This window comes from Myxocyprinus asiaticus, chromosome 10 (assembly GCF_019703515.2).
Source record: "Myxocyprinus asiaticus isolate MX2 ecotype Aquarium Trade chromosome 10, UBuf_Myxa_2, whole genome shotgun sequence".
Classification (NCBI taxonomy): Eukaryota; Metazoa; Chordata; class Actinopteri; order Cypriniformes; family Catostomidae; genus Myxocyprinus; species Myxocyprinus asiaticus.
The window spans coordinates 22,067,307-22,118,374 of record NC_059353.1 but is presented as its reverse complement, the minus strand read 5'-3'; the positions used below and the strand labels follow the sequence as shown (position 1 = coordinate 22,118,374).

The 51,068-nt window shown below is 40.0% G+C and overlaps 2 protein-coding genes across 5 annotated transcripts; one reads left to right on the top strand and one right to left on the bottom strand.

Moving 5' to 3' along the window:
- The first annotated feature begins 4,898 nt into the window (after positions 1-4,898).
- si:dkey-91i10.2 (uncharacterized protein LOC555224 homolog) lies at positions 4,899-42,831 on the top strand. Of its 2 annotated transcripts, none has more exons than XM_051709266.1 (8): positions 4,899-5,022; positions 24,088-24,235; positions 26,532-28,111; positions 33,091-33,274; positions 35,022-35,220; positions 37,485-38,062; positions 38,519-38,664; positions 40,279-42,831. In XM_051709266.1, exons 3-8 carry the CDS (start codon positions 26,583-26,585, stop codon positions 41,102-41,104), a joined length of 3,462 nt encoding a protein of 1,153 aa, XP_051565226.1. In that variant the 5' UTR covers positions 4,899-5,022; positions 24,088-24,235; positions 26,532-26,582; the 3' UTR covers positions 41,105-42,831. The 2 variants fall into 2 exon arrangements, with proteins under 2 accessions (XP_051565226.1, XP_051565225.1); XM_051709265.1 differs by having other exon boundaries at positions 35,019-35,220.
- Positions 41,745-50,497, bottom strand: LOC127447399 (translin-like). 3 transcript variants are annotated; one of them, XM_051709268.1, is made up of 6 exons: positions 50,426-50,486; positions 49,412-49,505; positions 49,232-49,328; positions 49,032-49,147; positions 48,861-48,940; positions 41,745-43,942 (listed from the first exon to the last, which is right to left on the bottom strand). In XM_051709268.1, exons 1-6 carry the CDS (start codon positions 50,465-50,467, stop codon positions 43,712-43,714), a joined length of 660 nt encoding a protein of 219 aa, XP_051565228.1. In that variant the 5' UTR covers positions 50,468-50,486; the 3' UTR covers positions 41,745-43,711. The 3 variants fall into 3 exon arrangements, with proteins under 3 accessions (XP_051565228.1, XP_051565227.1, XP_051565230.1); XM_051709267.1 differs by having other exon boundaries at positions 41,777-43,942; positions 50,258-50,497; XM_051709270.1 differs by lacking the exon at positions 41,745-43,942 and adding an exon at positions 43,949-45,998 and having other exon boundaries at positions 50,258-50,497.
- Between the last annotated feature and the right edge of the window lie 571 nt (positions 50,498-51,068).

Sequence of the window (51,068 nt, the reverse complement as noted above, 5' to 3'; positions counted from 1 at the left end):
TTGTGACATGGCATGGAGCAGTCTGGGGCTTGGCTGAGACATGGCATGGAGCGGACTGAGGTTTGGCTGTGACATGGCATGTAGCAGTCTGGGGTTCGGCTGTGACATGGCATGGAGCAGTCTGGGGTTCGGATATGACATGGCATGGAGCAGTCTGGGGCTTGGCAGAGACATGGTATGGAGCAGTCTGGGGCTTGGCGGTGACATGGCCTGGAGCTGACTCTGGCGTGGCGGTGACATGGCCTGGAGCTGACTCTGGCGTGGCGGTGACATGGCCTGGAGCTGACTCTGGCGTGGCGGTGACATGGCCTGGAGCAGGCTGAGGCATGATATGGCATGGAGCAGACTCAGGCGTGGCTGTGACAGGGCATGGAGCCAGCCGAGGCATGACATGGCATGGAGCAGACTCAGGCATGGCGGTGATATGGCATGGAGCAGACACAGGCGTGGTCATGACATGGCATGGAGCTGACTCAGGTGTGGCGGTGACATGGCATGGAGCTGACTCAGGCGTGGCGGTGACATGGCATGGAGCTGACTCAGGCGTGGCGGTGACATGGCATGGAGCAGACTCAGGCATGGCTGTGACAGGGCATGGAGCAGACTCTGGCGTGGCTGTGACACGGCCTGGAGCAGACTCTGGCGTGGCTGTGACACGGCCTGGAGCAGACTCTGGCGTGGCTGTGACACGGCCTGGAGCAGACTCTGGCGTGGCTGTGACACGGCCTGGAGCAGACTCTGGCGTGGCTGTGACACGGCCTGGAGCAGACTCTGGCGTGGCTGTGACACGGCCTGGAGCTGACTCTGGCGTGGCTGTGACACGGCCTGGAGCTGACTCTGGCGTGGCTGTGACATGGCCTGGAGCACACTGAGGATCCGGGGCAGAAGGTGGCGCAAGCTCAGTGACCATGACATGGAACTCTGGCTTGGCGGTCATGATGTGGAACTCGGGCTTGGCGGCCATGACGTGGAACTTAAGCTTGGCAGCCATGACGTGAAGCAAAGTCGTGGAAGGTGGAGCCGTGGTAGATTCGAGAACGACCTCTGGGGTCGTGGGCGCAGATAGAGACTCGGGAATGACCTCTGTGGTCGTAGGTATGGACTGAGACTCGGGAACAACCTCTGTGGTTGCGTACATGGGTAGAGACTTGGAGACGACCTCTGTGGTCGTGAACATGGGCTGAGACTTGGAAACGACCTCCGTGGTCGTGTACATGGGCAGAGACTTGGAAACAGAAGCCTTTCTCCTCCTCCTCCTCCGGGAGGCCGAAGTTGGCGGTGCAGGCTCTGGGACGAACGAGGCCTGCAACGCAGTCTCTGGGATGGATGAGGCTGGCAACGGAGGCTCTGGGACGGACGAGGCTTCCAGCTCGTTGGTCGTGGCAGGCGTGGGATTGGCTCTTTGGCCGTGGCAGGCGTGGGTGTTGGTGTGGGCATTGGCTCGTTGGCCGTGGCAGGCGTGGCCGTTGGCGTGGGCATTGGCCCGTTAATCGTGGCAGGCATGAGCACTGACTAGTCGACCATGATATGGGAAGCTGGCTCGTCAACCATGACGTGGGACGCTGGCTCGGTATCCGCCTCCCCCTCAGTGAACATAGAACCAGTAATCTGCAGGGCAGGTTGATATACTGGACCAGATTGAGGGAACTGCGACCGCCAGGCATCAAAGATGAGATTGGTTCACTTAATCCAAAACGGAAACAGTCTTTGAGGGCGATCTCATTAAAGTCAACCTCACTGGCCAGAGTGCAGAAGTCCTCAACATAATCCTCCAGGGGACGATTCCCCTGACATAGGCGGAGGAGCTGGATTGCTGGATTCATTGTAGGTCAGGTATTCTGTAACGATGGGCTGGCAATGACAATGATGAAGACGATGACGAAGAAATGAGGAACCCAAGTGCAATTTAATCCAAACGTGAAATCCCAAACAGTAAATCCAAACGTAAATAAAACATAAACATGAACTTGACTTGACTATGACATAAACTTGACTTGACTTGACAAAGTTACATTCACAATATCTGACACTAGACAATGGCAAACATGAGGGCTTAAATACAAGGACATGGGTAACAGGTAAACAAGACAACCAATCACAAGACTAAACTATAAACAAGATAACAAGACTAAATGAACTTAAACCAATGAAAAGACAAGACTAATAACAAAGTAATCAAACAATGAACCAATGGAAATAAGACACATGAACAGGGGAACACATGACAAGATCACATGAGGAAACAGGAAATCACATGACATGACAGGAACAGGAACTAAACTTGAAAATAAAAGACATAAACAAAACACATAAACATGACACAGGTACACCCTCCTTAAACCATGGGCATTCAAAATTACATTAAACGATTAAAAGAGAAAACATAAACCCACATGGTGGGGTTCAAAAATCTGAGTCTATTCAAAATATAAATTAAACCTGGAAATAAAGTTTTAGGATTTTGCATGAGCGATTAACTGAAAAGGGCTAAATAGTTGATCGGCTTGTGATGCACGAATGTGACGAGTCACACTTTAATACTGTTTAACCTCCCATCAGCTGATGAAAACACGCTGCGTGTTCATGAGGAAGGATTAAGCTACATCAAGATGTAGATTAGAATGCAGGTGCTGAAAACGTCATATAAATATAATAGCCTGCTCCTATCTCGCAGTTGCTTGTGTGCTAGTGATTAAATGATTACAGTGACATAATATAAGTAATATTTAAGATTCCACACAATTTCGTGATCAGTCATCAAATAAGCAAATCAGCATAGCCATTGACTAGGAAAATAAAAAATGGCACTCCATATCAAAAAGGTTGCCGACCCCTGACCTATTGCATTTGTTCCCAAGGGATCACAAAGGTATGACAGAAACAAATAGGAAATCCCTCTACCTGTTCCATCCCTGAGCCCTAGAGATACTGTGGCTGAGGTTACCACACAGTAACAGGCCTTGACAGGCTCAGCTCTGATCACTGGAAAACTGAGCAGCATGTGTGGTAGCAGAGAGGATTAGCTCTCTCCATATGGTCCAGCCACAACAACCACACAGAACATACTGTAATTACACTGCACAGTCAATATGCAGTGAAAGCCCTCTCATGGGAATTCTGAGGAATGCTGCAGAATTCCGCACTACGTTCCAGTAGAGACAGTGATTCCAGTGATTTGTAATTGGGATGACACTCATTTCATTAAGGTAATTCTGGACTGCTCTTTGTTTTTTTCTGAAATCAAGTTCTGTCAAGACTGTGTTGTGTAACTCGTTTTTAAAAGAGTAGTTGTTACATCACTGTCTGTCACTTTAGATTAAAGAGAATGAAGATGAAAAGCAATGGCTTAAACAGTGAAAAGGATGTCATAGCCTCTTTGCTTCTCAATATAAGTTCAGTTAAACTTTAGTTAAAGCAGTAGTTAAAGGCACCCGTTTCTCTCACCCACACAGCGCTGACAGATGGAGAAACGATCACGAGGGAACGCGTGGGCCAGATGTTTCCAGGGCTGATTTTTACTCCCAGTCCAGCCATGGGCAGAATGTTAGGGACTGACAGCCTCAGTCACCATTCACTGCATTGTATGGAAAAAAAATTGATGGTGACTGAGGCTAACATTCTGCTGAACGTCGAACATTTAAGCTGTGTCCAAAATCACGTACTGCCAGAGTATGTACTGTATTTGATGAAGGACGCACTTCTCAGCTGGTAAAACAGTACGATCTTTAGGTACACATGCCAAGTATAAATAGATTTGGGACACTTCATCCAGGAACATGGGCATTGTTCCGTGACACGAATAAATGGCCTGATAACAAATACCACAAAAATAGTCTGCTCCGGTTTTGTAAAACAAGCATCATTAAGCGCAAGGAACAACTTTCTTGGTATATCTAGTACTGACAATTGAGAAGTGCAGCTTGACTCACAGTTATCAGTTTAAAAAAAATAAAAATAATTAGGGGTCACCCTAAAATGAAAATTTTCTCATCATTTACTCACCCTCATGCCATCCCAGATGTGTACACATTTCTTTCTTCTGCAGAACACAAACTAAGATTTTTAGAAGAATATCTCAGCTCTGTTGGTCCTTACAATTTAAGTGAATGGTGACCGGACTCCAAAAACCACATTAAGGCCACATAAAAGTAATCCATAAGACTCCAGTGGTTTAATCCATATCTTCAGAAGTGTGTGTAAGAAACAGAACAATATTTAAGTCCTTTTTTACCATAAATCTTTCACTTTCAAAATGTGACGAATGTCAAAGTGAAAGTGGATATTTATAGTAAAAAGGACTTAAATATTGATCTGTTTTTAACCATTTTGGGAGGACTATCCCTTTAAATCCTGCGATGTGAATGGGACATCTCCTCAGCTCCTGAGGGATTATGGGATATTAAAGTGTCCAGTGGATCCGCACTTCAGAATGTCACCAGAAATAGTAGGTCATCCCGGTATTTCTCACTTAACGTTTTATGATTACTGAGAATTCGGAAATACTACTCCATTGGCATACTGTTTTTGGCTTACTATATATTAGGGATCTATGGATATTCGTACGCAGCGATAGTGTTCCATGGTAGAAAGAAAGTCTTTGGAACAACATGAGGGTGAGTAGCTGATGACAGAATTTTCATTTTTGGGTGAACTACTCCAATTATCAGTGGAGGTTCTCCATCAATGTATTGTCGTCTGTGTGGCTTTTCTTTAGTTTACAGGGTTACAGACGAAAAAACAAGGAAAATCCCTGTTAGAGGACAGGTGGGGGAAAGAAAGTGTGTATATCTGGGAGGTCCTCTTCAGTGTCTGTGCTTGAGTGGTTCCCATGCCAACGGTGAGTGGAGCGGTATTTGGAGCATGCTCAGTGAGGAGCTGGCGGCTGTAACAATAGCTGAGAGAGCTAAAGGATCTCACATGCTGCTATCACAGAGTGGAATAGACCTCTGCATGCGCACCGCTGTTTCTACTGCCATGGTTTGCCTTCTCGTGCCCTACCTGTCTTTTCTGCATCTGAGAGAGGTATGAAACCTGTAGATGGACATTTTGGATTATGCCTGGGGAATTATTTTGACTTTCAAAATAATAATTGTGGGGCTGATTTATGCTTTTGAAAATGCTCTTATTTTGTGCTTGTTGACTGATGCTTTTTGTTGGAATAAATGGATTAATAGTTTGTAATGTTGATTTTGTCTTGATGTATCCACAGTTACCTTAAGGTGCTATTTGTACTTGATCTAACCCTTAAAAAAGGACTTTTGTTGGTGTAACAGAATTTATTCAGGTTGATTTTGTCATTACAGTTAATTAAGATGTTATCACATAAATGCAAATAAGAATGGAAATAAGCAGTTTGACTAATAATGAATTGAACTCATGTTTGCCTGGCTTCATATGTTTTTGAGCGAAATGCCACTTGAGGACATTTTCAGCTTGCGTTTTGCTGAGTAGGCTTTCAATAAAACTGAACTGCTCAAGGGAACGGTGTGAATATGATTTGCATACTTCTGCTGATGACAGATCAGAAACAGAGGACAGACCTCTCATGTTTTCTAGACAGAAAGGGAGATAGAGAGGAAAATAGGAGAGTAGAATACAATTATAGTCACTGCACTGTTATACGATCCTTCTGTTGTGAGAGTTGTCATGCCTCATTGAACCCCTGACCTGTCGTCGTGACGAGGGAAGGTGAGGGGTCAGGCTGTTACAACGCCAGTATTCTAATTTTTAACCTGACCTGGTCCACCATTATGCACCTTAAAGGGATAATTCACAAAAAAAAAAAAAAAAAAAAAAAAAGAAAATACTGCCGTCATTAGCTCACCCTCATGTGTTACAAACCTGTATGACTTTCTTTCTACCGTGGAACACAAAACGAGATGTCACCATTCACTCAAATATTATGGAAAGAAAGATGCAATGAAAGTAAATGGTGACTGAGACTAACATACTGCCTAACATTTTTTGTGTTTCATGCAAGAGAGAAAGTCGTGTTCAAAATTTTCTTTTTTGGGTGAACTATCCCTTTTAACAATACACAGGGCACGGATATGCTGGACACTCAGCCGTCTGCCCTAATGAAATCCTTTATTGATTTATTGTGTGTTTCTGTGGGCACAGAACTGGGTTTTAGAAGTGACCAGGGTAGATGCTTTCACTCAGAGACAATTGCAGGAGTATCTGTTGCACATGGGGCGATAACGGGCAACTTCACTCCTGAGCAGAAAGCTGTCAATATTTCATCCTGTTAGACAGCAGAGAAAGAGAATGAGAGGGAAGGAGAGAGCATCTCAGCACACAGGAAATTGGAAAATAAATTGAAGTGACACTTGCAGGTTTGCATAGTAGCCGGCCAGTGCTAATGCCTTCGCTGTGGGTGTGGATGGAGCATCAAGGGTCGGGGGGCATTTGATGGTGTCAAAGATTTCGCTTTCTAACTAAAGTGCTTTTGACAAGTATCCCTATTATTTAAAATGAACCTCTGTAAATCAGTTGGCTTGCCTTGCTAGGTGGAATACTCTTCATTCATCGCCTGACTGTAAATAATTTGTGTACAGTATTAATATCTAATAATATTTTTTAGATTGCAGACATTTGTAAAATCTTGTATTTTGTGCCTAATGGATGTATAGTAGAAATATTTATGTAATGCCTAGAAAGTTTGAGGCAAGTGTCACATTTGTCAGGTCAATGCCATCAACAGAATGCTCAGCAAGTGTATGGAGAAACCAAAGGAGTTTGGTATGTGGACTACCAGAGTTTGGTTTTGTTATCAGTAGACAGTTATGTTACAAAGTATTTGGGGCACAGGCATTGAACTGCCATTGTTCATGCATGATAAATGCTTGGAATAATTACAATGAAATGCACCAGACAACTGCAGTAAAACCCACATTTTTCATCTCCTTTATAAAACTTTAATCAAATCAAAATTAAACTTAAGGTTTACATTATGGATTTATTTGATTTTGATTTTTCACTCACTGAGCACTTTGTTAGGAACACTATGGTCCTAATAAAGTGCCTGGCATAATCTTCTGCTGCTGTAGCCCATCCGCCTCAATGTTTGACGTTTTGTGCATTCTGAGATGCTATTCTGCTTATAGTGATGCTTTGCGCAAAATATGGACATTACTTCCCTTAAGCAGTAAACACATTTGTGGTAGTGGCGTACGTCTATTCATTCATACATCTAGATGTGTTGAGATTACAAGGGCAGGGTCTCTGATTTCATGACGACTCATCAATCACTATTTAATTGTGTTACTGCATGATAAACCACAAAAAAGTCATAAAAGACAAAGAAAGCATGAAAAAAAGGGCACACTTTCTCCCAGATGCAGTTGAAATGATATATAAGCACATTTTGAGCTGATTTCTTTGTTAGTGGAGTACCTGTGATGGCTGAGCATCGTGTGTATGCCCCCTGCATGTTGATATCAGATACACTGTATAGGATCTGTGAAGTCCTCGTGCATGTAGATGTTGCCGCTTTTTAAAATGTTCAGATCAGATGGTTGTCTCCTTTCAAAGCCGCACATAACCGGCAAAGTTTACAACTCTTGTTTAAGCGCAGCGTGAGATTGACAGGTGAGGGGTGGGTGGTGCTTCGCTGCTGTCTGGGATGCATCAGAATGCCGTTTACACCTCAAATCAAATGCGATGTGGTCACATGTGTTTTTGACTACCTCTGTATGTGGTTTTTGTGATTCTATCACAAAACATTTCAGACTCTCTTTACCACCATATTTAGCTCAGACAACTTGTAATCAGATAATCCGAAAATCATCTTAATACCAGCTGTAAACAGAGTCTAAAATGACTGCAGCCAGAGCTAGTCAATGCTATAGAACGACTTCCATTGGAGGTAGCACCCACATCTGTTTCCCCAGTTTCCCCAGTACCCGCAAGAAAAAGGTGGATAAAATGGTTTTACATAATATAAATATTAAGACATTTCAATAAGCAATTTTATTAAGTTCCACCCATCCAGTAGAGGATATAGCCCTGCTGAGAATATAATGAAAAAATTATCCGGTATGGGTGCTGTGAAGATGAACAGGTGTTTTGCGTCTTAGCTGTTACTATACTGTGGATTTTAGCATGGCTGAAATGCTGTATTGACTAATCAGCATCTAGGATCAGCACTATATGTTTTATCATTTTCTATTTATTAGTCATAAATCAAAAAATGTCTTCATCCATGTTAGTTTTTTCTAAAAAGGATGCTTTTGTGATCTTGGTGTTCTGTGAATTATATCCTGTTGCTGAATTTGTGGGCCATAGTTTTAGCATTCAAATGGAGCCACTTTGAAATGGAGATGATCATGCCCAGTCAGCATCTTATCCATTTGGACCGTACAGTTTCCTGTGAAAGGTGCGCCAGCCTACAGTAAGCAGAGATGACAGCTGATCAATTGCGGTCCCCCTCTCTCTCCTTATTCCTAATCCCCCTTTCTCCACCCGCCTGTCCTCTCTTGCTCTCACCTCATCATCCCCCGATGAAAGCCCATTACCGACCAACTGGTTTCCGACGGAGGCTGGGGCACCTTCACACAGAGATCCGCTGCTTTGATCCCGTCTTCATTCACGAAGAACAACAAAGGAGCTGATGTGTGTGTGTGGGAGGGCCCCTTAGGATAGGGTTGTGTGGGTCTTATGATGTTCTCCCAATGGACAATTATTAGGGCTCATGTGGAACTGTTGAAATCTGAAAGCCCTACTCTACCGATAGAAATGCATGAGACAACTATATAATCTATGTCATGCCATATAGCCCATTATGCACTATAGATTGGCATATCGGCTTTGCGTAATGTGAGGTGTTGTAGTTGAGATATTCTCACTTGCCTTTCTTTAAACAGAGGAACAGTTTTCTCCAAGTGTGAGTTCCTCACCAGACACCAGTAGATTTCTCTCATAAGATTGCCTGGCCTGATAAGAGCAGTACTCCAGGTTTGTGAAGTCCAATGCAGACTGTAATGGAGGAAAAATGATCAATAGCAGTGATTCCATGTTAGAATCTCATTGTCTGTTTAGGCCATCTCGCTCTTGTTTTATCTGAGTGAGTTACAAGGCCACCTGCTTCTTACAGTAAAACATCTTCTAACTGTATCAGACCATTTCAAGGACGTAAACAATAACAAAGGAATTAGAACGCTACTGCGCATGTCTGGTCCTGAAGCATTTGTGGTAGCGACATTTTTATAACCCAGAACTGTCAAAATAAAACTACTGTATACTAAGTCTAGCTAAAACAGATCAAACAAGATATGTGCAAAAACTGAAAATAAACAATGAGGTATCATTACTGGATCTTTTAAATAAGACTGAGTTAACAAAGTTTCTCAAAGAACATCAAACGTTTACCTGAAGTGACTTATCCAGATGTGTTGTTGATACTGAGTATCTACGCAAGAGAGGCGATGAAATTGTATCATAGTTTAGATGCTCACAATTATTTCCTCAGCAGAAAGGTCAGGAATATTGGATCATTCCTGTTATAATCAATGAAGCTGTTAACGCTGCAAGCGTGTGACTTGCAGACAAGTTAAGGGTTTATATTAATATAAATGATAAATTATATATAAAAAATTGTTTTTTTTTTAAAGAAAAGTTTCTTTCTTGTGCGGTAGCTTCTATACTACTCCAGATACTCTAAGAACTTGGCAGTGCAATCTGCTGATATTGTTGACTTTTGTATGACAATTGCTTGTTAGGTTCCTCATTGTAAGTCACTTTGGATAAAAGCATCTGCTAAATGACTGTAAATGTAAATGACTTGCACAGCTTCATTCATCATAATGGAACAGTCTATAGTCACTTTTAGAGCCTGTAAAGAAATATTCTGACGTTATTAGCCAGCTAAACTCTACCTATCAAACTTACTATTAGTTGGCAAAAATGTCGTTCACCTGCCAGATATAAGAAGTGTGCTACAGTTGTTAGTACTACACGTATACATTCAGCTGTCTCGCTTCACTGCAGCAGTTCAAGCATCCATTTGTTGTTTTCTTTTTCAGAAGTCTATACACAGTAATTTCCAATTGTTCCAGGCATCCAGGGAGCATCCAGCCACCGAACAACATGGTCCAAATTTTAATAATGACATGCTATTACAATTGTATTAACGTCAATTGTGTTAAAGTCATAATAAATAAAGTGGATCCCGCTGTTGTTTTGAATGAGTTTGACAAATATCCTACACTGACAAATAGCCCTTGAAATGGTCTATACATCTGAATTACAGTTGCTGATGTTTATCAGTGTAGCTCCTGAGACTTTCTCTTCTATCTCATGTTTGCTCTCCTGCCTCTTCACTCTACCTCTTATCGCTCGCATCGCCTCCTCTCCACACCTAACTCTCTTATCAGGCTTCTGGCTCTCACCTATCAATCACTGTCCTATCATATCACTCTCTGTCCTTGGCACAGTTTTCTCTGCATTATCCTTGTCACATTTCACACTGGATCCATACCACTTTCTCCTTTTCTCTGGAGATTGATAAGTGTGAAGTCTCTCAAATCTGCTGCAGGGCTGTAGGTTGTTGTTATTGTTACTGTTGCCAGAGGCAGAGGCAGAGCTGCTGGTGTCATAATCCACCTAATGAAAGCAAAAACAGAGACACACTGAGGAGTAATCAAAAGCAAGCCCTGGACTGCCTACAGATGATGTATAAAACCATGGAGTCTGCAGTATTTATTTACTCTCCTTTAAGTATAACAGCAATTATTACAGTTCTCCAATGAGTAATACAGTATTAGAGGGATTGAGTTTTTTGGTTAGAGGGTTATGCTATTAGTATTTCACAATGAAGTGAGGATAATAATGTACAGCCAGCCAGTCATTACCGTAAAATAAAATCGTCAATAAAACCGATCGCAACAGCGAAAGGGAGCACAATCATTTTTATTAAACTGTGCCGTTTTTGTGCCACTGAATCAAATTTAATGATACTCATCTCTTGTTCGACGCTTAATAAGCGCTTAATATGCTTCTTATCTGAAACACACATCTGTGCGTTACGATTAAAGCCTAGTTTCTCTTGCATCCACCATAGAAACACTCAGACAAGTGATATCCTCTGTGCTATCCTGTCCCTGAAGCACCACAAAACTGATGTGACCTTTGAATTCAACTGAGAATTTTCTACTTCTGCCTACCATGCACCAACATAAATTGCAAAGCTTTGTAAACTACATATTACCACACTTACGCAACTAACATTTATCACAGTAAACATTACCAGAAATGTTTTTTAATTGTTTCATATTAAAAAATATCTCCGGATGAATTTATTAGACTTCATTTTAATACAACCGTGGTGTTTCTAAAGCCCAAAGTATAATTCAGTCAGACACGAACTTGTGCACCTGGGTACAGGACACATGATACAAATCTTGTCATCAGCCTAGTGTGTGAGCAGCCCGAATTTTCTAACTGCACGTCCTTGAACGCACAGAATGTGCATGCTCCTGGAGTTACTTGCACTAATTAGTGGGTTCACAAGGTGGCAACACCTACATTTTGAGCTGTTGCTGTCACAAAAAGTGCTAGAAGAAGATGTAATCACAGCTAAATATCAGGAGATGATGTTAAATACAAAAGTGGATGTGCAAGTCAAGAGCCCGTTTGTGAGGAGGTCTGGAGATACCTGCATTTGTATAACTCGAGTCTGAAGGAATATAAAGGCATCTTTATGGGTCTAAACTCCTGAAGAGAAAGGTCTCTCATAGCAGTCATAGTGCCATGCACCAACCGTCTGTTGATGTGCGCACAGTATGAAATATACAGAACTTTGACAGGCTCGTGTTCGACTGTATGCAGATACTGAGCATTTGCGTTAAAATGGAAGTATACCCAGGGCTTAAAAGTGTTTAGGCTATTATTTTCCATTACAAATACTAAACTCAGCAAAAAAAAAAAAAAAAAAAAAAAGAACGTCCTCTCACTTTCAACTGCTTTTATTTTCAGCAAACTTAACATGTGTAAATATTTGTATGAACATAAAAAGATTCAACTACTAAGACATGTGACTAACAGAAATTGAATAATGTGTCCCTGAACAAAGGGGGGGTCAAAATCAAAAGTAATAGTATCAGTATCTGGTGTGGCCACCAGCTGCATTAAGTACTGCAGTGCATCTCCTCCTCATGGATTGCACCAGATTTGCCAGTACTTGCTGTGAGATGTTACCCCACTCTTCCACCAAGGCATTTGCAAGTTCCCGGACATTTCTGGGGGGGAATGGCCCTAGCCCTCACCTTCCGATCCAACAGGTTCCAGACGTGCTCAATGGGATTGAAATCTGGGCTCTTCGCTGGCCATGGCAGAACACTGACATTCCTGTCTTGCAGGAAATTACACACAGAACGAGCAGTATGGCTGATGGCATTGTCATGCTGGAGGGTCATGTCAGGATGAGCCTGCAGGAAGGGTACCTCATGAGGGAGGAAGATGTCTTCCCTGTAATGCACAGCATTGAGATTCCATGCAATGACAACAAGCTCAGTCCGATGATGCTGTGACACACCGCCCCAGACCATGATGGACCCTCCACCTCCAAATCGATCCCGCTCCAGAGTACAGGCCTCAGTGTAACGCTCATTCCTTCAACGATAAACGCAAGTCCGATGATCACCCCTGTTGAGACAAAACCGTGACTCGTCAGTGAAGAGCACTTTTTGCCAGTCCTGTCTGGTCCAGCGAAGGTGGGTTTGTGCCCATAGGCGACGTTGTTGCCGGTGATGTCTGGTAAGGACCTGCCTTACAACAGGCCAACAAGCCCTCAATCCAGCCTCTCTCAGCCTATTGCGGACAGTCTGAGCACCGATGGAGGGATTGTGCATTCCTGGTGTAACTCAGGCAGTTGATGTTGCCATCCTGTACCTGTCCTGCAGGTGTGATATTTGGATATACCGATCCTGTGCAGGTGTTGTTACACATGGTCTGCCACTGCGAGGATGATCAGCTGTCCTTCCTGTCTCCCTGTAGCGCTGTCTTAGGTGTCTCACAGTACGGACATTGCAATGTTTTGCCCTCATGCCTCCATGCAGCATGCCTAAGGCACATTCACGCAGATGAGCAGGGACCCCGGGCATCTTTCTTTTGGTGTTTTTCAGAGTCAGTAGAAAGGTCTCTTTAGTGTCCTAAGTTTTTATAACTCTGACCTTAATTGCCTACCGTCTGTAAGCTGTTAGTCTTAACAACCGTTCCACTGGTGCATGTTCATTAATTGTTCATTGAACAAGCATGGAAAACATTGTTTAAACCCTTTACACTAAAAATATGTAAAGTTATTTGGATTTTTACAAAATTATCTTTAAAATACAGAGTCCTGAAAAAGGGATGTTTCTTTTTTGCTGAGTTTATAATAATCCAATAATTCATTTTTTCTTCTCTTTTTTTTAAAAAGACTAACTACTTTGACCAAACAACAGTAATTAGGAGCCATCCATGGTCTTACCTGTGGTTATTTATTCTATATATAAAAAACAATACCACTGTTGAAACATGGAAGATATATGCTAAACATAAGGACAAGTAATCGTTACTTGCAGCCCTTATTATATCACAAGTAAGATCCAACAGATGTTAGACATGACGAGTACAACTATGGAGGATGATGATGTCTTGGACAACCCCCCCCCCCCCAAGTAATCTTTGAGAGCAGTAGTATCATGTTTATGTGACTTCTGTAATTTAGAAAGAGGAAAAATAGCCTTGTGTGGAGCTGCTGCTCATTGATTCATCAGTCTGAAAGGCAATTATCATCCTGCTTTATTTCCCTCGCCATCTCAAGGCTGAAATGCATATTCATTTCATGGGAAAGATTTTCATCTTTTTCCATTTATCTCTATGCATTATGTAAGCCATGGTCTGTCATAATAAAGTGAGGGTATACAGTTGTGCTCAAAAGTTTGCATACCCTGGCAGAAATTGTAAAATATTTGGCATTGATTTTGAAAATATGACTGATCTTGCATTTTATTTAAGGATAGTGATCATATGAAGCCATTTACTATCACATAGTTGTTTAGCTCCTTTTTAAATCATAATGATAACAGAAATCACCCAAATGGCCCTGATCAAAAGTTTACATACCCTTGAATGTTTGGCCTTGTTACAGACACACAAGGTGACACACACAGGTTTAAATGGCAATTAAAGGTTAATTTCCCACACCTGTGGCTTTTAAAATTGCAATTAGTGTCTGTGTATAAATAGTAAATGAGTTTGTTAGCTCTCACGTGGATGCACTGAGCAGGCTGAATACTGAGCCATGGGGAGCAGAAAAGAACTGTCAAAAGACCTGCATAACAAGGTAATGGAACTTTATAAAGATGAAAAAGGATATAAAAAGATATCCAAAGCCTTGAAAATGCCAGTCAGTACTGTTCAATCACTTATTAAGAAGTGGAAAATTCGGGGATCTCTTGATACCAAGCCAAGGTCAGGTAGACCAAGAAAGATTTCAGCCACATCTGCCAGAAGAGTTGTTCGGGATACAAAGAAAAACCCACAGGTAACCTCAGGAGAAATACAGGCTGCTCTGGAAAAAGACGGTGTGGAGCACAATACGACGATATTTGAACAAAAATGAGCTGCATGGTTGAGTTGCCAGAACGAAACCTTTACTGCGCCAATGCCACAAAAAAGCCCGGTTACAATATGCCTGACAACACCTTGACACCCCTCACAGCTTCTGGCACACTGTAATTTGGAGTGATGAGACCAAAACAGAGCTTTATGGTCACAACCATAAGCACTATGTTTGGAGAGGGGTCAACAAGGCCTATAGTGAAAAGAATACCATCCCCACTGTGAAGCATGGTGGTGGCTCACTGATGTTTTGGGGGGTGTGTGAGCTCTAAAGGCATGAGGAATCTTGTGAAAATTGATGGCAAGATGAATGCAGCATGTTATCAGAAAATTCTGGCAGACAGTTTGCATTCTTGTGCACGAAAGCTGCGCATGGGATGCTCTTGGACTTTCCAGCACGACAGTGACCCTAAGCACAAGGCCAAGTTGACCCTCCAGTGGTTTCAGCAGAAAAAGGTGAAGGTTCTGGAGTGGCCATCACAGTCTCCTGACCTTAATATCATCGAGCCACTCTGGAGAGATCTCAAACGTGCGGTTCATGCAAGACGACCAAAGACTTTGCATAACCTGGAGGCATTTTGCCAAGCCGAATGGGCAGCTATAACACCTGCAAGAATTTGGGGCCTCATAGACAATTATTACAAAAGACTGCACACTGTCATTGATGCTAAAGGGGACAATACACAGTATTAAGAACTAAGGGTATGCAGACTTTTGAACAGGGGTCATTTCATTTTTTTCTTTGTTGCCATGTTTTGTTTTATGATTGTGCCATTCTGTTATAATCTACAGTTGAATATGAATCTCATAAGAAATAAAACAAATGTGTTTTGCCTGCTCACTCATGTTTTCTTTAAAAATGGTACATATATTACTATTAAGGGTATGCAAACTTTTGAGCACAACTGTACGTGTGAAAGACATATACAATTTGGTCTCATATTAAGCATTTAGAGTCTTAAAACTCTAGACAAAAAAGCAACTTAAACCAAGGTGGTTTGCTGGTCTTAACTGGCCACCAAGATAGTTAGGCTGGTCTAGTTTGATGATTTTAAAAGGGTTTTAGACACAACTGATCAGACTGTGTGATCAGCTGGATAAACAGCTAAACCAGCTAAACACTAGAGGTAGACTGATATATCGGTTTTACAGATTAAACGATGCAGATATTTGCTTTTTGGAACTATAAAATATATGTTGATAGATGCCGATAGTTTTTTATTATTATTATTATTATTATTATTCCTCCTCATGTTCCTCTGTGGCTGATTGTTTCTGCAATATAACAGCAGCCTCTAGAGGTGAAACAAAAACAATCACAAACACCTCGTGGGGATTTGCTGTATCTAGATCTTTCATCATTGACAATATTCGTCCATATTTTTATTGTCACTTCAGTGCATATTTTGTTATTTTGCCAAAAAAATTATTCTATGGAAACATCCCCCGTCAAGACTCTTGTCTCTATGTCTGCGTCCATCATAATAGGGAAAGACCAAGGAAATGTTTTAACATTCTATAAATCGATTTTAAAAGCTATCAACCGATTAATCGGTTATTGGCCAGTTTCCACCACCTTAGTTATCAGTATCTGCTAAACTCACTGTCAATTCACCAGGTTAAACTAGCTAAGACCAGCCAATGACCTTATACTGGTTTAAGCTGTCTTTTCCCAAGGGAAGTCTTGATCTATGATTCCTAGGGTCAGTATTTTATTATGTGCAATTGGTGAAAATTTACAGATGAACCAAACTTACAGCTTACTTGAATCAATGCTCCAATTTTCTTAGTGAAATTATGCAATAATGATATTGCATGTGGCAATGTGGTCTTTAATTAAACACATCCACCAACAAGAGGACTGGCGGTCATTGATCCATTGCCATATTGACGTGTGTGTTTCTTGGAAATGCAAGCTCTGTAAATTGCCTTAATACAATCTATTGAGGCTAGCTAGAATGTCACGCCAGTGTCTCTGCTAGTTATTTGAGACAACTTCTAAACTAGGCCAGATGTATAATGATTCCCTGCGAGATCGTTACATCTGCAAATGGTGTACACCAATTAGTGATGAAGAAAAACTTCAGCACTGCTTTGTAGAATGTACATATTGTTAGGGCTTCAAAACTTTTGTTTGAAAGGCCTACCATACTGCTTACCTAAGAATAGTAGGATTTGTTTATGGAAAAACCTGTGAACTAAGAAGGATTCTCTCACCTAATCTACCTAATACGTTATTCATCAAATTTTCAGTTATTCAAACAAGTTTTCAGCTAACGACCCTGCATCAATGTGGAGTGGCATGAAACAACTTACGAATTACAGGACTCCTGCCCCCAACCCTGTGGTGGCCAACAACTGGCTGACGACCTGAATGTGTTCTACTGTAGATTTGAAAGGCCCAATCTCACACCCCACACCCACTCTGACCTTCAGTTCACACAAACACCAACACCTCCTGCAACCCACCTCCCCCCCCCCTCCTGCTACTCAACCTGCACTTAAGATCTGTGAAGATGATGTGAGCCGCGTCTTTCGGAAACAAAAGACGAGGAAGGCTTCAGGCCCAGATGGCGTTTCACCTGCATGTCTTAGATCCAGCTGGCCCCCATCTTCACACAGATCTTCAATAGACCACTGGAGCAGTGTGAAGTCCCATGCTGCTTCAAACGTTCCACTATCATCCCCATCCCAAAGAAACCAAAAATCACAGGACTTAATAACTACAGACCTGTCGCCCTGACGTCTGTGGTCATGAAATCATTTGAGAGACTGGTGTTGGCCCACCTGAAGAACATCACTGGACCCTTTCTAGATCCCCTTCAATTTGCTTATTGAGCAAACAGGTCCGTGGATGATGCAGTCAACATGGGATTGCATCATAAACTGCAACATCTGGACAGACCAGGGACATATGCAAGGATCCTTTTCGTGGACTTCAGTTCGGCTTTCAACACCATCATCCCAGCTATACTCCAGAATAAATTACACCAACTCTCTGTTCCCATGTCTATCTGTCAGTGGATTACCAGCTTTCTGACGGACAGGCAACAGCTTGTGAGACAGGGGAAACTCACTTCCAGCACCTGTAGAATCAGCACTGGTGCCCCCCAGGGATGTGTGCTCTCCCCACTACTCTTCTCCCTCTACACCAATGACTTCACCAAGGACCCCTCTGTCAAGCTCCTGAAGTTTGCAGATGACACCACTGTCATCGGCCTCATCCGAGATGACGATGAGTCTGCATACAGAAGGGAGGTTAAACAGCTGGCTGTCTGGTGTGTCAAAACAACCTTGAGCTGAACACGCTCAAAATGGTGGAGATGATTGTGGACTTTAGGAGGAACAACCCAACACTGACCCCCCTCACCATTCTAAACAGCACTGTGGCAGCAGTGGAGTCATTCAGGTTCCTGGGCACTACCATCTCACAGGACCTGAAGTGGGAGACCCACATTGACTCCATTGTGAAAAAGGCCCAGCAGAGGTTGTACTTCCTTCGCCAGCTGAGGAAATTCAACCTGCCACAGGCGCTGCTGATACAGTTCTACTCAGCAGTCATTGAGTCTGTCCTCTGCACTTCAATAACTGTCTGGTTTGGTTCAGTTATGAAATCAGACATCAGAAGACTACAAAGGACAGTTTGGACTGCTGAGAGGATTATTGGTTGCTCCCTGCCCCCCCTTCAAGGACTATACACTTCCAGAGTGAGGAAAAAGGCTGGAAAAATCACTCTGGACCCCACTCACCCTGCCCACTACCTTTTTGAACTGTTGCCTTCTGTCTGACGCTTCAGAGCTCTGAGCACCAGAACCGTCAGGCACAGGAACAGTTTTTTCCCTCAAGCTATCCATCTCATGAACAGTTAAATTACCCCATTGAGCAATAAATATGTGCAATACACAGTTTAGTCTTTCTTATATTTATCCAACACATCCAACCTCTTCTGCCATTTCATTCCTCTGAAGAAAAAAACCCCCAAAAAACATTTGCACTGTACATAACAGATTTGTATTTACACTGTACATAACAGATTGTATTAGATTTGCACTACCCATGTGTATGTGTGTATGTATGTATGTGTGTGTCTGTATGTATGTGTATAATTTTTTTTTTTTTTTTTATTATTATCTATGTCTTGCTGCAGTTTTTGTATTGTTTTTGTATTGTTGTACGCTGGAAGCACCAAGACAAATTCCTTGTATGTGTAAGCATACTTGGCAATAAAGCTCATTCTCTCTCTCTCTCTCATTCTCATCAGCTCAGTTAACACTGCAGAATCAAAATATTCACAAAACAATCTTGAGCTACAGGAAAGACACCCTATAGCAGGGCTGGTCAACTGGCGGCCCATGGGCCAAATCTGGCCCGCCAATCATCTTTGTCTGTCCCTCAAATTTTTGATAAAATTGCCTCGCCATCTGAAATCCCAGAGTGCTTTCTGTGCAAAACTCAGTGGGCTCAGTCAGTTCCCTAGTTCAGTAGTCAGGGCACTGATCAGTGAGTTGGCCATTTTTAGGGCTGTCTCCGCATCGCATTTGAGGTTTAAAACGGCGTCCTGATGCATCCCGGACAGCAGCAAAGCACCACCTCTCACCAGTCAATCACCCGCCGAACAAATGTTTAAACTTACGTGCGGATTTAAAAGGAAATATCATACCCAAGTATGAGAACTTCCCGGCTCTTCCTTAGTGTGTCTGTCTGATTTGAACATGCAGGGTGGCAAGATGACAAGCACACACATCTGAAACTGAACAACACTACTCCACTAAAACAACCAATAAATTTGCTCGAAATGTTGCGTTTGTGCTTAGATTAAATCTCAACTGCATCTGGGAGAAACAGCACGCCGGTTTTGTTCTTTGTCTTTATGACTATTTGTAGTTTATTATCGTTCAGTAACACACTGATATAGTGATTGATGTATGTCCATATGAAATCATAAACACTCTCTTCAAAATCCCAACACCACAATGAATGAATGTATGGATGTATGCTGCAACAACAGCTGTGTTTACTTGACAACGGAAGTTATGCCCATATTTCTCGCTAAGCATCACGGGATGTAGGAAAAAGGTGGATAATAGATTTCTGTGGTGTTGATGTCCAAGTGTAGTTAGCTTGCAAATTGGATTTACAGGTTACCAATTTTCCAGAAGTTATTATTAGTAGTTTAATGTGTTCAGGGTAGGGGTTAGACAGACTAGTCGACTACAACTAACGTAGTTGACACTGTCAGCCTGAAGCCAACAAGTCGCTTAACATGTGATTTTTCCAATTTTTCCCTCAGGTGTCAAACTACTAGTTTGTTTCCATGGCAACCTATATGACCCCAGGCACAGTCTAGTTGGCTATCTAGCCATCTTGTAATGTCACCCATCACGTTACAGTTATGGTGACCAGATTTTTAAAGTCTCAAACCGGGATGGGGGAGGGAGAGTGCCAGTATATACAATACATATACACACACACATATACTGTATACCTATGTGAAATTTTCATTTTATATTAAGGTATCAACCATTTTAATCACATTTAAGCTTAATAAAATGTGGGATGACAAATTAATCTTAAAAAGTGCAAATGTATTTTTCCTTTAATGTCATGAAATTACATGTATAATAATAATACAAGCTGTATGATATTTCATGTCAGCTATACATTTTAACAAATTATTCACAAAGCTGAAAAAGTTGAAAACTGAAAAAATAAAACACATAACTTGCATGGATCGTAAAAAAAGTGCAGAGTGTTATAGCTGTTTGAATGGGATCTGCAAGGTCCGTTTAACCTCCGTGAGTGTCTGAAAATGAACATTTACAGCGATAGCAAAACACAGGGGTAGTGTAGCCTAGCACCATCGCCTCTTTGAAAAAATACTTGCTGGGGTTCCACACAAATTCCATTTTGATCGACTCTTCTTAGTATCTTCAATGAAAACTGGAAGTTGGAAGACAAAACTCAGAAGAGTGGAGCCCTGAAAAGGGGCAGGGCTGAATAAGATATACTTTTACTTTTATGCATTTGGCAGACTCTTTTATCCAAAGCAACTTACAATGCCCTTATTACAGGGACAATCCCCCTGGAGCAACCTGGAGTTAAGTGCCATACTCAAGGACACAATGGTGGTGGCTGTGGGGATTGAACCAACAACATTTTGCTTACCAGTTTAGTGCTTTAGTCCACTACACCACCACCACTCCATATATATGATATTATTGACAACTTCTATATAACTTTTTTTTTTATCCAAACTGAATTAGAAAAAAAAGAGAAGCTTCAACATTTTTACAATAGCTCCTTTTGAGTCCACAAGGAAAAAGACATGTTAATGTTGTGTGGGTAGATGATCTTAAAATTACATTTTCAGTTAAAGAATCTGTGATCTGCAGGAGTTCAATTGGACTGACCAAATATATAGATGTGAATTTTTTTCGTGCAACTTTGTGCAATTGTACTTTTTTGGAAATAACATTCATAATCCACTTGGCTCAAAAATCTGAGGGGGCACACATGAGTGGGCATGACACCTCTGATCAGGTGGTCCTAATAACATTTAAAGCTATGAAAGGTTTACTTTCATATGGATTTACAGCTAAACTCTAATACGGATAATGTGACCATAAAGATAGCCCTTAGTCCACTTACTGCAAGATATTGGAGATAAGCAGCCAATGATCAATAATTGTCCGGACCTTCCAGAGTCTTCCCGTATATCGGCTTTCTCCAGGATAAGATGGAATCTTGGGGATCAGGCAAAATTGTCACCAGGCACTAATTCGATAATGACTACTTAAACTTTGCATGTATTACCCACATTCACTAGGCAAGCCATCCTCATTATAAGTAAAGCTTACCTGTGGCCTACAAACTTTACTGTAGTAAGGGAAGAGTTGAGTCCGCACTGATGTGCACATTTCAGCAATTCCACCATTGCTCTCTTCTGTCAATGACACTCTCCCACCAATATACTCATATGTCGCCCTTCCACTAATATTGCTTCTGGAAATAGCTTTAATTCCTTTTCGTGGAAGCCCACATGCAGAAGAAGGAAAAAGGTTGGATATATTTTACTGCATTTATTGTGATATTGTAAGAAATAGCAACTACACTTCAGAGGCAGAAGTATTGTTTTATATATTGAGAGTATGGCAAATCATGGGGTCACTCTTCACCCTGCAGCTTAGTCATATTCCATGATTTTCCACCTGCCTTAACCTAGAAAACACCCCTTCTATGCTATCACGTAGACCTGCAAATACAATCAGTATGTGGCCTTTTGGTCTTTGATTCCCCATGAAGCAGCTTGCATTGATCAATTTGTAGCCTCACTACAGCTGCAGTACAGTGGAAGAGATTTAAGATTCCACATTTGCAGGTGTGGGGCATGTAAGCAACACCTTCAGAGAATAGGGTTAGATGGTTGTGGATACACCTTTTTCTTCTTCCTTTTTTCTATGTTTTTTACTCCAGGGATTTAAAGGAGGAACTAATAGAGGTGCTAAGATGAAATGATTATGAGGTTATTATCACATCTTTATATGCTCCCCAGGAAAGTGTTCAGAGTGTGTGAGTGTGTGTTTGCTCTGTTCAGCTATCAGTTGTAGCACTGGTGTTTTTGTTACACACATATGGACGCACCATATGGATAAAGCCACAACCACACATTTATATACACTGTGATAACAAGATGAGGAAGTGCTGCTTGCTGGCTTTTTTCTAAGTAATTGTGATGTTAGTATAAATAGTAGCATTAGATTTCAGATAGATGGATGGACGTACGGACAGATAGATAGATAGATCAGCATTCAGTGTTACACAAATGTACAGCATTCATAAATGTATACAAATGCCCCTTAAAAATTAATTCCAGGGGGGAAATATTGCCCTTAAAATACAAAATAGAATTTCTGACACATACTACCAAGTCCTCGGGTTCTGTCACTCAGATTCGTCTTAGCGAGCAGCTGCACCACATACTGAGAGACATTTGTCAAACACCAGGCAGAGCTGCTCATAAGATTAGTAAGATAGAGTGGAAAAGCAACTGAATGTGTTTATTGACTGAAGAATGACTCCTTTCTGGTTGAGGTCGATCAGTGTCTTCCTGAGTAATGATGAGTCATTAAAACTGCCTTCACTGAATTGCCAATCAAAGCTTGAAGAATATCCAGAAGGTCATTGGGCTGATATTGAGGTGAGAGGAGATAAATTGCAAGGCCCTGAATTCCCTGAATTTCAGAGCCTTGAGTCACAGGAACTTAAATTACATACCAATGTGTGAACTGTAATAATTTATCAGAACTCTAAAAACATTTAAGTAAGAGTTGTGGTCTTGTTGTTATTAGGGAATAAACATGTAAAGAATTGACATATAGCTTTTACAATTTGTTTGATTGACAATAATTTAGTCTGTATACTTAGACATTTAGTAAAAGTTCCAATTTCCTGGAAAGCAGGAAAAATGATCTTTGTTATAATAGTGTTTGTCCAGAGAACTAATACTATTTACCAGTGTTTGTTTGGCAGTGTTGATTGTTTCTGGATGTGCTTTGTTTGAGGGAAACTACAATGATTTAAAGGTGCACTCAGCGAATCCTGAGAAACACTGTTGATATTCAAACTCAACAGCCAAAACAAACACACCCCTCCCTTCAGTACTCCTTTGGAAGCTCCGCCCCCCAAATGCATGCACGCGAGATGGTTTTACGCACACCAGCTTCAGACACTCACATCTCTCCTGCTACTAAATCTAACATCACAACAGCAGCATGTATGGGTTCTGTGAAACATAGCAAAATTTATGTTACCCACCTGTCAAGAAGAAGAGCAACTTCTGCATCCTTCTTCAGGCCTTTTACCTCTCGGAGGTCTCTCTACTGCTGAAAAGCCTCGCCGGTGTTGATGCAGCTCCTAGTCCTCAACTTATCATAATCTTTCTTTTTTAGTTTATATTCATCTGACCTTTTTCTCTTGGTCTGTTTCTCAGCCATTTGTCCTCCTTGGAGTTTAGAAAGTTCGCATCAGCCAGATTTGCCTTCACTCTTTTCCTCTCGCTGTGCCCCCACCCCCATCCTGTGCACGCGCAAGAAGCACCTCCTGTTGCTGATTGGCTGGAGTCGTGTTGTTTGGACCAGTCTGTTCCACTTTGTTTTTGACCCATTTACAGAGCCAAAGCTGTGTTCAAATACTAGATTTTTTTTCAGTCCACCCACAGAACAGACAGCTAGCAGACTGTGAGGAGATGTTTGCAGAATTTGACAAAAAGTGTATTGGATTAGAATTACTGAGTGCACGTTTAAGACTTCTGTTTTATTCAGAGTGTTTGGCTTCTTAACAAAATTACCTCAATCCAATCAAATGTTTTCTCTCACAAAAACACAACAATACAAGACTTAGTAATACTGCAGTCTCTTTGTTCATTCCAGAAATTGATCAGTATTATTTTGGATGCCCGTATTTATGTTTTTCCCCTTTGTTTTGTAGTTGCCTGGGGTCTCAGCACTCTGACACCGTGGATTGTGTGTCTACCTCTAAGGACAAACCAAAGGAGAAACAATCGTTGGCCCTGAGCCTGTGAATGGGAGCCTAAAGCAAGCAGAGTAAAAGTTCACACACAGTTGATAAAAATGGGGTAAGTTTATAGAACATAAAGCTATAAGACTAACATACTGCAGTTCTCCGGGGATTCTCTAACACACCCAATAGGTCAAGTAGCCTGCAAATACATATATGGCCTTGCTGTACATATACATAAAGTATACACAATAAAATCAATCATGCTACCTGAGCAGTTTCAAGGCAAATTTTTAAATGCTGTCTGTCTTTTCTTATATGATATACAGTGGCACCAAAAGGTGTTTAAGCAATTGAAGTCACACTTCTAAATGAATGAATGTCATTGCATTAGATAAAAAGATTTAAAGTGGCATCTTCAAACAATTATGCTCAAGCTTTTTTCAGAACTAAATTAAACCAACTGGTCCCAAGTTCATATTTAGTGGATGTTTCCTCTCAAGTTCACAGGTGTAGCTCATCACATTACCTATGGACATGTTCCATGTTTGACAGTCAGAAAGTGTCCAAACACTTTTTTGTCTTATTTTTGAACAGTATGTCTATTATTTTATGAACAATACATCCATTATTTTGTAATAACAATATTTTAAGAAACGTTTTACCGGAAAAGTGTGTTTATGAAAACAAATGTCACTTAATTATATATTTAGCTATATAATGCAAAAAAATGTATAAATGTTTTAATGTAGAAACTCTATTATAAATGCCACGCTGTATAATGTTTTTTTTTAATCTCCCGTATTTTGGCTCAGTATGGAGCTCTTGTAAAATCATTCTGTATCTCAACGAGACACTGTCTGCTCATTCTCTCTTGTGTCTGCAATAATTCAGCTCAAATAGGAAATTGAGCATCTGCCTGTCTGTCATATACAGAGAAGACATGGTGGGCCTGGCATGAACTGATCCAGAGCCACATGCTCATTAAACAAGCTCCTTATGCTAATTGACTGTTTATTCACACGTCAGCAGTTTTCAAGTGCATGTGAATGAAAACACTGGCAGTTATTGAGACAATGAGTGAGTCTACTTGCTCACAAGGTCAATTTTTTTCCAGTGATCCACTGTACAATTCACAAAAATACACAAAGGTTTTTTCGCCTTGCTTATCTCCCAAATGGAGCATTTAATTTAGCCTGATAATACCGCTGGCGTTTCAATTGCTCAGTTTTAATTAAATTGGCCAAAACATTAATTGAACACTTGAACGTGCTATAGGCTTCCCCCACTATTTGCTGTTCAAAATCGCTATGATGGTTTTAGCCTTTTTCAATGTAATCGCAATGCCATTGTTGTTCTCTGACAGGCCATTTGAAAATGATACATTTTCATCTAAATGAATTTGTTCCGAGCGCAGTGGCCGGAATGATTCTAATGTGCTCTTTTGTAACTCCTGGCTTGACCCTGATATCTGTTTAAGATTACATTTGGATATTAATATGGCCTTAAGCCAGGCAATTTGTACTTATTACTGTAAGAGAAGCAATCTCTTTGCTAATCCACAGTTCTCATCTGATTAGTAGAATAAGAGCCCTGGGCAATTGTTGTGGCTCTCTTCATTACTGTCTCTTTTGATTTTCTTCCCTCTCATTCTTTTTAATGCCATAAAAGATTCATACAAAAGTGTGAGCCATTTTTAGAATATTAATTTGATTATAAAAGTCGTGTAGTAATAAGCATTATGAGCATTGTGATTAACCATAGCATTGGTTGGTTAGAAATTGTCTTTGGTTGGATCATTTGATTCAATATAGATTAGTGCACAGCCATTTCTAGCGTCTAAAGGAATATTTTCAGATTGCATATGAGAGCCTTTTTTTATATTCGAGAAATTTAGTCTATAGCAGAAATAAACAATACACTCTCATTGCTTTTACTTGTTTAGTGGTTAAAATCAATATTAAATCAAATTTAAAACTATTTACTTTCTTAATATTTATTCCTGGTTATTTTGAATGATTTGTTATTTGTCTTCATAATCTTTCATCAAAATATAATAATGGCTGACATAACCAAGCACTTCTATTTTTCAACCCCTCCCCTCCAATCAACTGTCATAAAGCTGTGGCCCTCAACTTTTTTTTACTCCAAGGCCCCAATATTTAAGAGGTTGAAAACCACTGATATAAAGAACACTTTTTTCCCCTCCCTACATATTTTCTCATTGAATATCCTGTTTTACCAGGAACATCACATTACGGAGGTAAAATGGGGTGCGAATCATGTTAATTTTAAAAACCAAGTGTTGTTTAACCATTTGGTATTGGTGATTAATAGATGTTTAGATGCATTGCTATTTTCAACATGTGAATACAGTATGCTGTCGTGATGCCAATGCATTCTGATTTCTGCAGGGCTGTGGTCCCATTGATCATTTCTGATAGACTGCAGCTCTTTCTGTGGCAATGCCGGATGTGAAAGCTCTACCATGTGAGTACTCCCCAGCAGGCTCTCCTGCAGGCTGCAGCATGGACTTGTCCATGGACCTGTCCGTCCTCAACTCCCCACTGTCTGCTTTCCCCCATCACGGCACGCCCCCCTTCACTGCCCAGGACATCACGCCGGGCCACTGTCCTCCAGGTTACAACAACAACAATGGCCTGCTCAGCAACCTTGGACTCTACTGCTCTACCAGCAGTATGCATCCCCTTAAACAGCCTGACACTCAGTCTGGCTACAGAACAATGCGTTTTCCACAGGGCTGTGTGAACGCAAGCAGCACCCGGCTTTACCGCAGCCTGGAAAACCTGCACTGGGCCGCAGTGTCTGACCCCAGCGCCTATCCTTATAGGAGTGTGGACAGTGAGTTTATTCTTCACTGCGCTTCAAGTAGTCATTGGTATGGTGGATCTCCTCAGGGGTCACAGAACTATGGCGTAATGCCATCCCCTGAAAGTATGGCGTTCTACAGCCGGCGAGGAGTAGTTCGAAAGGATATACCTCTTTTCCCTCAGTGGCTCTTACCTGCAGTTGAGGACTTGGGAATGAATGGAAATGGGCGAAAGGGCCTTAGAGACAAACTTCGGCTCCAGAGCACACGTGCGACAGAGCCTCTCAAGCCCTTGAGACCTCAACCTGTGCTTGGTAATGCACCAACTCCAATGTATCCATGCGATCAGGAAGTAGCAGTTCGCTTGGGACTGCCATCATCCTTAGTACAAAAAAGTGGACCGCAAGAGCTTTGTGCTCGTCGCATCACTAGTCCAGAGGAGATCAAACAAGAGGCTCTGCGTCGATTGCAGCTTCGGAGGCAGAGAAGCACCCCTAACCTGGCACTGAACTCTAGACAGGAGTCTAGCAGTATCAGTAAAGCTCACACCTCCGAGCCCATCTGCTTTAACTCTGCCCAGTCAACCCCTGAGAGGAAAAGACCTCCCATGGGCCGCCTACACATACCTACATTTGAGGAGTTTAAGAGAATGAGACAGAGGGAGAAAAGTCAGAATTTGAGTCCCTCAAAATCTCTATCTAGTGGGGAAATGGAGAGTAATAACATGTATAACGAGGTTAATGGAGAGCAGAGAGTGCATACAGAGGAAATGCCAAGTGTGGAAAGGACTGATACCAAAGTCAGCCTAAATAACAGCACAGCTGAGGATTCAAACTTTCCTTGTGAACACAGCAAAGCAGATATGTCTGAGCCCGGTTCCACTGCAGAAGCCCTTTGTGGACCCATCCGCACAGGCCCTGTGGCCCGCTATCCATTACACCCTCAAGCTGCTATAGGAAAAGAGGAGACAAAGGGCCCAGCAGGCCCAGGGGCCACAGATGCAGTTGCTCTTCTCTTACCGTTCCACAGGGAGAGTGGAGACGGACCTTCCAGCTGCTGCCCTGCAATCCTTCTTGATGGCACAGACCTGTCCAGCTATGGAGCCAAAATCTACAAAATGAGGGATGGCTTCCTGGGCTCTGCCCTGGACCTCATTAAAAAAAGGTGTGTGGATGAAAGAGCTATTGTATTATTCAGGGCTCAACAATAGGGATTTCTTTTGGTTGCCATACCACAAAAATAATACATTTAATTTTTAGGAACATATTATTATGTCAGAAATTTACAACAAATAATTTATTAGGTTTTGCATTTGTTTGCAATGAAACATTCTTACACTGGCCCCAAGTCATCGGTCCATTATTATTGTTGAACCCTACTATTAGTTGTACATGCATTTACAATACATAACTTGTGGATTTATGCAATATCAGTAAGACTTTACAATAAGGTTCTATTTGTTAACATTAGTAAATGCATTGGGTATCATGAACTAAAAATGAACAATATGTTTTTACAGCATTTATTAATATAGGTTCATGTTAATTTATAAAGATACAATTGTTCATTGTTACTGTAGTTAATGTTAGTGCATAATGCATAAGCTAATGTTACCATACACAACTTATAATTTTATAAATGTATCAGTAAATTTTGAATTAACATTAACCAAGATTAATACATGCTGATATAGTAGTGTTTGTTATTAGTTCATGTAAGCTAATTTAGTAAGCTAATGTTAACGAATACAAACTTATTACTGTATAAAGTTTTGCCAATTTACCTAAATGCATCTTTTTACCTAAATGCATCAAATTGTTTAAGTTTCATTCTTAACTTGAATTCTTCTAGTTTATTCTACATTCTGGCTTTTTGTCAAATGCTGAAAGATTCATTATGTTGTCCATTGGTCAGCAGGATTGACAGACTGTTATCATACCCCTAACTTCAAGTCAGCATTTCTGAAAAATACATACATTTTGTGTTTGGATGGGAAAAATACCATTATGTTGAGTAAAAAATAGACATCACATGGAAAAGTTTATTTTTGGGTTATCAGTATTGCTTGTTAACTGTGAAATTAGATCCCATAGCAGGCTCTAGCAGTGTTTGCATCAGTATTTGTGTTGGTATTGATTTATTCCAGTATCTCTTAACAGCTTGTATACAGTGAGACAGTGTGAACTAATTATCATTATTGATGGGATACCTAATTTCCATACCTTCATTCATGCCTGGCCAACAGGAACATTAGCAGATGTGATATTGTGTGATGATTAGAAGATTTAGCAATACATTATTAGGAATATGGCAAAATGGCTCACAAAAAGTATGCCATGCTAACATTGCAAAAAATCTTAATTCCTAATCAGTATATAGTATTTGTCTTGTTTTTCAGTAAAAAAATTAAAAAATAATAACTAATCAATCAAAGCAAGGTTTTCAAAATGAAGCAAAATTAGATATTTAGACTTTTCAGAGAATATATGTTAAATATTTTCTCTTATAGCAGATTTTTTTTTACTTGTGCATAAAGATCTTTAAATTTAGATTAAACAAAGCTTAACAACAGTGACAAAATCTTATAAAAAAAAATCGCATCTCAGGAAAGTCTACAATATTAAAGGATATTTAGATATTTTTACTGCAAAATAAGAAACTAAAAAAGAATAGGATTTGAACACAACACAGTAACCAGAGGTAAAGGGCTGGATGCTACAGTATAGCAATACATTTGCAGCCCATTCCCCATTGATTTAGTAAGGCAGTAATTCCATTGTGAGAATTCTGCAGAGGTTGTGTTTTGTAGTGCTGGTTGTCTGGTTCACCCCCATCCTCAACAGCATCTGTCATATGGATGCTTTTCGCACAGAATCTCACACAAGCATTAAATATGTGAAGTTGATAGGAATTTGATTAACATAACAGCACATAACTCTGCCCCTGACAGTCTTCTCAACTTTTGCATGCATGCATAAATCTGTATAGATTTTTCTTCAGCTGCCTTTGCCCCAGACATAGCTTAACTGCTGGTGAATGTGAGGTATGTCAACACAAACCTTTCTCTAATGTTATGTACCTCCAGGGCAGGAGTCCAGGCTGCTCACAGTCTTAATATAACATCCATTATCCCAGCTGTACCATAGTGCCCCAAGTGTGGGTATTCATTACAGAGCAGCCTGGGGCTTTCAGATCCATTTTATGATACTTTTATGCAGTTATTTTAATTTATTGTTTCCCAAATAGGAAAAACAAGAACATGAACATTATTATTGTTCTAATTAAGCTTACATAATCTTGATCTCTTTGGCCAGTAAAGATTAATACATTTTAATGGCGGCTAGTGTGCTGATATACTGTATGACTAATCCGAGGCCTTATTTTTATAATTGTGTTAATTTAATTATTATAAATGAGTTGAGTCAGTTTTCGCGGACAGCATTTACATATCGTACCTTTATATATCACGTAAAACGAGACAACCTTTTCATTAAATGGATGTTAAAGGGATAGTTTGCCAAAAATGAAAATTCTCTCATCATTTACTCACCCTCTTGCCATCCCAGATGTGTAGGACTTTCTTTCTTCTGCGGAACACAAAGATTTTTAGAAGAATATTTCAGATCTGTAGGTCCATAAAATGCAAGTGAATGGTGGCCAGAACTTCGAAGGTCCAAAAAGCATATAAAGGCAACATAAAAGTAATCCATCGACTCCAGTGGTTAAATTCATGGGTGTTTCTCAATGCAAAGAACGCAGAGAACGGACTTGCGTTCTTATGAACACCAGTCTTGCCAAGCCACCTTGGAAGAAAAAACTCGGAAGAACAGGAGGATGTAGAATGTGTCTTTTGTAGGCTTTGAGATGTCCTGTGATCTTCCTGTTGCGCAATTAACCGTCACAGCACATTTGAAGCCAGTGTGAGAACTTCTGCCATTATCACACCAGTGACAGCATATTATAATCATCACACCAGTAAGATTTTACAGGACTAGTTACACGTTAAAATAATAAAGTCTGTAAACATTTGTTTCCTACATGTGTTTATTACTATATTAAAATGATGCCCATCAAAACGACAAATGTTGACAGAGTATAACGACTCACACAAGCTGTCAGACTCTCGCAAATTTACAGCAAGAAACTCTCGAGGTAAAACCACTGATATATCAGTGGGTAAAATACAACAATAAATGTCCTTTGTCTGCCACCGTATTACCAGATTCTTGCCCACAAGTCACCATTCAATGCATCCTTGATATTCGGCTTTATCAAGAACACATTCAGGTAATTTTATGCATTCTCTGTACTTGCATTCTTGAGGATTGGAATTTAACTTGGCCATGGATGATGACGTCGAACGAGTCCACAAGAACGTAAGAACATAAAAGAACGCACACTGAGAAACATCCCATGTCTTAATAGCACTGTACAGTCAATTTAATAAAGTCAGAAAATAACAAAACATTTAATCAACCTTTTGACCATTCAGCATTCAATATGGGTGTTTTCATTGTGTCATTTACTGTTGTTGTGCTGCTTTTTAAATGGCTATTTAAAACAAAATTAAATACAGTGAAAATCCAAATATATCAACTCGGTAATACAGCAAGCAGGTTTGTATTATATGCATGTGATAGCTGCTAGGGGTCATTCGCTCTGGGTTGTGTTTGACAGTAGGTCCACTGACTGTATGCTGGAATATGTGTCTCCATACATAGTAATAATACATTTGAAAATAAAAATTCAAAAAATTCAAAATAATAACCTCACACATACCACTGTTGATATGAAAGGTAATATATCTGAAACGCTTTAAGGACAGATTCATTCATGTGTGAAAGACATTCGTTTTATTGCCCCTTTCAGAGAAGAATATAAATTTCTGTCATTCTATGGCTACAGGTTTGTTGAGGTTAGAGGAGATACTCTTCCACATTTTATTGTTAGAAAAAAAAAAAGACATTTAGACACACATCGGTCATTAACATAGACATTTTTATTTTTCTAGTGAGATGTCAAGGATTCTTTGTCTGTCTGTGTGTGTGTGTTGTGTGTGTGTGTGTGTTTCATTTAATTTCATTCATTAGTGCTCATGGTTTTGCTGTCAGCAGAATTCTCAGATTTGATCTATGCAAATGATGAGAATGATGAGAGCAGCATTATCAGGTATTGGCACTGAGACATCAAAGTAAATGGAAAAGATGTGGGAGAGCCAATTAAGAAAGAGCTCATAACAAATCAATCAAAACACCTGTTCTTTACACTTTAGAGAGAAGTGCATATGAACAATTGTAGGAAAGAGGCAAATACCTGATTAATGTGCTTAATCATGTTTATTTAACAATGAATGAATCTGCATTCATACACAAATGTGTTACTAGTTGAATGTTGGCCCCTTTACACCTGGTATTAACATGTGTTCCGCATCTGATAATCTTTTGCAAGATTGGACTTACTTTGCATTCTAATATTAATTCCATAGTTATATGTGCAGATAATGCATTAGTATTTTCACCTTTGTTGAATATGGTCAACATCCAAATGTGGTTTCAGTGATCCAATCACAATAAAGTCTTGGGTGTTCCAGTGTGTTCTTTGTGATCCGATTACAGAAAACGTATATTAATGTGAGGTGGAAAGAGAGCCATTTAATGTCTTTGATTGGATGTCGTCTAAATGCTTTCATCTGCCTGATCAAAAAGAGCAAACAGATTTGATTGAGAATCAAAACAAAGGTGCATACTCATGTGAAACAGATGTGCCGTTATGTATTCACTCAGTCTGCAGTGTGTGGAGTTAGCCATGGATACAATACCTCCTTTTCAAGAATGCACACACACAAAGAAATCTAAAAGACTGATTATGCGTGTTTAGATTCAGACCCCTGCAGTGTGCAGTTCAGGTGTTAATGTGAATTGATGCATCTAATTGCTGTCCTCCATGAGCCCCTCTGGTCTGGGGGCACCAGCCCTACCTAGGGGATGGGGATTCACTGCAAACAAACATTTTCTAAATCACTTTTTTTGTCTTGTTTTCCAGTACAAATATCTAAACATTTTAAAACACAATACATTTTACTTAATTAAATTTGTAGTAGATAATAAGACATGTTTTTTAGAGAATGTCTCTCTCCCTCCCAGCTGCAGTGCAGAGATTGCAGCCGAGACTCCCGTCCGACTGTCGCGTGATCGGAATGACATCACTGACATCACCACTCCCCAGCCTAGCCATCAATCTGCACACGTTGCCATGACAACGTCGGCCTGCGGAGAGGAGGCTTGCAACGAGCCCACAGAACAAGGGGGGAAAGCGGCAACAGAATGCGTAAGGAATGCTCCTGTCTCTCACACACACGCATACTCATACACAAGCACGCACACCTTTCGCCTGTGAATTTCACCTGTGAACGAGGACAACAGAGACTCATGCATGCATGCACGGGAGTATGATCAGGGTGCATGGAAGGTTGCAGGAGAATCTGCATAGTAGAGACATCTGCAGCCATGCAGCGGAGCGCGCAAAGCTGCGGCTAAGAGCGGCACGCAGGGAGGATTAAAGCAAGGTTTCATGGTGGTAACTTCTTTTCATGCCTTCTTTATGTCAGGTTCTATGTGGATGCTTGGCTAACTGGTTACTGCCCTTGCTGCTTGAAATGCTGGCCAGATCTTCACTGCGCCACATTCATTTATGCCATAAACCTGGCTGTATGCTCAAAAATGACAATACTGTCAGTACAACTCACCCTCATGTTGTTCTAAACCCATATGAATTTCTATTTGCTTTGATGCACAAAAGGAGTTGTTAGGCAGAAAGTTTCATTTTTTATTTTTGGGTGAACTATTGGATGTTGTGTTTTGCATTAGCCTGGTATTCATGTGCTCTGTGTCTATGATTCACTGGTCTACTGTTGTGCATATCACTTTGTCTGTAATTAATTAAGATAAAAGCTGCCTTTCCAATTATTCTGTACGTTACCTGAACCTAAGGTGTCTTGTTTCTTGTGTATTGATAACACTTGAGAACCTAATGCTGTCAATCAATGGTTTTTCAAAATAGATGTGTGTTTGTGTATCGGATGCAACCGTAAAAGGCTATATACTCATGCATGGCTCAGGGACATAATTTCTGAATTGCTTTCTACTGTTTCAGAGGTGTAAAAGATGAAAGGTCAAAAGTTTTGTCAAAACTGTGTTGGACAGAGATAGGCTGACACAGATCTGGTCAGTTTCAACACCTTTGGGCCTACTAGGTTTTTGTTTGTAAATGCATTGATTTTGCTACATTTACACGTCTCATTCACATTGGAACGGAGCGTTTCGAAAATGCTCACCATTACCGCATACTTTGGAAAACGACAACGTTAGGAAACTGAAAACGGATTAGTGTGGGTGTGGATTTAAAGTAAGCATGAAACAGTGTTTGCAACCCATTTTACTTCCATAATGGGACATTTACTGAGAAAAATATTTAGGGCAGGACCTTCGGGCCATGAAAAGTGGTATTGATATGACAGGTGGTTGGACTGGAGGACTTGGTTACATCAAAGGTGGAGAAAGTAATTATATTTTGATGAATGATTACAAAGACAAACATTGTTTTTCTCCTCTGGAATAAATAAAACCCATGAATCATTTACAATAAGACCAGTAAAGTATATTAAGAAAGTAAATAGGGGATCAAGTTTGATTTTATGTTGACTTAAAACCTTATACCCAGTTTTCAGTATTGGTATGTTGCTGCTTAATAGGAAAGTTTTGAAAGGAGGCTGCGTTTCCAAAGCCATATTTCTATAGAGAAAAAAAATGCACTTTATAACCTTTGCATAAAAACCCCTAGCAGAGAATATTCCATTTACCACCACAATTTATTAAAAGCCTCAGTAATGTATAGCCCCCTTTGGAGGTATTGATGTCAGAAACAGTTAGTGGATCCATTAATTCTGATGTGTGTTTAGAGATGATACAATTTGCCCTCATTGAGGCTGTATACTGTTCAGCTCTCTTATTACTATACACATGAATGGTTTGTAAGATGGGCATGGTTGACTGACAGATCTCTGTGCTATCAGCAGGTTTCTGGAGCATGCTGCAGACGCTCCAGCTCAGACGCTGCCTATGAGCCGGCCGAGTCAGTGAGGGCCCAGCGTGAGTGCCGTCTGAGGCCCCACTACAGCGACCCCATGCCCGCGGATGCCGCCAAGCGTAAGCAGCTGGAGATGAAGATTGCGGCAGCGGCACGTTTGCACATTCACCGCAGAGAGAGGGACAGTTGTAAGAAAAATACGCACACACAGTGTAAAACTTCCAACTGTAATTTAATGCTCACCTCTTAGTTTTGTATGTGCAAAACTCCTGATAAAACAATCTGCAGACTTGCCTGCAACCCAAGGGTATCTCTTTTGTTATATCACTATGTGACTATGCTATCACTTAAAGCTGCCCTTAGGTGGCTCTTATTTTAGTGCTGCCACATCACATGCATTACCCCTACTTTTATCTTTTATCTTTCCACATCATGGCACCCATACTCAGCGACCATTCTTTGTTTTATTGTTTTTTTTAGAATTATTATATGCATTTGTAACTTTGGGTTAGTTTTTGTTAGCTTAATGGTGTTGTCTTAGGGAATCTTCACAGTTTTTTTGTTTTGCTAGCTATTTAAAAGGTAGACTGAAGACGTGTTTCATTCAAGAGTTTTATTTAGAAGTTTTATCACTTCATTATTAGTGCAATTGTTATGATATTCTGAGAATTGATGTGAGGTAATTTTGAGGACTGAGTCATAGGCCCCTTCAGAATGTGATCTGTTATGTGATCTGTTATGTGATCTGTTATGTGATCTGTTATGTTCACATCTGAATGTGAACAACTCAGCATTTTTAACCAAATCAGGTGAGTCCTCTATCTGTTACAAAAAAAAAAAATATATTTTCTCATCAAGCAAATACAGTTAGAACAGATGCACTGAATTATGTCTTCTTTGTTAACATTAAACAAAATCTGATATGATATACCTCAGATTCAAAAACACTTCCAAGTTAAATTCTGCCATGTATTGCAGTTAGCTTGCAGACTAATTGGCACTGACCATTCATTAACTTCCAACTGCAATAGGTTGATCACTAAGACCATAGTTTGATCTTTTTATCATCATTATTATTATTATTAATGCAGTGCCACCAGTGTCTGTCCTCTGCTTGCTCACGATCAACAGTCAAACATCACCAGCTAACATTTATGGGTGATTCTATGTTTATGTTTAAGGAGGATTTTAATGACAAACAAACAAAAAAATAATAATAAAAATAAATACATAAATAAAATATTGTTTTAAAGAATAGATCGAAATCGATTTAAACATTTTTAGTGTCTTGATTTACTTATTCCTACTTTCTATGATTTTTAAAATGTTACATTTGCCAGTGTTTCTCCCTCACCCATATTTTTGAATTGTTCTTAACAATACATTTATAATAAGTATGAAAAGCTTTCCCCTAAGAACTTAACATTTTCAGTTCATTTGGGATTCATGTGTACAGTCTGGATATTTTTTAACAAAGAACAAAAGAAAAGTTGTCCCAATTACTGTTATCATTACAACATGAACGCATTTCAGAGAACAATTTTCGCCGCGGTCGGAAGGCGAAATTAGGGTACACTAATTTTAGTTACCTTCACAGCTGGAAGGTAGCCTCTAAATTGCACTGAACTGTAATGTTGTTTCACTTTTATCCATTGAAGAGATAAGAATGTCGGAATTTCCACAGAAATAATCATATTTCTCCAGTGGCCATTGCGATGAAACAGCCCTTAATGGTTTGACGTCATTTGCCTTGAGAGCACAGTGTTGATGTGAGACAGATGTTATTTGCGCATGCGACAATAAGTGCCGGCAGAGTCACGAGAGAGCACCAGAAGAGATCTCGAGCATGCATCTGATCATATCTGTATTCTGTACCAAAGCAAGCAGTGGTCTTTATCATTTTATGTCTTTTGTTTTTTATTTTTATTTTTTTTATAAATCAACAATTGTAATCCTGCTAGTAATCCCAGTTTTTACCAAATGTAATTGTAATTTGACTACGTTGGCTTTTTATGTAACTGTAACAGATTACAGTTAGACAATTTTTGTATCATGATTACGTAATGCCATTACAAGTATTCCTTTACTCCCCAAGCCTGGGCCCCTTATAGTATTAACATTTCAGATTAATACAGGCACTCAATGCAGGTATAAACAAGGTCCAAAACATTCAAAACCACATCCGGAGGTAGATAGAAACACATGAGACTAATTGCTACTAATTGTTCAAAACATTGCTCTGTTTGTTTGAGTATCCGACCAGCCCAATACATTTGCTACACCAGTGGCGTTAGTTTTGAATGGGACTATGTGTCTGTCTGACAGAGGGTAGACAAGGGGAGTGTTTGGGAAACCTTTTGCAATTCTGTTTGGTATCACTAGAGGCACAGAAACCAAACAATTCACCTTTAAATCCCCTCTTTTAACTCTACTCTTTGTGCTTTGTCATCAGTGCCAAGCACAACTAGGGGCCGCTCAGAGCCAAGAGGAGAGGAGAGAAGCAGGGGCCTGGGTGTGACCCGGACAGCACATCACCGCTGGAGTACAGTCAGCAGCTTGAGTGCAGACAGTGGTGTGGTAGGGTTGAGCGATGAGCGCGAAGAAGAGGAAGAGCCCCGGCGTGCCTGTCACAGCACTGGAGCTGAGGTAGAACGTGTAGATAGTGGCATTGGTCCCGGTTTGGCTCAGGGCTGGAGGAGACCCTTACCATCTCTCAGAACCTGGGAGGTTCAGCAGCCCTGCCCAGACTGTGGCCACAAAGAGGGGGCTCGTGGGGAAGGCATGTGCGAACGCTGCTCCAAGCTCCGCACTGAGCGCAAGGAGGCCATCCTGGAGTTTCTCAACACAGAGTCGAGTTATGGAGAGGACCTGCGCATTATCAAGGAAGAATTCTATTGCCCCATGCAGAATGCAGGGCTCCTTACAGCCGAGCAGCTGGCTGTGGTCTTCAGCAACGTTCAAGAGCTCATTGATGTGAATGACAAGTTCACCGAGCACCTGCAGGACAGTATTGATCAGGCTTTTGATCAGGTTAGGAGCACTACTGATAAACCGATTTGGCCAGGCTGATTAATATTTAGCCAATATTTAGCCAACTTTTGATTCTTTTATGTGCCTGATTAACAAAAGTGTTTATTCTCTTTTGTGTCAGTTCCCAATTCGACAGACCTTGTCAACAGAAAATGCAGATGTTGCACATCTTGTTTTCTATTACTCAATTATGAACAGTTATTTCGACATTACATTTGTCAGCGGACATCTTGTTCTCTAGATATCACCACTGAAAAACACACATCGTTTAACCACTTCCATGACCTAAAATGTTTATAATTCATAATAGCGGATATTGAAATTAGCATTCAGGTTAGAAGTTGTTCAGCAATCCGTTTTTTAGTGTAATGCATGCTTTACTCTGAATTGCTTGTTTAAACATTACAAATATATAAGCTAGGCAACCTAAAATGAATGCTAACTGCCTCCGTACAGGGTGATGAAGACCTGCAGACTGTGTGCATTGGAGAAATCTTCTTGGAGTTTGTCAACATGCTTCCAGCCTTTCAAACCTACTGCCTTCAGCAGTCCACGTCTGTTAACATGCTTAACACTCTTGAGAAAGAAAAGGAGCTTCTTAGGTACTGTGAAACACTATAACACACATTTACAGCTGTTTAGGATAGTGCTTGCAAATTTCCAATGTATTGATCGATAAAACTGTTAAAGAAATAGTTAGGCCAAAATGAAAATGCTGTCACAAAAAGCAAATTAAGAAGAATCGTCATGCAGCTTTTCCAGTGACCACAGGCTGTCAAGCTTCTAAAAGGAGAAAATGCACCATAACAGTAGTCCATATACAATCTGCCCACTATATAAAGCTGCATAGAGATTCTTTTAAATTCTCCTTTTGTGTTTCAAAAAATAACTGCCTACAGGTTTGGAACAAAATGAAGGTAAATTAATAATGACAGAATTTTCCTTTTGAAATATACCCCAAGCGTCACTTCTGTGTGCATTTTCCATTTCCCCCAAAGGTTTTCCTAAAAATTGATGGCAACATATGTGGACAGTGGACTAAGTTGTAAAATTGTAAATAATACTAAGCTATAGAAAGTCCAATTGTTTATTGTGTTTCCAGGAGTGTTGGTTATTCATGTTTTTGAGACATTACAGACATTATATCAGAAATTAGCATCATTATTTCTGATTCAAAATAATGGCCAGTATCATCCAATCACTGCTAACCATGTTAAAATAAAATTGTACATTATAAATTGTGAATCTATGTACTGATTACTATTGTCCCATGTCTGCCAAACATGTTGAGTGGTCCAAACATCATCTGCAGCCTGAAACTGAACTTTTGATAGGAAGTTTGGATTGAATGCACTTGGCTTTATAGGAAAGCTATAGTATGCTCCCTTGCTCCCTATTTAGTGAATGACTTAACCTCCAGTGTGCTTTCTGTCTGCACTGATCTCAGAACAGTTTGAAATGGACCTTATTTTCATCCTAACTCCATATAAAGCCTCTGAAAGCAACATTTAACAGCTTTTGGATGAACCCATTGATTCTCAATGTGATAATGCACAGTGAATATAGGATTTCTAAGGAACAAATGCGCTAAAGTACACATTAGTGTACATTGTGTTTAGCAGCGTGGCGTTTCACGATAAATAGCTCAAATTTTAAAAATGGCGTATTGGATGAAACCAGAGAATCTTTTGACTCAAACAGGTTTCAATGTAAAAACTTAACTAGGTTTCTTACCAGATGTAGTTTTGTTGGCGTTTCTCCCTAAGATAAACTCTGCTGTGATCAGCACCATGTTGTTTTGTCACATGATGCCGTACTTTGAAAGTTTAATCCTTTACTGACAGTCCAGAGTCTTCTGAACTGAGATCAGTCAGTTTAAATGAATTTAAATTATGCATTGCGAATAGCAAAGCCAAAATACAATGTCCACGCATGTGTACGCTGGGTCGATTGGGGATAAAAGTTTCAGTAGTGTAAGTATTAGAAAACCCCATATAGATGCATGCACTAGCTCAGGTTAATACATGTAATTGTAATGTGCTTTATATATTTTATGCAGACATTGCAATGATAATCAGATGTTTAGCACATCCTTCTGCAACCTCCTAATTCATTGTAAATTATACCAGTACAGTAACAGTTTATATGAAAAAAGTCTGAGGTCTCGTAAGTCTAACAAGATTAAAGTATGTTTTTCCTCTCTTACTGTCCCTCAGAATATTTCTTGACGTGTCCCAGAATGACAACATGGCACTCAGACGCATGAATCTACGGTCCTTCCTCATGGCGCCACTTCAACGCGTGACCAAGTACCCACTGCTGCTGAGTCGTATCAGCAAAGCCACTAATGAGTGTCACCTGGACTACTCACGTTTAAAGGAAGCCAAGAGTCGCGTGGAATCCCATTTAGAGCACATCAACATGAAGACCAAACAGGAAGGCACCACCACGTGGTCCTTGCGCTCTTTCCGGCGTGACAGCCGCAAGAACCGCGAGGTGATTAACATTGAGATGCGAGAGCTGTCGATGAAAACTGTGGGCTGGACTCGGGAGAGCACACGCTTCATCATGGAGGGACCTCTACAGCTAGCCCAGCCTACTGATGGCCAGTGGCTTAAGAAGGGGAGCAAATCCCTCAAATTCCAAAATGTTCAGAGCTTACTCATGGTACGCACACTGCGTTCCGCAGAGGTGGTGACTTCAGCTGATGTGGCTCTCAGAGGAGAACAGTTGGAGAGCTCAGAGATGCTGCAGGACAGTGTACTGGTGCTCATCAAAGACAAGAGCAGTGGGAAATTCACTGTGTTGCGCGAGCCGATCCATTTGGCTAACTGTGTGGTATCCACCGACACCGACTGTGATGATACTTTCGAGGTGCTGGACATCCAACGCGAGGCCTTCGTTTTCCGTGCCTCGGACAAACCCCGCACTCAGCAGTGGTTTCGCCAGGTCAAGAGATATGCTTGTGATCTGGGATCTTGGAGAAAAAGACGCAACGCGCTCCCTAATATCATGATTAACACAACCCAGAGCCGGTCTTGAGACTGACCCTTTAAAAACATCTAAACCAATCCAAGCATAACTCCGATGTAAATAATAAATCAATATTTTGATGACCAGACAGTATTTGTTTTGGGGAATCAGATCTAATTAGATGTTTCTCCACAAATGAACTTTTAAATTGCAAGGTTTTACTGTGATTTAAAAGATAAATGGAATATTAATAGGGGCACTTTGTATACCTGGAAAGCAAATAATTTACATTTGTCAAAAAAGGGAAAAAAACAACGGGAAAAGCAAAAAGGAATGCCCTTTAGCATATCAAAATGAGGACCTCGCTAGGCACCTCACTGTTGCACTTGTATAACACTGATTGTACAACCAGTTTGCTACTGAGAAAAGGAAAATGCTTAAATGTTTTTCAGTTGTGAAATGGTTTCTGTGATCGAATGGACTTTCATGTTAACTAATTAACAATACACAACAGTATGAAAAATTGTGTTTGGTGTGAAGACTGAGGTAGAGCTCGAAGTTTGTTTGTTTTCTGGCCGTGGTAATTCACTTACCTCTTCCTCTCTGTCTTCTGTAAGAAACTATTCCCAAAGCAGCAATAATCTTCATTGTACTATGTAGCAACAGTAAAGCTATGTTTTTATTCACATTTAAATTAGTAAACCATAAACCAGACTTTACTAAATGTAAATGTTAAGTCCCCCCCAATTAATGATTACGCTGTTTCTTTCCTTGGTAACATTTGAGGGGGAGGTCATATGTGCCTTTGTTTTTATTTCATATTGAATGAGTCATTAGTATAATTCTGTTTTCCCTCTTCTAGCCCACAAATCAGGCCTTAAGTCCGAATATTGAAAAACTATTCCTTTTCAGTAGCTGCTATATTCCAACTTCCCCACTGATGTAAAAACCATGCTTCATATGACAACTTGCTAAATGTTACATGTTTTCGTTTGATGCACTTTAATATTAAGGTCCTAAAACTGGAGTGAGGACATTGTTCTGCAGTTTACAAAGCTTTACTGTACTTTGTTTTAAAGATTGTTTGAGCTTTAAGAGAAATATGAACCATAGTTGACTTCAGCAATAGCTATCACCCACATTGTATGTTTCAAATCGACACTGATGACACTTTTTGTATTTAGGTTTCAACAAGAATATTTACTGTTTTTCCAATGGCATCAAAACTGTTAGAAACATCTTAGCTTCCACATTACACAACAGAAAGAGGAATTTTACCTGCCAGTGAACTTTGTCTGAAATAATACTTAGACCAATCAAGCTGTTAAATACTTTTTCTGTTCTTATAAAACCTAATTTCATATTTTTGTTGTGTAAAATATTGTGAATTACAATAAAAAATGACAATTATCCAGATTTGTTTTTCTGAGAAAAAAATTTTCCCAGTGAAAATCTTTATTACGTATCATTATTAAACATTTCTCAAATGAAAAATGAGGGTCAAAAGTTGGAACTACCACATGAACAAATACTTGGTAAATTAAGAAATATTTGTGAGAAACCTTTTGTTGGGGGGAAAGAATACAAAGTGTTATTGCTGACTATTACTTGAAATAGTTTTTTAGTATTACCCAAACAAACATTCAAAAAGCAGATAAAACACATGCACCCACAAAAAAAAAAAAAACACAACAACGAGCAGTCAAAAGATGTCTGTTGTGAATCACCAAACAAAAGAGGTAAGAACATAAAAGTCGCCATTAAAGCCTTAAGAAAGGAAAACATATGCACTCACAGTTTTCTCTTCGAAACATTTGCTTGGAAGGTTTAAGTTCTACAGGTTGTGTGCAGCATGCAACAACATAAGGCCAGGGAACAAATGATCTGACAAGTAGAAATGAAGGCAAGTAATCAAACATGCGCAGCAAGAAGCCAAGTTACCAAGTGCATTAAGAAAGTCTCCTGATTCTGATGATTTGAACATCATTTACATTACCAATTCAAATACCAAGATGTCTTTGCAGTATAAAAACTGAACATTTAGGCTCAGGAACTTTGGCACAAGTTTATCAATTTTATCTTCATGTAGGCCTCTGCAAGATAAACAAATACAGTATTTCAGTCATGGTTATATTCAAGAAAAGTGCTATTTATGTGGAAAACCACATCAAATGAATCAATCAGCTTAGTGAATGGCAATTTTACATCTGTAGGTTAACATTATGAAAATGTCTTGATGTCTTTTTGTCAGAAAGTAACAAACCTAGCATAGAACTTCACTGTTTCCAACATCATTCCCCAATTTGTCTCTCACCAAAACTGTTCAAGTGATAAACTTCTGACTACAATGATTCGCAATAGTGATGACCAAGACAAAAACACGAAGTATAATAAAACAGCACAAGTAAACAGAATGCATCTGTACAAATGTATCTCTCAAAAGTGGTGAGAAACTGAACATCTCCCCACTAAAACAGGCCTGAACAGCTTTCCATCACGGTGAACAAGTGGCTTAAAAGTCCAGCCACTGTCCAAGGCTGCTGGGGCTTCAAAACCTCCATTTCCTCCCCTCTTCCTCCGATTGACTGCCCACTGATAGGTTTATCCACTCTTCCAATCGAGAAGAATCCCAGCCAGGGTAATGCCCCGCGGCCTCTTAGTAGTTCCCTTCTGGCTCTACTTATCTCCTCCAGTCTCCTGCTCCTTGGCAAGGCCTCGGATGGAAAGGTCATACACCACCTCCTCGATCTTTTTCACATCATACTTGAGGCCATCGTAGCGCTTGCGGAGAGGGTCATTCTTTAAATTAAGCAGGCGAAAGCCAGAGTCCAGTTCATTGATGAAGTTTGAGATACGAAGCGGCCGTCCATAGTCCCCTGCTGTCACACTGTTCACTGCCAACCTGGACTGAAAAAAAAAGTGCAACATGGTATGATTTTTTTTTTTACCTCACTTTGCTCCATGAGACCAGCATTTTTGTCCAGCTATTTTTGCACTCTTCCCACAAATTCTTTTATGTCAGGGAGAGACTTACAAATCCACAAAAATAAGTTGTTTTGTAATAGTAATACTCTATGTCTAGAAATGGCACAGTTATTAAAAAATAAAAGCAACAATATTAGGCACTTTGTATGCCTTCAGAAGACTAATGCATGAATCGCATGGACTATTTTTGTGATACTTTTGGTCCATTTTTAAGCTTTAAAAGTTCAAGTGTATAATTCATGTGTGACTAGCACCAAAGTAAGGAATAATCATTGAATACAAACAGATAGTCGTGCCCCAAACTCACACCACTGGTTGAGTCAATGTTGCTAGTAGGACCGCTCAAACAAACAGAGGAATTTTTTATAGCACCACAGAGACAGTGTTTAAAGTTTGAGAAAACCTAACCTACGAATGGCTACATTAAAATTGTCTCTACATATTATGGGGGGGAAAGAAGAAAGTATTTTGGCACCGAAAAGTTACACACTTCAACTTTAAAGTGAGGCACTATCCACTTTTATGTTATTGAAAAGACGGATCTGGGACATTCATTAACATCTTTGTTTTCCACAAAAAAAAAAAAAAAAAAAGAGTTAATGACAATTTTCATTTTTGGGTGAACTACTCCTTTAAAATGAAACATCTTAATTATATTAGGGAGGAGCCACAGTGATCAACTAATCGACTAGTCTTCAAACAACTGACTAGTCTCTTTTTCGTGTCTTTAATGCTTTAAGTTCAGTCAATTTATGCACCACTGCTGTTACAGCCATTAAAGCGCCGCATTAACAATGCATTACAAGACGATCACTGTTGGATGTTAAATCCTCTGCTGTGAGTAATGTTCCCATATTTGAGGTGCTTTGGAGAGATTAAAATCTTTTGCTGATTCTGTCTGAAACTGCTTAGATAAATAGTTGCAGTAAAATATGTATAAACTGCTTGATTGCATGAACTAGATGTGTACCCACATTTTCTTGCAGTTCTGTGCTTTTGACTGCACAGTGAGGATCGCCTTGAGACTCCCAAGCTCTCTGTTTACATTGAAGCAATGTTATTTATTTGCTGCATAACCATTAGTTACCATGTTGAGGTGCTGCGCTTGGCGTCCGTATATCCCTCTGAAATGCATCTGATCGGGGTCACGTGATCATAACTGAGCCTATATTATACATTATTATCTTTAACACAGACTAGTCGACTAGTCATTCAAACAACCGACCAACTAGTCGATTATGAAAATGTTTTGTTCTGCACGTCCCTAAATGATATCCACATAAAATTGGCATTATGTATTACATTATGGCATTTTTCAACCTGCACCTTTTTTGAGGACTGTAAATATAATTCACAGAACTATTATTTTATATGAATTGTAAGGTTGGAGAGTTCTGGATGAGATAATGTTTAAATATATTTGCAAGATTTGATTAGTTAAGTCACGTGACGCCACGCGAGGATCAGACGTGTGAACGGCGAGCTCTGCGCACTTTAGTAGTTTTAATACTTTTTATGACAAACCGGTGAGATTCGTTAGACTCTGTTCCCTAACTGTTCTAGGAGGACAATATGCCAAAGAATTCAAAATCCTCAGGCTCTGGAGACATTAAAAGACACTTACGTGCTCAAGCTGATGTCCCCGAGCAGGCCGCAAACCTGGGAGTCGATTTAGTCGGAGAGGTGCGGGAAATGCGGCGAGAGATGCTGAACATGTCGGCAATGCTGACGAAGGTCGTTGCTGACTTGGAGGATCTTGCTGTGATATGTCGATCGATCACTGCCATGGAGGTTAATTTCACTGATGTGGTTACAAGAGTGGGGGATGTTGAGAAACGGATTGATTACCTGGAGTCATCGGAGAGGGAATTATCTGCTAATCTGCTAGTGACCAAGGTGGATTTGGAGCGTGTCTGGGAGAAGTTGGAGGACATGGAGAACCGTAGCTGGTGGAATAACGTCCGTATCGTTGGAATCCCTGAGGGAGCAGAGGGACAGGATACGGTGAAATTCCTGGATGGGCCCTTTCCGAATCTGCTCGACACAGCAGGCCATAAGCTGGAAATCGATCGAGTTCACAGGGTTCCTGCTCATCGATCCACAGAGGGAGACTATTCTGTCCAAATTTCTGAGAAGAACCACAGCATTTTCTTGTTCACAGACTTTGCGAATTCGACAAGAGAGAAACGTGATCGATTCAAGGAATGCAAGAAACTTTTACACTGATATTCCCAGCCAAATTGAGAACAGATGCTAAGGATGGCCGTAAAACATTCACATGCCCACAGCAAGCGATGTCCTTCATAAAGTCAATGGAGTGAGCAAGTCATCTTGTTGTACTCACTTGCTGCCGAGTGGACTGGCTCACTGGATATTCGTTTGACTGTTTGAAGAATCTGCGCATTCTTTTTGTGCTAGTTCTGCCTAGCGGCTGGAGTTTATTTTGTAGAGTAACACCTTCAGGACAGTTTTATGGGTGAACCTACATGCTCTTTGTGCTTGTTCCTCCTATTGGCTGGGAAGAGTCATTATTGTTTTAGCTGAAATTCAAGGACAAAGTCTTATTTTGGTGAATATTTATGCACCTAACGATGATCAGGGCATTTTTATAGATCATGAAGGGATGTTGCAAGCCACTGGCACCCCTCGTGTTATAATATTGGGATGAGACTTTAATCTTTTGATGGACTCATTGATCATAGTGAAGCAAAAGTGTGCAAGCCCTGTAGATCAACATTGACACTTCACATCCTGTGTAAAAATCTTGGTCTTACAGATATTTGGAGACTTTTGAACCCATCTGGTAGGGACTATACATTTTTTTCATCAGTCCATAAGACTTACTCTGGAATATATTTTTTTTTATACATATCTGTGTCCCTCACTTCATCTGTCATTGATCGCTCAGTTGGAATCATTTTAATCTCAGATCACGCCCTAGTGTGTTTAGAGGAGTTTCCGCATATGAAGAAAAGGAAATCATACAGTTGGCGCTTTAATGTTTCCCTTTTTCAAAATCCTGAATTCCAACAAATGCTAAAGGATAAAATCAATGTCTATATGGTGACCAACTAGTCCTCAGTATCCTCTGTGGGCGTGGCTTGGGAGGTACTTAAGGTGGTTTTTAGGGGCCGGATCATACAGTATGCCTCATTCATCAAAAAATCCAAAGCACAAGAACTCGTGGAATTGGAAGGGAATATTAAAAGTGCCAAGGCAGAGCTGAAGCGCCGAATGTCATCTAATGGCCTCAGAGAACTGACCCGATTGAAATACAGATATAATACTATTTTGTCACGAAAGGTGGAGTTTTGGCTATTCAGGGCAAGACAGTCATACTTTGAGTCGGGGGACAAAGCAGGAAAGCTTCTGGCTAGATATACAAAACAGAGAGAGTCTTTTTCTTCCATTCAGCTAGATGTTAAAATATTGCGCGCTAGGACTACCCAAGATTTTGTTTTATTGTTATGCATTCAGTCTCAGACATTTGGTTCATTGTTCGCTTCCACCTGAGAGAGCCCCTACATGGTTTTGTATTGAGCAGGAAGTTCTTGCCCCTATTTCGCCATTGCAAAGCCTTTCTATCAAACTAACCGGAGAAGTTAAGTTACACCCTGTTATCTCGCATTTGCACGCGGTATGGAAAAAAGTGTCCAGAGTGCTTAATTCAGACATTTATTTAAATGTTGCTTCGAGCATTTGGCTGAACCTTAAATTATGTATTAATAAGTCCCCTTTTTGCTGGACAGAGTGGATTGTGATGGAGGCTAATACGCACAGTGACCTATATGAGAGTGGAGTGTTGAGATCCTTTGAAAATATGGTTCAACATTTTGGGATTCCCAGGTCTCAATTCTTCAGGTATTTACAGCTGCGCCACCTGCTCTGTACTATTTTTGGGAGTGGCATACATCCCCCTAGAGCGGCAGATACTCTGGGAGAGGTGATTACTGCTTTTGAAAAGGTCATGTGGCATCAGTGTATTACTGCCTGCTAATTCGGAGTCTGGGGGACGGAGCTTCAACTTCTCTCAAGAGATTATGGGAGAAAGATTTAAACTTGGTATTGGAGGAGAGAGTGTGGGCAAGGATTCTAAAAAAAATCAAGTCTACATCAAGAGATGCAAGGGTGTGCCTTATGCAATTTACATCGATTCTAATGGACTCCCTCTAGAGTGTATAGGCTTGGCCTTAAAAACACACCCACTTGCTGGCGATGCCAATCAGAAGATGGGTACACAACCCATGTTTTTTAGTGGTGTGTTAAAATCCAAGAATTTAGTTTGAGGGTTCAGAGTTTTGGGCACTTAAATTTAATTTTGCCCCAGACTTTGTATTTTAGGCAATGGGCAGATCATTAATATAGGGGATAAATGCATAAAAACATTGGGTCCTAGCCAGTGTTATGATCGGCAGACAGATTATTCTTAGGGGATGGATGTCGGCTGGAGTGCCCTCATTTCAAGAGTGGTGCACAGAGATGGAGAGGGTAGCGGCATTCGAGGAAATGTCATGTAGAAGGCTAGGCAACTTGGGGCAGCTATTTGACCATTTTGGAGGGCTGTCGGGAGGTGCAGTGGAGAGAGAAGTGTAGTTTTAAATGTGTGCGATTATTTTATTTTTTGTTTTGTTTTTGTGTTTACTCAAGTGTGACCACAGGGATATCTGTTGAGGGTCAGGGTGGGAGAAAGGGAATAATGGGGGTTAAATGTTGATTTTGTGAATATATGTTTTGCTTTTCATTGTCAATTGTGCAAATCAATAAAAAGTGTTTATCGGAAAAAGACTGTCAGTTTGAAAAAGTAAAAAAAAAATTGTTTTAAATATTGCAAAACTCCTACCAGCTCACTGGCCATAAGGAGAACTCCTGCTAGATAGTCTTCAACATCCAAATGAAACCCTTTTTCTCGGTCAACTTCAACTGCAAAATAAGAGAGTAGTATTAATCTATAGTAGCCTCACACAATTCACAAGATTTATAACTTTACACAACAGACATGCATATTACATACTGGCAAGTATGTTTGCCACTTCCTCGCGTGTAACCAAGGACTCGCTTTCCAAGTATACCACAAAAGCTGCAAGAAAGGCAAGCCGCTGAAGAACAAATCTCCAATGCTCGTGATACCTAAGAAAAGGTGAAAGGCCAATTTGAGGCTAGAAACATAACCAACATTAAAAAAAAAATAGCTCAAGTGATATCTGCACTAACCGATAGTACTGTTCCACAGGGAACTTTGTTTTCAGCTCTCCAGTGTAAGTTCTAACAGTGCAGAACAGTTCTCTGGCCTTCAGACACTTGCTGGGAACTGGAGAAGAATAAGATCTCATTATAAAATCATCTTGTAGATCACCTACTAGAGCACAGGGAAAGTATTGCAACTTTTCTCACTCTCTTTGAATCCAGTAGGCTGATGGACACTTTGAAGAACAGTTAGGATCTCTCTCGTTGTCTGCTCCAGGACCTGGACTACTTTTCTTATGTCCTAAAAGAAGAACAGAAAGAGCAGTCAGCTGAGAGCCCATTTGATTTAGAAAGAAAGCTAGAAAGATTTCAAGACTGTGGAGTCTGTTGCACTTTGTTATGTAGGATTCAATGCTCTCTGATATTACCGTTCCAAATATTGTGTTTTCCATATTTAACGGAAAAGTATTCTCATAATTTGATCCAAAATGAAAAACAAAGTCACATACTACTAAAAGTCTTTATCTGTGGAAGCTGAGAAAAAATGTTGTTGCCTGTTTGTAAAGCGCTCATGGATCTGTCTGATCTCATGTATAATTATGTGCAGAAAAAGGATTCATTAGTTCTTTTATGTCATCACATCAATACATGTTCTCTGTTCTAACCCTTCTCTAGCATATAACATGCTTTAATTAATGGTTGTAAGTCTGTAATTCTTTAAAGGATTATTCCAGGTTCAATACAAATTCAGCTCAACCGACAGCATTTGTGGCTGATTACAAAAAAAATAAATAAATAAATAAAAACAATTTAGATAAAAAAAATAAAATACAAATAAATACATTTTTAAATCGTGGTTACAGTGAAGCACTAACAAATGTAAGTGAATGACATTTTGTAGGATTAAAGGCAGAAATGTGACGTTTATAATTGTATTAAAGCATTTTTAAAGCAATTCCTGTGTTAAAACTGTTACAATCTTCGTTTTGTGGGATTACAGGGTGTCTGACATTTCAAAAGTGTGAGCTTCATGGTGAAAAAACAACAAATTACCTCTCGAATATCTTGGTCAGCACTTAAAAAGCCTTGAATGTAGCTAAACATCTCCGTTACAGACATATTCAAAGGTGTTTGGCTTGCGCACCGTCGCTCTTTACGCTAACTCGCTGCACCAGAAAATGTGGATAATTGATTATGACATAAATTTTCGTGAACACGAACCAAATCTCGTACAGTTACGATTCCAGTCATCAGCGTGGACATTCAAAGAGGTCCTTCCACCCGTCGCATGATAATGACGTAATGATGGGTGTGTTCGACTTCATGCGGCGCTGCGCAGACCGATCGGCGCTGGACTTTGAAGCAGTGCATGTCGGGTAGAATGTTTTTTTATTTTTTATTATTGAAGCAAATATCAAAAACAAACAATACAAATACAATACAACATTTCAAATGCAAGGGGGAGGTATAAACAATATTATAAGAATATTTTAAAGAGTGTACATTCTTGTAAAATTCAAATAGCTTTTTGTTTCTTCAAGGGCAATATTGACTCAATATAATGCTTCACTTCATTTTTAAATACTATAAAACATGTTTTTTTTCCCAGAAAATTTACATTTATGAATGTGAAATTTAGCCATTAAAAAAATAAATAAAAAAAAAAAAAGTGCAGGTTTGTTTATCTTTGGAGTTTACAATAACACCTAAATTTTTTTTATGATTATTTTTCAAAAGCATACAGATTTACAAATTATAAGAACAATAATGGGGGATACAAAACAGATCTTTCCATTCTGCATATAAACATTAGTTGAAAACAAATTTTCTTTGTGTAGCCTCTGTAGTTGCTTCAGAGGAGCTG

Bases quoted from the DNA above. Each gene is read 5' to 3' on its own strand.
- si:dkey-91i10.2 (XM_051709265.1), top strand. From the start codon at position 26,583: ATGCCGGATGTGAAAGCTCTACCATGTGAGTACTCCCCAGCAGGCTCT. The intron at 33,275-35,018 runs GTAAGGAATGCT...CTGTGCTATCAG, and splicing joins GGAAAGCGGCAACAGAATGC to CAGGTTTCTGGAGCATGCTG. The intron at 35,221-37,484 runs GTAAGAAAAATA...CTTTGTCATCAG, and splicing joins CCGCAGAGAGAGGGACAGTT to TGCCAAGCACAACTAGGGGC.
- LOC127447399 (XM_051709267.1), bottom strand. From the start codon at position 50,323: ATGTCTGTAACGGAGATGTTTAGCTACATTCAAGGCTTTTTAAGTGCT. The intron at 49,506-50,257 runs GTAATTTGTTGT...TTCTTCTTTTAG, and splicing joins CTGACCAAGATATTCGAGAG to GACATAAGAAAAGTAGTCCA. The intron at 48,941-49,031 runs GTATGTAATATG...CTTATTTTGCAG, and splicing joins AGTGGCAAACATACTTGCCA to TTGAAGTTGACCGAGAAAAA.